We start from the raw sequence: 72,089 nt of genomic DNA, 5'->3' as shown, positions 1-72,089 counted from the left end.
TTTGCAAAAATCCAAGCATTGGTGGATTGCACATGTACCTAGGTGTGTTGGGCACCTATAACCATCATCAAACAACATTATAAACCTTCCCAAATCCCCTAATTGCAGGCGGCGCAGCCCATACAGAGGAAACAGGGCAAAGTTCTAGTTTTTTACCCACGAGGAGATCAAATTCTCATTCGGTCCTTGATATCTTCCACAACTTCCTTAGCAATTGGATGCTTTACACCTTGGAGAAGAGGGCTATGTGATTTGTTTGGTCAATGATGCCTAATTGAGCTGGGAATGAGCTGATTAAAACAGGCTATCCACTGGTTGCAGAGAAACAGGGTCATTTTAATTGAGCAATTAATCCTTGGTGTTTTACAATTGGACAAATTCCTCTTACATGGAGTTGATGGACACTAATGCTAAGCTAATGAATGCCTGGTTGCTCAATTTGGACAAATATTGAAGGAATTAGAGTAAATTTTCTACTGGTTTTTCCAAAAACAGAGAAAGGGGTTTTCAAAAATTGATATGTACACATGTCAGATGGTGTTGATACTCAACATTGAGATTCATTAGGTGTCAATGCAAGTTGCCTATACTTGATTGCACCATTACATTGTGATTTGGAGCCTTGGAAGGCGTGTCAACTCAGGGTATCCCGCACTAAGTGAGTCAGTTCATCTTGGATGATTACAGGTTGATTTTCTACATCAAATTTGGAGTTTGTTGGCTACCTTGGAGTATCTGGAACATTCATTAGAGTGTGGTTGAGCTGAGGAAGGCTCGGTTTCAGATTTGGACAAGTGCAGAAGGTGCATGCATTGAGCAAACATGTCGGACAATCCAGTTCAGATTGTTGGTGAAAAGCTGGATAGGAAGAACTTCCAGGCATGGAAGTACAGGATAAAGAGTTTCTTGAAAGGAAAAGGATTTTGGAATCCCATTACAGGTGCTGAGCCAGAGCCTGAGTTACCTCGGCAACCTACACAGCAGCAGCTTATTGCTCATAAGCAATGGTCAGAGAGAGCATTGAAAGTGCTGCATTATCTGTCTATATGCATTTCTGATGCTATGCTCATACACATTCAGGATGCTGAGAATCCCAAAGATGCATGGGATACTTTGGTCAAGATGTTTGATACAGATACGAGTGCTCGCAAGTCTCAATTGCGACATCAGATACACAATGTGAAAAGGAATAAAAGGAGCATACATGATTATGTGCAAGAAATCAAGAAGTTTGCAGATGCATTGGCCACAATAAATGCCCCCATGCCTGATGATGATTTGGTGGATATTACCTTGCGTGGTCTTGGCAAGGAATACAAATCCTTTGATACATCTATCTCAGTGAGGAGTACAGGTCTACCCAACTTCAATGAATTGGTTTCACTCTTGTTGGTTGAGGAAATCAAGCTCAGTGATTCATTTCTGGATGCATCTACTAGCCATGATGATGGCAGAAATCAGGCTTTCTACTCGCAGAGAGGCTTTAGAGGCAGGGGGAGATTTGCATCACGTGGACGTGGTGGTAATGGTCGTGGATGGCAGGACAGACCTCCACAACAGAATTTTCAGCCTTCATATGGTGCTCGAGGTGGTCGTGGATATGCACCTCAGCGAGGCAGAGGTACCCCCCGTGATCGAGGACGTTGGCAAGGCCAACAAAATTCTATGCAAGATGTGGAATGCCATTATTGTGGCAAATATGGTCATATGGCGAGAGATTGTTTCCGCAAACAGAATGATTTGAGAGGGGGAAGAGCACAACATGGTGGTCATTATGGTGGAAATTATGCACAACATGGTGGTGGAAATTATGCATCAAGCAGCAATGATGGCACAGCAAATCATTTGTTTGCCATGAAGCATGTTGTGGGTTCTATGACGACAAATGCTGAGAATGATGACACATGGTATATGGACTCAGGAGCATCAAACCATATGACATGTCATGGTGAATGGTTTAAGCATATGAAGCCTATGGATGTAAAAGGCTATGTGGAAAGAGGTGATGATACCCAGCATGTCATTACACATGTTGGAAGTGTACCATTGGTCATGCACAATGGTCAAACAAAGTCTATGTCTGATGTGTTGTATGTGCCTTCGATCACTAAAAGCTTGGCCTCAGTTGGTCAAATGGTGGAACAGGGATTACAGGTTCGCTTCAATGAGCATGGATGCTTCGTTGAAGATTTTAAACATGGATGTAGAGTGATTGCTAAAGGCAAGAAAGAAGGAAGATTGTTTAAGCTGGATGCTGGAATTTCTGAGCTAAAATCAGCCATGTTCTCAAAGAGCAGGAATGTGGTACAGGACATTGATATGTGGCACAAGAGGATTGGACATGTCAATATACAGAGATTAAAGAACATGTAAACAAGAGGCATTGTCAATAGTCTACCTAGGTTCAAATATGATGGACATATGCATGTTTGTGAAGCTTGTCAGTTTGGGAAGCAGGCAAGGTTGAGGTTTCCTAAAGAAGGAAATATGAGTAACAGGCCACTTGAGATCGTACATAGTGATGTATGGGGTCCTGCACAAAACCCATCTATCAAAGGCAGTTTATACTATGTTACATTCATAGATGATTTCAGCAGGATGACATGGATATACTTTCTGAAAGAGAAGAGTGAAGTGTTGGAAAAATTCATGGATTTCAAAGCTTTTGCAGAAAAGCAGTATGGCTGTTGGATTAAATGTCTGAGGACAGATGGAGGTGGTGAATACACCTCAAAAGCTTTTGAGCATTTCTTGAGGAAGCATGGAATAAGAAGACAGTTGACTTGCAGGTATACACCTCAGCAGAATGGTGTGGCTGAGAGAAAGAATAGAGTCATATGTGAAGTGGCAAGGGCGATGCTCAATGAAAAGAGCATGCCAGATTACTATTGGGCAGAAGCATGTGCTACTGCAGTGTATATATTGAACAAAACACCTACAGCATCCATTCATGGAAGCACGCCAGAGATGCGGCTTACAGGTTACAGGCCAGACATTGGACATCTTAAAGTTTTTGGATGCATAGCTTATGTACATGTGCCTGATGAAAGAAGAAGGAAGTTGGATCCTAAGGCAGAGAAATGTGTATTTGTGGGATATGCACAGGATCGAAAGGCATACAAATGTTATAACCCTCAAACTAGACAAGTTGTCATCTCACGAGATGTGGTGTTTGATGAGCTTGCTAGTTGGTACAAAGCAAAAGATGAGGGTGTTATTGAGTCACTTGAGGCTGATGTTCATGTGAACTTGCCACCACAAGCAAGTTCTAGTTCTACTACTATGTCTGGGCCAGCAGCAGAAGCTGAGAGTAGCAGTGTACGTCCATGGTCAGGACGTTTGAGGCATGAGAGTGTGAGCACTGGGAGTAGTGCTATGGATAAAGGCAAAAAGAAAGTCGAAGGAATTGGAATCACAGGTTATGAGTCATCTAGTTCTGAGAGTTTGGATGAGGAGCTTGGCATACCTGTTTTACGCACACTGGTGCTAGATAGGATAGATATGTGCCACCACATGCTAGAGTTACAGGTGTACAGAGTGACCCGCAGGCATTGCGGAGATCCCAGAGAGTCAGATATCCTGTTGAAACATATAGAGATTTTGCTATGCACTATGCATATATGACATCTATGGTGAAGCATGTGGAACCTACATGCTATACAGAGGCTATTGGAGAGCATGTATGGGAGAAAGCAATGGATGTAGAGATGGACGCATTGGTCCATAATGATACATGGGACTTGGTTGCATTACCAAAGGACAAGAATGTTATTGGATGTAAATGGGTTTACAAAGTGAAGTGCAAATCTGATGGTTCTATTGAAAGACATAAAGCAAGATTGGTAGCAAAGGTTTATGCACAGACCCAAGGATTGGATTATGATGAGACGTTTAGTCCAGTGGCTAAGATGGGCACAGTGAGAGCAGTCATTGCTATGGCTGCAGCTAATGGCTGGGAAATACATCAGATGGATGTTAAGAATGCATTTCTGAATGGAGATCTACAAGAGGAAGTGTACATGGCACAGCCAGAAGGGTATGTACACCCTAGATATCCCACTCACGTATGCAGGTTGAAAAAGGCATTGTATGGTCTAAAGCAAGCACCTCGTGCTTGGAGTGATGAGATGAGCAGATATCTTATCTCACTTGGTTTTCAGATTTCTACAGCAGATTCTTCACTCTATGTGAAGAAGACACAGCATGGGATTGTTTTACTAGTCATCTATGTGGATGACTTGATTATCACAGGTGATCATGGTGCAGATGTGATGCATGTCAAGAAAGCTTTGAGTGGGCAATTTGACATGAAAGATCTTGGTGAGTTGAGATACTTCCTTGGAATCGAAGTGGTGAAAGATCATGTAAGTACTTGGTTAGTACAGCGCCAATATGCATTGGATATGTTAGCAAAGTATGGCATGACAGGGTGTAAGCCTATGAGTACACCATTGGAGCAAAATGTGAAGTTGCGGGCTGATTATGGCGAGGAATTGGATGATCCTTCTATGTACAGGAAGATGGTTGGTAGTCTCATATACATGACTATCACACGCCCGGATTTGAGTTACGCTGTGGGGCTAGTCAGCCAGTTTATGCAGAGCCCCAGGAAACCACATTTGGATGCAGTGAGACGCATCATGAGATATGTGAAAACCACAGCACATTATGGTTTATTCTATGAGAGTGGTAAAAGCTTGGACATACATGGCTACACAGATGTGCTGATTGGGCAGGTAGCGCATATGACAGGAGGTCTACTAGTGGATATGCTTTTACACTTGGAAGTGCCGTGGTGAGTTGGAGTAGCAAAAAGCAACCTACAGTTGCTTTATCTAGTACAGAGGCTGAGTACAGGGGTGCAGCCATTGCTACTTGTGAGGCTATATGGTTAAAAAGTCTCTTGGCAGATTTATGTGAGCCCATTGGTGGCAAAGTTGTCATTCATTGTGACAACATGAGCAGTATACAATTGGCAAAGAATCCAGTGTTTCATGCGAGGACCAAACACATAGAGGTCCATTATCACTTTGTCAGAGAAAAGGTGCTGGATGGTTCAGTTGATCTTCAGTATGTGAAGACTGATGAGCAGGTGGCTGATATCTTTACGAAGCCACTTAGCAGGGAGAAGTTTGAGTACTTCCGGACTATGTTGGGAGTACATGGGATGAGCTTGAGGGGGAGTGTTGAGAGTCTTGATATCCCAAGCTCATCTACATCTTCATCGGCAGTACATCATGAGCTTGAGAGGGGCTGTTGAGATTCAAGCTCGATGTCAGTGTGAGCCAGCTATGCTATGTGCTGGCAGATTAGGTAGGAACATGTGTGAGACATAAATGACCACGTGTCCAGCTGGTCATAGTGTGTGGACATTAGCTAGGGTTAGTAGAGTGTGGACACAACTCATTGTGTGTTGTGTGGATTATGGATTAGTGCATTATGCTTTGTGTGAGTGTGGACATGGCTTCCCTCTATGGTTAGGGTTTGCAATATACATTAGGGTTTGCTCCTGTGTGTGTGTCTCCTCCTCCTCTACCGTTCTTTCAACAAAAAGAAAAGAAAGGAATAAAATTTGTTATTGGTGCCAATCACCGAATATAGCCGAGGGGAAAAACCCAGTGGGAGAAAAGTGCCCTGGCTTGTTGATCTTATTGTGGAGTTGATAAGCTTACCCTTGTACTGGTGGTGGATCCGTGTCCACTTCTGTTGGAAAGATGGTATCAATCACTTCAAGATGCAAGGACAACCCTGTATAAAAACCGGCCTCTGGAGAAGGTGGTAGAGGAAGGAGTGCTTCCTCGATAAAATATAACATTGGTTCTATGGGAAGGTTAAGCAAACAATTTCGATTTTGGAACTGCTCAATATAAGTACTCATAGTGATCCAAAATTGACATGTTGAGGCTAAGGGAAGGAGGGCTTGCAAGATAGGTGGTTGCAAGTCATTTATCCATGTATCCCTCCATTGTTGTGCTTGAACCTCCTCAGGTAATCTACGTTGATTTGGTCCTTGTTCTAGTACTCTCACATTAAGAAGGTTATGGCATAGGGGTGTAATTCCCACAATTTGTTTCATTAAGCCCGTGCCATATCGTCGAAAGTAAGAGCGGCATAGCCAACAAATGTGTGAAGCTTCTCCTAATACGAGTCGTGCACACTCTTGACAATGTGGAAATGGGTGATGTTGTTGATAGAATAAAGTGACAAAGTGATGCCCACAGCAATTTTCACCTAAGGGAGCATAAAAGTATCTAGAATGAGTTTGAAAAGGTGGAGCACTATAACCTCGGCAATGTTCAGGTTGAGTACTATCAGGGTCAATGCATGGTGGACATGTATCTCGCCAAGTATCCATCAGGAGGTATCTGGGCGTAGAACAATGAAATTTAGAAACTTCAAACTTTATACACTCATATCCATCATTACAATCCCAATCAAAAACATTGTAAATAAGATCATCTCAAAAAGAACACAATCCTCTAAAGGCATAAGGAACCACATTAGTAAATGTGAGACTATTCAAACACTGATCTACCAAAGAGCTTCAATTGTAGTGTTAATGCCTTACCTTTGGTTTTGGGTATGTCCTTCTTAAGAGGTGGAAAGGTTAGCAATTGTCGAGGAATTTGAGCAAGATAAGAGGATTTAGGCATTGAAGTGCTAGAATCTATGCTCAAAGGAGACTCATGTAAAGTTAGGTACACAAGTTGATGGTGGAATTGTGTAACAAGGAGAAATTGGGACAACTGGTGATTCAATACATATTTTGGGAAGGTCAACACAAGGAGATTTGTAGGTGCTATCACAACCACCTATCCTATCTTGAAGAGGTTGTGTTGATTTCCTTTGCACCCTCTGATATGGAAAACCAAGGGTGGCTTTTGGACTCTTATTGATACACTCTTTTACCTCTAGTAAACCATGGCATTTGGGAAGCCAAAGTGCTGTTGCACCCTCATAATAGCCTTGTGCTTTAAGAACATGCTTTGGGACCCAATGAGTAACAATCTGAGGTTTAGGCTTGGAAAAGATGTGCTTTTTAGGAGGCTTAGCAACTAGGCTAGATGGTACAAGTTTGTATGCATCTTTGGGTAGCCAAACTGATAATTCCTTCTTGCCTGGCCTTCTTTGAGCAGTGACTAGAGTAGTTGGAACATGGCAGCCATGGCCCTCACTTGAGAACTCATCGATTATCCACATCATTTGTCTTGGAGCTTGAAGAGCAGATGTTGAAAGTGGGTTGTGTAAGGTAGAACTACCACCCTTTTGACATGATAAAACTCGTGGAGCAGCAGATCCCAAGATGCAATCAGAGTCAATTTGCAATTTATATTGTCTATTCTTCCAATCTAAAGAACAATTGGTAGCACTTAACCATGATCGACCAAGAACAGCCTCTACCACTGCCTTGGACTTACTTGCCACATAAAAGGGAACTGGCATCTGGTGATCCTGAATGGACATCATAATGACACATTTTCCCTCTATAGGGTTATCTTCACCTGAGAAGCTTCGTAAGTCAATAGGAATGTGCACAAGTGTTGGTTGTCCCAAGGCTATCCATGTGTCAAACGAGAGAACATTATAATCTGCACCAAAGTCATTTAAGGCAGAGACAAAGTAGGTAGTCTCATGAAGATGAAGACACACTTGAATATTGAAAGGATCGACATATTGTTCATCAGTAGCCAATTGTAAGGCCAACATAGAAGCTTTGTAACGCTCCTTGGCTTTTGCAACTCTAGCTTTAGCCTCTTCTTGAGCCTGACATTTAAGTAGGTCATGTGCTTCTTTCCGTGTGCATTTGTTGAAGCATGGCTTCAGTTAATGGTTCATTGTATTTCTTGAGACGACTTCCATTAATGAAGTTAGGCATTTGCTCACCTTCTAGTGTCTCTAAACGCACTGCACCACTTGGAGTAAGCTCATTAATCACAAACGGTCCTAGGTCACGTTTCTTGAGCTTTTTCTTATGCTTCTTAAGTGTGTACAAGAGCACAAGGTCCCCTTTTTTGAATCGGCCAGTTGTTACATTTCTATCATACCATTGTTTTTGTCTCCTCTTCTCGGCATACATCCCCATTACCGCCAATAAGCGGGTCTCATCAAGCTTTTCCAATTCATCAATGCATTGTGAAAGCTCATGACCATTCCAGTCCAATTGTTTAGCAACTCGTAGAGTAGGTACAAGAAATTCAATGGGAAGAATTGCATCTAGCCCAAAAGCAAGCTCAAATGGGGTTATGCCCACAACAGATGTTTTATAGGCTGTCCTATATGCCCAAAGAACTGAGTGTAACTTTTGCTCCCAATCAGTCCTATGTCCCTCAACAATCTTTGTGAGTGCTGTGCAGAGAATCTTGTTAGTACTCTCAGCTTGTCCATTGGTCTGGGGATGATAGGGTGCAGAACGCTTGTGAATTACCATAAATTCTTGAAGCAAAAACTCTATGACCTCATTCACAAAGTGCACACCTTGATCACTAACGATTTCAATAGGTAAGCCATAGCGTGTAAACACGTACTCATACAAGAACTTGGCTGTGGTTCTGGCATCATTTTTAACTGTAGCCTTTGCCTCTACCCATTTGGTCAAATAGTCAGTTGCGACTATAATATATTCGGCATGCGTGTGACGAGCTGGAGGTTTAATGGGACCGACAAAATCAATACCCCATTTTGCAAAAGCACGTGTACTTAACATAGGCCACAATGGCATATTGTCCTTTGTGATGGGAGGTATGGTCCTTTGACAATCGTCACAACGTTTTACATATTCCTCGGCATCCATTTGTAAGGTTGGCCACCAAAGCCCAGACCACCTAATCAACTTAGCTGTGGTATTGCCCGAAAAGTGTCCACCCCCAACACCTGCATGTGCATGAGTCAAGATTTTCAAGTAGTCAGCTTCACATACACACATGCGTAAGTTGCCATCCTTGCCCCTCTTGTAGAGTTGGCCCTCTATCAGCATATAGTTTGCAGCTTCAACTTCAATAGCATGCTTTCGATATTTAGGAATTTTTTGATCAGTATGACCATGCTGAAGATAGTCCACAATATACTTACTCCAACTTGGTGTAGTTGAAATTTGGAATAATGTGACATTATGAATTGGCTGTTGAATTTGACATGAAGCACAGTTTACGAACAAATTTTTCAGCATCCGCATGCATGGTAGGCCACCATTGTCCATCCTGAGATATACGTCGCACACAAGTAGTAGCTGATGCATGGATTCCACCTGATACCCGCATGTGCCCATTCCAAGATCTCCTCATATTGGTCAGGGTTAGGTATAAGCCGCAACACTCCATCATTACCCTGACAATATAATCTCCCTGAGATTAACTTGAATGGTCGCCATAGGTTCACATTAGGACCCGCTAGTTGTATCTGCCCACTTGTCAAAATTTCTAAGATGGATTCAGACCATTTAGGAGCTGTCTCTACAAGGAAAAGTGTTGAATCTAACATATCATCATCCACACCCACAGGAGCTTCGCCAGAGGTGATTCGAGACAAATGATCTGCCCTAAGATGAGTTGTTCCTTTTCGGACTACCACTTCAAAATCAAACTCAAGAAGGATGACAAACCACCTCACAATCCTTCCAGTTGCACAAGGCTTATTCACCAAATATAGCAATGCTTGATGGTCCACAAAAAATATGAATTTGTTTGCCAAAAGGTAATGGCAAAACTTTTTCACTGCATATATCATGGACAAACCTTCTCTTTCTGTTGTGGTATAATTCTTCTCAGCATTGTTCAACTGTCGACTAGCATATGAGATTGGGAAATCCTTATTATGTTCTCCCGATTGAGCCAAAATACATCCAATTGCAAAGTTTGAAGCATCAATATGGACATGAAAGATTTGGTTCCAATTTGGTGCCCGTAAGATGGGTGCAGTCACTAATGCTTGCTTCAACTTTTCAAAGGATTCCTCACACTCATCAGTCCAATTAAACTTTACAAGAAGAGCATATAATGGTCTGGCTAGGACAGCGTACATGTAGATGAATCGACGATAATAGCCACAATGTCCCATGAATATTTGTACCCCTTTAGGGTTGATAGGCCGAGGTAATGAGACAATGACATCAATTTTATCCATATCTATTGAAATCCCATTGCGAGAAACAATATGGCCCAAAATTTTCCCTTGTCTTACCATGAATTTGCACTTGTCAGGATTCAAGCATATACGATAAACTTGACACTTTTGAAACACAAGTCTGAGGTGTTCTATATGATCATCACGCTCTTGTGAGTGAACACATAAATCATCCATGAAGATCTCAAGAAATTGCTTAAGGTACTCCTTGAATACATGACTCATTAACCGCTGAAAGGTTGCTGGTGCATTTGTTAGACCAAATGGCATAACACGATAGGCAAAGATGCCATCTTCAGTAGCAAAGGCTGTCTTGTGTTGATCTTTTGGATCAACTGACACTTGATTGTAACCGAAGAATCCATCCAAGAAACTATATGCCTTTTTCCCTGCAACTCGTTCCAGAACATGATCCATGATTGGAAGTGGGTAATGATCAGATCACGTACAGTAGCTGCATTTACCTTCTTGAGGTTTACACATACTCGAAGTTTCCCATTTTTCTTGGGCACCACTACAATAGGGGAGACCCATTCAGTGTGTTCAATCTCATAGATAAATTCTGCCTCTAAGAGCTTGTCTATTTCTTCTTTTATCTTTCGTGCAAAATTCTCATTGTAAGTATAAGGACGTTGCTTGGAAGGCTTTGCATCCTCTCGCAATGGAATTGTATGCTGACATATGCTTGGATCAACTCCTTTGAGGTCTTTATAACTCCAAGTAAAAACATCGCGATACTCCTTTATTGTTTGAATTAATAACTTCTCCTCATCTAAGGACAAGTCTGTGGCAATCCACACATAGCGAGGCTCTTCTGAGCTCTACTTTGCAATCTTGCATCAGATTTTTTTGTTCAACCGTTATCTTTGCACTTTCGACATTCTCTTTTGAATCGGTTTTAGACTTGAGTTTTGGTTTTTGTTTCTTCGGTTTTTTGCGATTTTTGCTAACAGTTTTTAGCTTTTCTCCTGGTTGGAATCCATCTGATCGTTTTACTTGGTCTTTGATACTATCTTGTGCTTGGACATAGTATAGATATCCATTCTTTCCTGAGAAGTGAGGTGGTGGTCGAGAGTGTTCATTCTTAAACTCCTCCTTTTCTTTTTGTATTCTCTCACGTCGTTCCCTCTCATCTTGTTTACGGATTCTCTTATGGCTCTTACAGCATTTACGTTTAGGTCGGCTTCGAGGGATCTCTACTTGAACCTCCCTTTCTCTCAAGAGCAGGCGTGCCTTTCCTAACTCTTCCTCAGGGATTATCACATCATTATCAAAATCAAAGTCCCATCCATCTTCCTTATCAGCATCATTAGCAGATTCGAGGGTTAAATCCTCCACTGAGACTTCCTCTACCTGCAGTGCTGTTGTGGATGCATCCCCATAGTACAAAACATCTAGAAGATCATGTGGTTGTACCATTCGTATAGGAATAATGTCATATCCATCTGAGTCACAAAATTGAATTGGCTTAGGTAAAGCACATGTCGATAATGTTGCAAGTACATGACTCCATTCTAGTGGATCAATTAAGTGCTCAGGGAAGGGTTGTGGAATGTATGCCTCCTCTGATACACTTCGATTACCCTTAAGTCTCTCAGTGTTGAAATCCCTACATGAGGCTCCACACATCCACAGATCTTCTCGCCCATCTGACAATGTAACTCTTGAGCCCTCAGATGAAGCAGAATCAAACTCATCTATTGGAGACCTTGTTACATCACGATATGAGTGATTCTTTAGGTTGACCCTTGTGATGACAGAATCATGCCGAAGGTACAAATAATTGTATCCCCAATCTTGAATCATTTGAAATTGTCGCATGAATGGTCTACCCAATATCACTTCATAGTTTGGATGTTTTCCAAAATCCACTACTGCAAAGGTGTGCTCATATTCAATCCCACATGTGGTGACCAATATGTTCTCAAGCAGCCCAATGGGATGTTCTAAGCTTCCATCTGCTAGCTGCAAGCGCATCCTGGTACTCCTAATAGCTGGTTTACCCCACTTTTCCCAAATGGACCTTGTCACAATGCCCACTCCTACACCACTATCAAGTATTGCAGTTGAAGCTACTTTTCGCACTTCTAATGGGAGGGTAGCATTTCCCTGATCGTCCTCACAAAATTTTCCTACTTTGTTGATAGGAACTGGCATAACATGCTTTGTCTTAGGGTGTATAGTACAATGATGGTGACCCTTTTGTAGCAATACCTGCTCTGACAAACATGTGGCAATATCATTCCACAACTTAGGTCGAAGCTTTATCAAATCAAGCAAAGGTAAGTTACAAGCCACTGGTGCTAACAAAATAGCTTGCACGATACCCATATCCATCTCCTTTGTCAACCTTCTATGCATGGAGGGTATCCTCAAGGTTTGAGAACAGTTCTCATATTCTCCCAAATATGATGGTAAGGTTTTCATTGTATGCTTACTTCTGGGAGAAACAATTGTTTGAACTTCCTCCTGGATGCTTGGGCGTCTAAAGTTATTTTCTGTGCCCCTGGTAAAATCCACCTCAGAGAATGGAGGTGAAATAATAGAGGACATATTCTCATTAACTTTCTCATGAACTGCTGCCCACATCTCATTTGCCATGTCCTCGTTAGCATCAATAACTTCATCATTGCATGGGAAGACAAGGCTAGGTGGTGGCAGAATACCTTCTTTCAATGGGGTGGCAATTGGTGCAGACTTCTCGCTATGAGATTGTGAGATGAGCTCACTTTTCATTTCCCAACTTGATGACACTTCTGGTATGGTTTCTAATGTTGGCTTAAGAGAGGTTGGGCCCCGAGGGATAGGTGGAGGTGGTCCCTCAAGTATTGATTGAGCTTCCCTAATGAGTTGCTGATGTACGGCTAGATTGATCTTCTCCTCACGAGGGTTTGGGTATTCTTGAAGCTTCTTGGGTAGCTCATATAAAGCTGCAATGCGACTTCTATGAGCATCAATGATGGCATCTAGAGTCTCGTTCACCTTATCCACAAAAACAGAACCCCCAGAACTATCCTCGGTCGTACTAGTCTCATCTTGTTTAGCACTAGGCCCAGGTTGAGGTTGATGCTCCTCATGCACTTCTTGGGATGTAAAAGCTTGATCCCTCATGTTTTGTTTAGAGACTTCTTGAGAACTAGTGGATACACTTTTAGTTCGCTTGTTGCGGTTCTTTTTCCTCCTAGTGGTCTTTTTTCTATTGGAATGTAGGGTCTTGTCCACTAGATTTGCCTTTGCATCCCTAGTTCGAGGTGTCTCATCAGTTTGCATTTCGGCATTTCGTGTCTGTGATCTAGTCATGACTCTAAGTGGCATGACATCCTCATTCTCTGATGAAGGTGGCGATGGAACTGCCCCTACAAGGTTGAGTGAGACCTTTGGTTGAGAGGTGCCTTCCTCATGTGGTTTCAGCAAACAATCCTTTGGGAAGTGTTCTACACAACACCCTAGACAATATCTTTCAATTGGTGGAAACTGTGGTACTGTTGTATTGGATCGAACTGCTTGCCTTGAGCGATGTGGACAATCACGAGCCCAATGGGGTTCTCCGCACTCATAACAGGGGCCCATTAGTTTGGCTTCTACTTTCCTTTGCTGCCATTGACCTGAGGGGCCTGGAGTCCTAGGTTGGTAGCCGCCTAGCAACATCAAAAAATTTTGTTCCGCTGGTTGAGCCTCCAGTGCTTGGCTTGGATATGCGGGACTTTCAAAGAGATTTTCCTTGGATGAATATGATGCATATTTCTCCTCCACATAGCCTGGGTTTACCAAGTCTCTACACATATTTGAATTGTCGTAGTCAACAACCCTCACAGGAGCAGTCCCAGGAGCAGGAGGTTGAGCTCCAAGAACAGGTCGTGCTTGCTCTTGTGCCATCGGTGGCTTACGTTCAAAATTAGTATACTGTTGATGCATTTGTGGAGTCACTCCACCCCTTTGCTGCTCATGCTCCTGTCTCATTCTTGCAATGCGAGTACATTCCTATGTGGTGTGGGGGGTAAAGTTCCAAGCACAGGCCTGGCACCACTTCTTTGTGGGTTGGTTTGTGACTAGAGGAGAAAAGGTATTACATTCTTCGGTTTTATGGTTACCGCCACATGCTCCACAAAGATGACCTGTAGGTAGTACACTCCTCATTCATCGCTACTGCTGTTGTTGTGGCTGCATGGGTGGGCGATAGGTTTGTCCCAATCTCCTTAGTACCAGGTTAGCTATCTGGTCTGGATTTACTAGCGCACTAGACCCTGAACTTTGGTCATCACCCCACTAATCTCTAGGTTTCACCTCAGGGCCAGTACCATCTTGGAATTTGAAGTTATCGGTGAAATCCATAGCATCATGGCAACACTCATTGAAATTTGTATGCTTCTTTGCATAGAGATGTGTATGCAGTGTTGAATTTTTGAGTCCTTTTAAGAAGAGAGAAATTAATTGACTCTGGGTGGGCTTCTCATCTTCTGGGCAACGATTAATGTACTGCTTCATCCTATTTACACAATCTCTGACACTCTCAGTCTCGCCTTGCTTGAAAGAGTAGATGTTTGCTACCGTGTCATGTTGAATCCCCATCAAGGAAAAAGCAGCAATGAATCTCTCTTCCAGAACTCGTAAAGAAGATTTGTCTGAAGCCTCTAGTGCCTTTCCCTCAAGAGTGAGCCCAAATCCTTCAATTTGAGTATACTTGTCAGTCACTTGCTCAGCTCGAACTGCTTGCCTAAATGTTGCTACATGGTCATATGGATCTCCCGACCCTTCGTACTTCTTTACCAGTTTCTGAAGAGTCGATGGCCTTACTTGTCTTGAATACTCATCATAGGGCCTACGGCCTCTCACTCTTAGTGGGAATTGTTCCCCTCTTTGGTAAGATGGTCCACATGCATCCCAAATTGGTGTGGGTCCCCTATTACCTGCCTCACCAACCTCCTCCAAAGATCTTGTTACCCGCAGTTCAGGAGGTGCATTTATGGGAGGCCGAGTTGGCTCCCCTACCCTCCAATTGTCATAGTGAGAGAAACGTTGTTGTGGTGTGATCTGTGGTCGCACTTTTGGTGTAGGATAATATCTTGGTGCTAGAGTTGGGCTACTTGCAGTGGTCCACTTTGATGTTGAGGGTCCCTCTCTAATGAACTCTCGTAGGGGAGGAGCAGTAGTTTCTCCAAGAAAGGCTGTCTCTCCTAGTTTAGCTGTATTTGTTGAGAACACTTCCATGAATAATGGTTGTCCTTTCCACGTGAGCTCCCGAATCTCCTTCCAATCTAAGGTTTGGTATTCATTGGCCCATTTATCAACGATTCGGTTCTTGTATTCTGCAAGCTTCTCGACTACCACCACAAGTGCTAGAGGAAGATCTAGCTCTGGCAATCTAGTTGTGGCATAATATCCCTCTAAAGAGTCCTTATAGACCTCTTGAAGTGGGTCATCCTGTAAGACCTTTGTCACTGGAATTTGTCGTACAAACTCCCATTGGTTCTCAGTCCCTTGATCCATTTTGCTTTTGCCTTTCCTATCCCTTTCCAAATTTAGATCTACAAGAAGTAAATCATCTATGGATGGCTTTGAGGACTGGGCATTGGATGGTCCAAGCATGTCTGGCTCAATGAGCCAATCATCTCTAGACTCCCTTGCTCTGGAAAGCTTTGATAAGTCTAAGAACTCGCTTTTAGAGAGCTCCCCTAATTTGTCTACATTCTCTGGATGATAGGTGACTTCGTAGCGAACACCATCTCCACCCATGTACATGTTACCCTGGTCATTGACTAGAGGTGCTCTATCAAGCTCTGAGAAAAAGCCTACGATCTTAACAAGATACCGTTGTTGTGGATCCCTAAAGATCTCAGCTCCTTGAGCATTCGTGTAGACATATTGAAGTCTCACATTGAGTGGTAACCCCATGGTGTCGGCTTCAAATGGATTAAAAGATCTTATGGGTGTCCTATTTGGGGCTAAGGGATGACTATTTGACGGCCCTAGATTGTCCATGGACAATGAGCTAGTTGTTCTGGAAAGGGTATCAGATTGGGATTCAGAAAAGGTTTCAGCAATATCTGCCAAATTTCCTACCGATTGGGTCCCACTTTCTTGGGTAGGTACTCTAGAAGGTGCCCTAGGCCCTATGGCAGTGTCTATATGACGTCCCGACCGTAAGTGCATAAGGTCAAATTTTAAGGTTTTTTTCTTTTTTTTAAATATATATATATATATTTATATTTATGTATATATATATATATATATATTTTTTTTTATGTATATATATATATATATATATATATATATATTTATGTATATATATATATATATATATATATATATATATATATTTAAACCCTACCTAACCACTAAATGCAACTAACATGAATATGTGTGTAAATACCTATCCTATTTTTTATTTTTTTAATTATTATTTTTTGATTTTTTTAAATATTTTTTACTACTTACACAAAATACTAATTATGCACAAAATTATAAAAATTTAAAAAAATGCAAGTTACACTAATTATGTAAAAAAATACAAAAAATTAAAAAAGTGCAGATTATGCAAAAAATATGGACTAAAAAAAACACATAATTTATCGAATTTTTCTTTTTTCTCTCTCTTTTTAAAAAAAATTATTTTTAATTATTTTTTTTATTTTTATTATTATTTTTTCGGCCTTCACATCTGCCCGCCTTCAACGGCCTCCACTTGACCTTCTAACGCCCACATCAACAATACATGGGCCCACTCCTTCGCCAGCTTCGTATTCGGCCTCCGCCTTCTTTTCTACACCCCGCCTGGCTCTTCGCACGCTCGGCCAGCCCTTCACAGCTGCAACCGGCCAGTCGGCTCCACCCGCCCCTTCAACGTTGAGAAAATCTAGGTGTGAGCTGCTGTACTCTACTCCTGCTGCTCGGACAAGAAGACGTTGAGGACAGCCATGTGTTCTGCTCTTGCTGCTACTGTTGGCGATGTGGAGAGAGAAGGGGTCAGCCTTCTTACTGAGCAGCCGCCTCTTCTTAGTAGGCGGCACTATTCTGCGTGAGGGAAAGCAACAGAGCAAGTGGAGTCTTAAGAAGCTCCGCCTCCTTCGCCCCCTTGCTCTCGTTCGGCCACTTCTTCGCCCTTCTCGCCCACCAACCTTCGCTTTTATGCTTTCGGCCTTCAGCCCCCTTTCACCTCCTCTGCCCGCTCTTCACCTTTTTTGCTTCGGCCTTCAGTGGGTGACTCTTTGCCTTCGCCGCCCACATGTCCTTAGATGCAGTCGCCTGGGCCTTCGCCTTCGCAGCTGCCTCTCGCCGGCCACCACCTTCGCTTTCAGTTGAGGCCCTTCACAGCTGCCTTCGCACCGGCCTGCGCTCTTTCCACGCTGCCCTGCAGCAGCAGCCGGCCAACTTCTTATTGCCGGCCTTCGTCAATCCTTCGCCACCAGCATTCGCTTCCCTCTTGCTACAGCCAGCCGCCCACACGGCCTCAGATGCAGCCGCCTAATATTGCATTAAGCATACACTTAATGCATTGATGCATAATACATAATGTGCATAAGTTGAAAGCATGAATGCATAATGTAATAAGGATAAAGCTTATGCAATAATGCATTAAGCATTAATCTATTGCATTATTGCATAATGCATTAAGCTTAAGCGATAAGGCATTAATACATTAAGCACAAGTTTTAATGCATAATACATAAGCTCACACATAATGCATTGAGCTTAATGTATTATGCAAATTTCGTTTCTATTCTATGAACAAAACATGAACACAATGATGAAAACAACCATGGAAAGCATATACATGAATGAGAAAACATTAGCGGGGGTATATCTCAACCACACAAGTAAGTACTAATCTATTTTTTCTCTTCTAATCACTAGCTCCGAGATTCCACACTCATGCTAACCCTAAACCTAAAAACAAAAAGAAATAGTGGTAGTAATGCAAGCTTCTCAACCGGTTTTGAGTCTTCTCCCCGGCGAAGCGGCGCCAATGGAGAGACGGAAAACTCTCTCACTTGTAACAAGAGTAGCATGATCCACGTGTAGCTCAATCCAATGGGATTTGCATCCCTTTCGGAGCTAGGGATTCAACCCGTACCGGTGCACAAAAGCTTATCCACAAATGGAGAGAATGCTTATGGCTACCATCACATGACACTAGACTAAGCACACACACAAGCTCAACTTGCCCTCATTCCTACACACCCATTCATTCACAAATACAAGCAAGAGGATTACAATCACTATGCACACAAGCAAAGAGAAAGACCTCACTCCACTCCTATCTTCCTACAAGCATGCACACACTACAAGCATGCACACACTCAAGCATCAAGCTTCCATGAAAGCTTCAAATCAGCCCACATACATAAAAACGAAATACTAAAAGCATGCATAAGAGTAAAATGATTAGAGAAGAGAATGAGAAAAACTCATGACATTGCTATTGATTCAATGAAGAGATCTATCTCATACAAAGATGTAGATGGGGTGAGAGAAGAGTCTTCACCTCTATGGAGAAGAGGGAGAGTAGCTCTCTCAAAGGAGCTCTTGCATGAACTTAGCCCAAAGTATCCCTAAGCTCTCAAATGAGCCACTTTTTATACTAAAACTCCTAAAACTCCCAAAACTTCTCATATGGGATTATTCTTAAGCCCACTCCCACACTCATCTACAACTTGGAACTCTTTACAAGAGCCCTAAATAAGAATGTCACTTGTTTTCCTGCTTGCATCTTTGTGTTGCATCCTCGCATTGATCACCACTCATCACGCAACAGGACCACAGAGGACGGCCCTCAAAGATCACACAGAGTCCGCAACAAAAGCAATACAGCGGAGCTTCTTGAGGTAAACTATGCTTTGATGTCTCGTATTATGCGGGACAAGGAGCCCACTTCTGTTAAGGAAGCCCTTTCACAGGATACTTGGAGGAAAGCCATGCAGGTGGAACTTGATGCCATCGAGAAGAACAAAACATGGGAGTTGGTAACCAAGGCCGTCGAAACGGTCAGTCATTGGTGTCAAATGGGTCTTCTTCAGGTAAACTATGCTTTGATGTCTCGTATTATGCGGGACAAGGAGCCCACTTCCGTTAAGGAAGCCCTTTCACAGGATACTTGGAGGAAAGCCATGCAGGTGGAACTTGATGCCATTGAGAAGAACAAAACATGGGAGTTGGTAACCAAGGCCGTCGAAACGGTCAGTCATTGGTGTCAAATGGGTCTTTAAGACCAAATGGGTCAGTGGACAAACACAAAGCTAGACTTGTGGCTAAAGGTTATGCTCAGTGGGGCCAAGCATCGACTACGAGGATACCTTTGCACCGACAGCATGGATGACCACGATTTGGACCGTTCTTGCCCTTGCTTCTTCTCAGAGGTGGCCAGTGTATCAGATGGATGTAAAATTTGCGTTCCTTAATGGTGACCTGCAGGAGGAGGTGTCTGTTGAGCAGCCTCTAGGCTTTGTTGTTCGAGGATCAGAAGGGATGGTTTACAGGTTACATAAGGCCTTGTATGGTCTTGAGCAGGCTCCCAGGGCTTGGAATCAGAAGATTGATTCCTTCTTTGTTCGGACTGGTTTTCAGAGATCGGTTGCAGATCCCAACCTGTATCTATTTCGGGAACGCGGCATGGTTATGATTATCATCCTTTATGTGGATGATCTCATTCTCACCGGCGGTCATGTGGAGTACATTAGCGTGACAAAGGCTGCCTTGTCAAAGGAGTTTGAGATGACCGACCTAGGCTTACTCCACTTCTTTTTGGGATTGGAGATCTGGCAGACCTAGAGGGGGGTTTTTTTGTCTCTCAGCAGCGGTATGTTCATGAGTTGCTTTTGAGGCCTTTGGGATGGAGAACTGCAAGCCTATTACTTCGCCGATGGACCCAAACACAAAGTTAACTGTTAATGATCCTTGTGAGCCAGTTGATGCCTCGCAGTATCGGAAGTTGGTTGGTTCATTAATCTGGTTGCTGAACACCAGATTGGACTTGAGCTTCTCCGTGGGGTTGTTGAGCTCTTTTTTATGCAGACGCCATTGAAGTCTCATTGGGATGCAGGATTACGGATCTTGCAGTATCTGCAGAGTATAAAGGATATAGGACTCTTTTACACAGGAGGGGATGGAGTCAGACTCCAAGGTTGGAGTGACTCAGATTGGGAAGGAGATCCACTTCAGGTTACAGTTTTACCCTCGGCTCAGGAGCAACAAGAGGCAGCCAACTATTGCCCTATCTTCAACAGAGGCAGAGTACCGGGCTGCTTGTGGTGCTGCTTGTGTGGCTGCGGAGGCTACTAGGCGAGATTGGGTTTCCACATAAGGAGACCACAGTCATCCACCAGTGTGATAACCAGAGTTGTATAGCTATTGCTCAGAACTCGGTCTTCCATGCCCGGACCAAGCACATAGAGATAAAGTATCACTTTGTACGTGAGAAGATCTTGGCTGGTGACATCTTGCTACTTTATTGTTCGACAGAGGACAATGCGGCGGACCTCTTCATCTCACGAAGTCTCTACCTCAGGCTACGCTCAGGCGGCACTCCAGCTCCCTAGGGTTAATTTCACAGCTAGGAGCTGAGAGGGGGTGTTAGAAGTCATCTCCTGTCTTTATCAGACACCAGGGCCTCTGTTGTGGTGGGTGTGCCCACCCTTTATAGGTGTTTTATCATTTTTCCTCACTCCCCGCATTTTTTCCCATTTTTCTCTATTTTTCCAGGGTATGGGAGGCAGTGTAGGACCTGTCGGCTGTACCAGATGCTGGCCGACAGGCAGTCCCAGATTCTCTCTGCTGCTGGCCGACTCCACACATGTGAGGGCTGACCCTGAGAAGCTGGCCGACTGGTGATTTTCACTGGTTGTGGGCATTTTATGTCCTGTCGGGGGCTGTTCCTACTGTAGGCCTGACTGTATATATGGGGCCATATAAATTGGCCCCATGGCCCCCCACTCATTGTATCTTGTTTTCATTGCGGGATCTTGTGTATAGAGAAGAGTTACACGCCTATCTCTCTCCTTCTCTTGTGCTGTCTATTTTCTGCACTCTACTTGCTCTTGTGGTCTCAGATTTTGTTATCATCTCCGCTGGGTATTTTGACAGATAGGAACCAAGGAACCATGCAAGGATGTTCATGAAGCAATCTGGACCAACAATGAGGACATCTAGGCATGATGGGCACCCAAAAAAGGACCGATGTTTATGATGTCCGCCCAACCCAATGGTGTGACGACCAAGAAAAGATGAAAGTGGCCATGGCTGGGGCAAGTGGATGTCCAAGAAGCAATTGCTATAACTAATTATAATTTAAAAACTACAAATTAAGTAGTCAAAAGTAAATTAATTTTAATCAATTGAAATTTGACTTAGTCAAAGTTCAAATAATCATACTCTATCATATTTCAATTGATCACATGTTAGCCAAATTTAAATATTCTAGTTAAATTAACTTTAATGTTGTTAAAGAATAGAAAATCAACTTGAACTCAAAAAATAATCTTAATACTCTAAATTTAAGTTTAAATTAGTCTAATTAAGATTACCTCTTTGTCTCTCTATTCAAAAGGAGAAATAGGGGCGCCCAAAAATAGGCCTGGTATGCTTTATTCTCTCGTCTCTGTGCATCTGCCTCTCTCGTGCAAATGAAGGGAACAGTGGAAACTTTTTGTGTTACTCACTGGCGGTGGTACCATTAGGAAAGAAGTTGATGATGAGGTACGTTTTCACTGCTCATGTGTCCATGGCTCTGGGTTCAGGGCCCTTCGACAAGGTGAGGAAGTAGAGTTCACTGCTGAGATCGAAGCCAATGGACGTCTTTGAGCCTCTTCTATAACTGGGCCTGACGGGTCTTTTCTCTCGCTTGATTCAGTCGCTGAAGGCGTGCAGACATTGAAGACCTTGCTACCGGATGTTAACATGCCTGTATGCCGGCTATGACCCAGGGCTATGGCAGCAGTCAGACGTTCCGAATTTTCAGAAGAACAGTCAATGAAATTTCTCCCCAGTTTTTGGTGTACTTTGCCATGGAAAAACTGACAGATGAGTACCTTCCCCTCAATGAGGTGCCTTCATTAAAGCACAACAGGCATTTTTTGCTGTATCATTTGCAGACAGAGAGCACAAGGATTTGTCCGTCAGTGCCAAATTATAGAGGCACTAAGAGGGAAGGCTACTTTGGGATAAAAGTCAGGGACAAAGCCTTTTGTTGCAAGAGACTTGAAGCCACCAATGATGCAGGAAAGGAGAGAAGTTTTTTGGCCATGCTCCCAAAAGCACCCCAACTCTGAGTGGCATAATGCATCTCATCATTGACCCATGTGTTGATTGCGACCTCCAAATTTTCTAGTTTAGGCAAGGCAAAGCTCTTATTTGGTCTTATGACATGCTTAGCCTAAAGTTAAAGAGGACACACCCTTGTACTGTGGTCTCAAACCGCGGTTGGGAAAAGGACTTAATTAACCAGTGCTCTACAGTTGTAATGAAAAGAGTGTTGAATATAATCACCATGATGTTGCAGGTGGAGCCGGATACCCGTCCCTCCTCACAGGAGGTCCATGCTTGCCTGAAGGAGTTGCATGAGGAGTTGTCGTGGGATGTGCATTGTGACACTCCGGTTCTTAAGTCGCTATCACCTACAAAAGAAAAGTCAATGGGAGAGGAAGGAGCACATGATAGAATGCCAGCAGATCTCAGTGACATCGACAAGGAGGATCTCGATGATGCTGATGGGAGTCTTCAGCCCTTGCCATACTTACTCCTCGACGACTTGATTTGTCTGCAGGTACGTCTATGGTGGATTTGCCAGAATGTTTTGGTAATATGATCAGTCCTGTTTTTTCAAAAAAAATAAAATTAATAATGACAGCAGATAGATGCGTGCTGAATAGTTCTTGAACTTTGAGTGTTTCTCAGTTGTCTTCCACTTTTGATGGAGACTGTCTTGTAGCTTCTGCTAAATATCAATCTGTCTCATGTCCTTAGATGGGAAATCAGGATAGCGCTCTACCTTCCATCTTGCAAACCAGCTCTTCAAGTCATTTACCCAGCTGGAGGTGAGGATCTTGCTTGATGATGTACCTGTACACTCTTTCCGGGGCAGCTTGAGGGGCTTGTTGCTTGTTTCTAGAAGCATCACCAAGTAAGGAGGAGTGGATTTACCCCCAGATGGTGGCGTAGAAATATCTTTTGGATTTTGTACACCTCATTCCACATGGATTCTGGAGTGCTTCGTTCCCATACTTCCATCCTATTCAGGACTGTTTGTATGATGCATCCTCAAAAACCATAGCTCGAGTGTGCTATCTCCGGGTATAGCTCTGGTAGTTGTTCTTGAATTGGTTATACTTGGCCCATCTTGTCTTCACCCCGCGGTGCCATGCCCTCACACCCCGCAGCCCCCCAAGTACGACGTACGGGTGTGCTACACAGGCTGAAGTACAGGTTGCTCTCCCTTCGCTCTAGTCCCGGAGAGATTTTTGTTTTTTGTTTTTCGAGCCGGGGTCAGAGACGAGCACGCTCGTCTTTGAGACTCGAGCAGAGAAACGCTTTTGTCATTAGCTTCGCGTGAGAACGGTTTCGCTACTTCCTTAAGGCATGACCTCGGAAGACCCATTAATTGGTGTTGGGGTAAAGGCGTTATGCCCACCCTTATAGTGTGTACAAGCCCATAAGTTATAGTACATAGTACACTTAGTACTTTTAATGTACTAAGTGCACTATGTGTACTAGTGCAATATACATGTGTGATAGGGGAGTCACACACTCATGCTTTTCATGAGTTGACTTATCCCCACAACTCTCTCTCTCTCTCTCTCTCTTGCTTCTCTGTGTATATTTCCCATGAATGAACTCTAAACCCTAAATTCAGGTTTTCTCCCCATCAACTGGTATCAGAGCAAGGTCTTCCCTCCCTCTTCCCTCTTCCTGCCTCTGTGTGAGCTGCTGGTCGTTTTTCTTCTGTGTGAGCCTATCAGATACGCAGCAAGGCCTGGCTGAGGCAGCACACGACCATACTCAGGCCTGGCTGTAGCGTGGCTGGGGCAGCCACTTCTGCATACGAGCACGTGGCACAAGGCTAAGCGAAGTCAGCGCTTGGCGAAGACTAGCGCTGCTGGTGGAGATAGCGCTGGGCGTACTGGCGCTAGGCGAGTGAAGCGAAGGCAATAAGCGCTCATAGCGAGCGAAGGCAGCAGCCAGCGGTTGGGCGTCAACATAATCAGGAGCCGAAGCAGGTTCAGAAGAGGTAGTCATCACCTGCGAAACCACGCGAAGTGAGAGTGAAGGCGCTAGGAGACGTGAGCGTAATCAAGCGAACAGCAACGTGTGTAACGCTGGCCACAAGGCGAATAGAGCAGTCGACTCCAAATCGTCAGCTTGGCGCTAGGCGAAACAGGTGAATACTGGCCGCCGTGGTTCTTGTTTTGGCTGCACCCGTCGGGACTCTTGACTTTACGCCATAACATACACAGGCGTTTCGCTTGAGCGCCACGGCCAGCTTAAGCTGGCCACCCCTTCACGTCACCTTCTCTCAGAGTTGTATACACGCAGCACAGTAATGCTGAAGATGAGAGCTTCATAGCAGGCAGCCAACCGTACATCAGCTGCGAATTTCTTATCATCATCCCCCTTCTGCACAGCATCAACCTCCCTTCTCCTGCAACAGAAATCAACCTGCAAATCAGAAAAAATCAGAGATTTCAGAGGTATTTGCCTCTAATTTTTTGCGAATTTCTTATCAATTTAATCAATTGAGCAGGTACAGGTGCCCAATTGCTCAATTTTTGAGCAAAATTGGCAAAATTGGGTGACATTGGTCACAATCAGGATAAATTTGCAAGAAATTGGTCAAATCAGGATCAATTTGCAGGAAATTGGATGTCGAAATTTGGGGCTTTTGATGTAATTGTGCAATTAAGCACTCATACATGCTGTATGATGTGAAAAATCGCACATTTGGGCAAAATCGCAGCAAATTGCAGCAAATTGCAGTGCAAATCAAGGGGCTTTTGTGCCGATTGAGTTGATTTGCATGCAGGCAATCGCATTTGATGCTGTGGATAATGTGCTGATGCCTTACAAGCACTCAATGTGCCTGTAAATCAAGGGGCTTTCATGTATTTGATGTATATGTGGCCAGGGGGAAGCATCGTGAACACTCTGGATGCCTTCATGTGCGTCAATGTACCATGTATGATCAGAAATTGATCTCAAATCAAGGGGCTTTTCAAGTTTGTATGCTTGTTGAGCTTGGCAAAGCAGCATGCGAGACTTTTATGCCTTGAATCCTCAAAAATCAGCTTGCAGTCAAGGGGCTTTTGCCCAATTTCTGTTCGGGACTGTTTTATGCAGTGTACAGGACTGTAAAAGTCTGATTTTCACTCATTTGGACAGCCAGGAGAGCATTTATTGCTATTGTACCTGCTGGTACAGATTTGGCACAGCTTTGTGCATGTTTTGACATGGCTGTACACTGTTTTGAGTGATCAAAAGGTTCAAATTCAGCTGCTGAAATTGCCGGTACAGGTTTGGTACATCATTTGGTGAGCGCTTAGTACTGCTGTACAGTACTTTGGAAGGGCAAAAGAGCACATTTAAGGTGCTGTCCAAAATCTGCAGCAACCAGATTTTGGTGTTTTCATCACAAAAAGTGGGAGAAAAGTTGCATTCTTGCTTCCGCAGTGGGAGATAAAGCTTGGGAGAACATTTGTAAGCACTTTGTGTGCTTTGGGTGCAGTGTTTGCACATCTTTTGGTGCAGTGTTTGCACATTTGCAGGGAGTCAGGCATTAAAGGTTGCATATTGCAATGGCAACCACAGGTGAGAGCTCTTCATTGCTTCACATCAAGAAGCTTGAAGGCTCGCAGAATTATGACATTTGGCAAACCCAGTGCTACAATGTGTTGCTTCAGAAAAAGCAGCACAAGCCTATCAAAGAAAGGGGTTTGATGCCCGCTTCTCTTACAGCTGAAGAGTGGGAAGATATGGATGAGCTGGCAAGATCTACTATCATGTTATCTGTGTCAGACTCATTACTTTTCAGCATTCGTGAAGAGAAGACAGCTTGGGGAATGTGGCAGAGATTGCAGGACTTGTATGCCCAACAAAGTGCCTCAAGCAAAGTGTATTGGTTGAAGAAACTCATAGGCCTTCAGATGAAGGAAGGGGCATCTATGACAGCCCATCTCAATGAGTTTAATGGTATTGTCAGCCAGGTCATCAATCAAAAGTTGGCAATGGACGATGAGTTCAAAGCCACTTTTTTGTTATGCACTTTGCCAGAGAGTTGGGACACATTCAGGACAGCCACTAGCAATTCGAATGCTATGCTGTCATATGCAGATGTTGAGGGTGCTCTTCTTCAAGAAGAGATGAACAGGAAAAACAACTCTGTTGGCAAGTCAAATGCAATGAATGCACGTGGGAGATCCCAACAAAGGGGGAAAAGCCAAGAAAGGGGAAGGAGCAAGTCTCGCTCCAAAAAGGATTTGGAATGCCATTATTGTGGCAAGAAGGGACACATCAAAAAGCAATGCTACAAATGGAAAAATGATCAAAAGGAAAAGGGAAAAGGCAAAGACAAAGAGAAGGATGAAGCCAAAGATGTAAAGCCGAAGGGCAAAAGTGGAGTCAAGATCGAAGAAATCAATGTGTCACATGCAGGTGGCAGTGAGGATGAGGTCCTCTTTACGTCTTCACTTGATGCCCATTCACTTCTTACAGGTGGTCATGGTATGCACTCATGGATCATTGATTCAGGTGCCTCCTTTCATGTCACAGGTTGCAGAGACTTGTTTGTCAGGTACACTGCTGGCAATGAAGGAGTGGTTTATTTGGGTGATAACCATGCATGCAAGATACTTGGCAGAGGTGATGTAAGGCTTGTATTTTCAGATGGCTCACAGCTTATGCTCCATGATGTCAGGCATGTGCCTGAGATCAAGAAGAATCTGCTTTCTACTGGACAGCTTGATGATGCTGATTATGTTACCACATTTGGTAGTGGAAAGTGGAAGATTAGTAAGGGCTCACTGGTTGTTGCCAGAGGCTCTAAGGTGGACACTCTTTATTTCATGCATGCAGGTGTTTGTCACCATGCTAATGTAAATGCAACCGAGCTGCCGGAAATTTCTATGTGGCATAGCCGGTTGGGACACATGAGTGTCAAGGGAATGGAGCAATTGTCTCGTTTGGGTTACTTGCCTTCTCTAAAGTTTTCAAGTTTTCAGTTTTGTGAGCATTGTATATATGGTAGGCAACTACAGTGCCCCCATAAGAAAGCTCTTGGACAGAAAGATGCTCAGTTAGAGCTTGTGCATACAGATGTATGTGAGATGCCTCAGCTTTCTTTGGGAGGTGCAAAATATTTTGTGTCTTTTATTGATGATGCCACACGCAAGGTGTGGGTTTATCCTCTTCGTTTGAAGAGTGATACATTCTCAGTGTTTCAGAAGTTTGTTGCTCATGTTGAGAATCAAACTGGCAAAACACTGAAGGCTTTGCGTTCCGACAATGGTGGAGAGTATACGTCCAAACAGTTTCAGGACTTTTGTGATGCTAAAGGCATCAAGAGGGAGCTCTCTACTCCTTATGATCCTCCACAAAACGGGACAGCAGAGAGGATGAACAGGACCATACAGGAGAAGGTCCGTTCTATGTTGTCACATGCTGCATTACCTCATGGTTTTTGGGCTGAAGCTGTTATGACAGCCGTTCACCTTATAAACAGGTCACCTAACACGAGGCTTGGTGGGAAAGTGCCAGAAGAAGTATGGACAGGGAAGCCTCCGTCATACAAGCACTTGAGAGTGTTTGGTTGCGTTGCGTACGTGCACATACGCAGGGAAATGCGCACCAAACTTGATCCCAAGTCTCATAAATGCATATTCCTAGTATATGGTGACAGAGGTGAAATGGGGTATAGACTTTGGGATCCCATGAATAGAAAGATCATACGCAGCAATGATGTCATTTTTGATGAAACATGCATGTATAAGGAGCCTGCAAGGCAACAGGAGCCTGGCAAAGTCATCTTTGATGATGATGGACATCATGGACAACAACAAAGGGCTGTAAATCAGCCATTACAGCAGGAAAACCAGCCCTTAAATGGTGCTGAAAATGGTCCAAATGGACAGCCAGATATGGCAGAAGATATCCCTATGGATATACCACAGTTAGAGGATATACCGGGCATGATTTTTCAGCCTTATGGAAAAGCCACCAATGGGTGATATGCAGGCTGGACAGCAACCTGCAAATGATGGTCATTGGGTACGGAGGTCCACTAGACCCTCCAGAGCCCCTGACAGGTTTGTTCCAGGGGTTGACTACTTGATGCTCACTGACTGTGGGGAGCCCTCATGTTACAAGGAGGCTTTACAGAGGGTAGACAAGGCTCTTTGGGAGCGTGCCATGAAGTCAGAGATGGATTCTCTGCACAAAAATGGAACTTGGAAGTTGGTGCCTTTGCCTGCAGGCAAGAAGGTTTTGCCATGCAAGTGGGTTTACAGGCTCAAAGTTGCATCAGATGCAAAGCCAAGATACAAAGCCAGGTTAGTGGCTAAGGGCTTCAAGCAGGAATATGGTGTGGACTTTGATGAGATCTTCTCTCCAGTGGTCAAAATGACCACACTTAGAGCTGTGTTAGCTTTGGTTGCACATGATGATCTGGACTTGATTCAGATGGATGTGAAGATAGTACTCCTTTGCCTCCATATGTGAAACTCAGTGCTATGGACAGCCCACAGTCGGATAGTGACAGGGCTGATATGGCCAAGATTCCGTATGCTTCAGCTTGTGGCAGTCTCATGTATGCCATGGTTGCTACTAGGCCGGACATTGCATTTGCAGTGGGAGTGGTTTCTAGATACATGGCCAACCCTGGCAAGAAGCATTGGGAAGCAGTGAAAGGTGTCATGAGATACCTGAAGGGCACATAGGATTTGTGCATTTGCTTTGGCAAACAGGATGCATTAGTGCATGGTTACACGGATTCGGATTATGCCGGTCATCCAGATAACCGGAAGTCTACTACCGGTTATGTCTTTACATTCACAGGAGGTGCTGTGTCATGGATATCCAGGATGCAGAAGTGCACTGCCTTATCTACTACAGAGGCCGAGTATATTGCAGCCACAGAGGCTTGCAAGGAGGCATTATGGCTATCTCGGTTAGTGGTTGATTTGGGTTATACAGGGGATATTCCATTGTTGCATTGTGACAGTCAGAGTGCCATTCAGTTGGCAAAGAACCCTGTTTTTCATGCAAAGACGAAGCATGTGGATGTGAAGTATCACTTCATCAGAGAGGTGATAGAGAACAAGCAAATACAGCTTGTTAAGATTCACACGGATGACAACCCGGCTGATCTGTTGACGAAGAGTTTGCCTCCGGAGCGGTTTGCTCATTGCAGACACTTGATGGGCATTGGATGAGGCCATTTTCAGCCTTGATATGGCCTTGTATATTATCATGTACATGCTGATTTTTTCTTTTCCTTTACTTAAGGGCACTTTGCCTTTAAGTGGGAGGTTGTTGGGGTAAAGGCGTTATGCCCACCCTTATAGTGTGTACAAGCCCATAAGTTATAGTACATAGTACACTTAGTACTTTTAATGTACTAAGTGCACTATGTGTACTAGTGCAATATACATGTGTGATAGGGGAGTCACACACTCATGCTTTTCATGAGTTGACTTATCCCCACAACTCTCTCTCTCTCTCTCTCTCTTGCTTCTCTGTGTATATTTCCCATGAATGAACTCTAAACCCTAAATTCAGGTTTTCTCCCCATCAATTGGGCATGACAGCGACCAAGAACTCCCGAAGGAGCCCAGGTACTGTGGGACTTGCCGTTAGGCTCACCCACTAAAAACTCTGCAAACCCGACGGGTTTCCGGAGAGGAATTGCCCTACCCACAATGGGCGTCGGCTCAAATCCCCGGAGAGAGAGAGAGAGAGAGAGAGAGAGAGAGAGAGAGAGAGAGAGAGAGAGAGAGCTGGCCCAACTTTCCTCCACACCTTCGCATTTATGTGGCCTCCGTCCAGCCTTCTTTCGTGTCTAACCCTCATGGCAAGTTTCATTTATACTAAACTTTCTTCAAATGAATTTTTGGGCACCCAAATAAGTTGGTTCTTGGTCACTTTAAAATATTGTCCACCCACTTCCTATTATGTGTGAACCTGCAAGCCTTATAAATTCAAAGGTTTAAACGTGGGTCCTTCGGTGGTACGATACAGGCTCTCGTCCATATGACACGATCTTGGTTACACATGGGTGGTACGAAACTGGCTCCCGTCCATGTGACACAAAGTAATTAGAGACATCGGCCTGGCCTCATGTGAACATGTCACAAATCAGGCCTCTCTATGGAGTGACAGTCCCATAGAAGTGGCACCAGAAATGGAGATGGACCAAATGGGCGGTCAAATGGTGACATCGTTCTTTTTGTGGCAATAACATTGGCATCCAAAATAATCGGGCTTGAAACAGCCCGTTGATCCATCTTTCACCAGAGGAGCTTGCATCTTCTGTTTGTTGTGCTCCTTCCAAGACATCTTTCGAGCCATCGCCTCCCTAAAAGAATGCTTGTCTCCATCTCGAACGATTGGAACATGAGCCATCTTTCTCTTTTGGGAAGAAGCTTCCTCAGCAACCAATGACTGATGAGGTTTAGCCAACCCCAGATTTGACTTTACCTGATACTTGTCCTGTGCTGCGTGCATCAAGGACAATTTTCCCTTCTTGAAGAAAATAGTGAAAAGCTAACTTCCGGGGGTTCATCTCTAGCATTGATGCCAAGTCTAGGAAAACATCTGTAGCACTGGACTTCATAATCTTTTTTTTCCATAACTGTTCTCACATGAGGGTCTTCGCAGTACATCTTCACATTTGCATCTTTTTCCTGAAGCTCTTGACGAAGCTATCTTGTCAAAGAGTTATGGTGGTCAAACTGTGTATCGATGATCTTGATGTATTGTTCCACCATGTGCTTGAGAGTCCTAATCCTCTCCTTGTGTTCCTCGCAACTTTGGGTCATGTCCATAGCCATAGGATCGTCTGCCTAGATAGAATAGGCAAGAGGCTGCGGTCTGATACCAATGAAACCAATCCAGACCTATGAAGACAAACCTCGGAACACTCGGGACATTGACAGATAGTACAAACATTGAAACAATCTTTAGGATGCAGCGGAAGAACCATAGACAACACCAAAAGAACACAGCACGGAGCCGAAACGGTCGGCCCCTTGTAGGAAACTTCTTTATTCCAATGAATAAACTGTTACAAACAAACTAAGGTGCGGGTGCAATCCTGCACCGGATTTTCCACAAAGCTCGGCAAACACCTGCTCAAAGATCTAGGTACTAATCAGTACCATAAACCAATGCAAACTAGCCTCGAAAACAACAGCCCTGTACGCTGCCAAATCCAGCCCCGTATTTTGTGCCAAAACATTCCTTAGAATGAAGCCTCAAATCTTTCCCAGAAGAGCTCTCAAAACAGTCCCCGATACCTCCAAAACAGCCCCAAAATTGGTGGCCACTCTGGAAAAAGAGAGAGAAGATGTTGTCTTGTTGTACGACCAGCTCTCTGAAGAAGAACTATTGTACGATCAACAAATCAGGTGAGGGAGAAAACACGCTGCTGCCCTATTGTACGACCAACACGCAGAAGACACAGAATACTAGTCGCATGCTCTGTTGATGCTGTGTATGGACAACGCTGAATAGAGGACAACGCTGAATAGAGGAAAACAGGCTGTTGTCCACTAGAGAGAACAGAGGCTATTGTACTTGCTGTACGATTGTTGTATGGATAGCACAAGGAAAGAACCCCTACTGTTTGTTGTACGACCCACCCACTCTAGAGTACGGCTAGCGCAAGAGAGGGGGCCCCTGTTGTTGCTATACGACCAGCGCTTAGAGTAAGAGAGAGAAGAAAAGCATTGCTTCCCGCCAGGAGAGATAGATCTGTTGCCTGTTACCTTTCCCCTCATGCGCTTCCTTTTTGTGCTTTTAAAGGAATCGACTAACCCAAGAATAGCTGTACTTTTTTCCCTTTTTGGTCAAAAGTAGCTGATGTGCCAAAATACCAATTTTATGCTTTTTTCCAAGCTTGTTGGCCAAGTTTGCTTTAGGTGCCTCCTTCTGTCCACATATACATGCCCAAAATAATAATAAGTCTAGCGTGTCTTTAATGATGTGTGAACACACCATAGTTACCACGGAACGTCGTTCCGCCTTCCTGGAACGCCGGAACGCCGTTCCGGGCGAAGGCACGTTCCCGGAACGTCGGAACGTTCCGCCATTTTTTTTTTTTTTTTTTTTTTGGGGAGTGTGTTTTGCTTGCAGAAATGTATGTTCATGTCTTGGGGGAGCAAATATTAGGAAGCATATTTGGCTATCCGTATACAAAAAGTTACATTTTTTTGTGTCATATGCTGACATGTTATATGACGTGGCGTTCCGCGACGTTCCCGATCCGCTCCCGTTCCCGTTCCCGCTCCCGTTCTAGCATCCGACGTTCCCGGAACGTTCCCGTTCCGCGGTAACTATGGAACACACCAACTTATAGACGTTATAAGTCACTTTATATGGTAAAAATCCCATGCTGCTTTTGCTCAAAAGCCATCTTTCAGGCCAGACTTTGCCAATAAATGCTCCAGCTTTCTTATGTGGGAAATCCCCGTTCACACCTTGGTTCCAGTTAGTGTGTGAAACACCGATCAAGACTGGTGAAGGGACCAAATTGGTGACACGTCTTTCTGGACACCTTTTTCGTTAAGTAGGGAATTGAATTTCTTCTTAACATCATGAGAACTGGTTATAAAGTGATCATGTCATGTGCATGAAATGCCATGGACATTCTCAGAACTAATCCAGAAGGGGCAGCCAAGAAAAAGATCATTAGAGCTAGGATTTGGGGCACAAGGTGCAGTTTGGTCAAGGGTGGACTTGGAGCAGCAGGGCATAGAAGGATTTGGTTGTGCTGTCGGTTGCTTGGAAAAGTGGTCGGCTGGACCAGATTAGAGGCGGGCTGGACCAGATCAGAAGCGTTGTGTTTTACGGAATAAATACCAAGACTGTTGGCCGACCAACTGTCGGCCAGTTCTCCACGTGTCCCAAGGCCTATAAAAGGGGCGCATATGCTCATAGGTAGAGTCATTCACTCCCATAAGGGGTGGGTCTTTAGGGTCCAAGTTAGGGACAGATTTTGGTGATGTTCACCTTTTGTATATGAAGGTAGCCTAAGGCTGTAGAAGGGTATCTTTTTGTACCATATGAAATATACTGAATTTCCAGCATATCTCTCTCTCTCTACTCTCCCTTCTGTCTGCGTTTTTGCATCAGCATGTTCTCAGTGGTGTTTAGGACTGAAAGAAGACTCCCAGAGCTTCCGCGTATATATTGGTATCAGAGCATCAGGCTCAGCAAAGCTAAACACTGATTTAGTCCCATATGATAGTGTACAGGTCCAAGGTACAGGAAAGTACACGGATACGAAGCCCAAGGCAAGGGACACAGAATCGGGAAGAGCTCCCAGGAGGTTTGTTGGTGGTGTTCCATAGAGCCAGAGGGGATGGCAGTCTTGTGAGCCAGATAGGTTCTCGGGCAACGGTCCCAAGGGAGGTTTATCCTCCAAGGGTGATGTGAGAGTGCCAGACTCATTTCTCAGGAATGAAGACCAAGACAGTGTTCAGAGTCAGGGCATGAATGGATTGTGGACTAGGTGGAGCAGATGCATAGATCTTATTCAGAGTCAGAGTGGTTTCGGAGACCAGGCCGGGTTTTTAGTGAAAAGGGTTGCCAGAGTTGGATGGATGACAGAGGGACTTTGGGAATAGAGTGGGATGATGACAGTCATCCAAGAACAGGTTGGAATCCCGTCATCAAGTTTAGCAGAGGGGGATGTCATGTGCATGAAATGCCATGGACATTCTCAGAACTAATCCAGAAGGGGCAGCCAAGAAAAAGATCATTAGAGCTAGGATTTGGGGCACAAGGTGCAGTTTGGTCAAGGGTGGACTTGCAGCAGGGCATAGAAGGATTTGGTTGTGCTGTTGGTTGCTTGCAAAAGTGGTCGGTTGGACCAGATTAGAGGTGGGCTGGACCAGATCAGAAGCGTTGCGTTTTATGGAATAAATACCAGGATTGTTGGCCGACCAGCTGTCGGCCAGTTCTCCACGTGTCCCAAGGCCTATAAAAGGGGCGCATATGCTCATAGGTAGAGTCATTCACTCCCATAAGGGGTGGGTCCTTAGGGTCCAAGTTAGGGACAGATTTTGGTGATGTTCACCTCTTGTATGAAGGCAGCCTAAGGCTGTAGAAGGGTATCTTTTTGTACCATATGAAATATATTGAATTTCCAGCATAGCGCTCTCTCTCTACTCTCCCTTCTGTCTGCGTTTTTGCATCAACATGTTCTCAGTGGTGTTTAGGGTTGAAAGCAGACTCCCAGAGCTTCCCCGTGTTACAGATCAGTAGTTGTCTCTCTGTCCAATTCCAAATGATGCAAAGCTATGAGTCTATCTTGAAACAGATCATTAGGATCCTTGTTTATCTTCTTCAAAACTCTATACTGGGTACATTAACTTCAATTGGAGCAAGTGCCTCTTGATCATAAACAAGATGAAAGCGAGTAAATTGTGTAGAGGCTTGAAGGGTAGTCCTATATGCCGAAAGTGCTCCATCCAAATGATGATCCCAAGTTCTTGGTTTAGGTTCCACATGTTTAGCTATGATTTTGCATAAGAAACCATTAATCTTTTCCACTAATCTATTACACTATAAAGAATAAGGAGTAGAATATCTATGCTTAATATTGAGTTTATCAAGAATCTATTTCAATATCCTTCTCAAAAGCTTGTACCACGATCAGAAACCAATTCCAAAGGTATGCCGAAAACTGTAACCAAAATGTTAACTTTGCCATTTTGAGTCTTGGGCAAAGGTCCGATAGCATCAATACCACATTTCTCAAATGGTCCATAAGCTACTATAGGTTGTCTCGGTCCATGCATCACTAGCTAGTTGACAAGCATGATAAGTTTTACACCAATGAACCACATCAACATGTAAACTGGGCCAAGTTTATATTGCTTGTAAGATCTTCTTGACAGTCAGGTTATGTGCAAATTGTCCACCAATGTGTGGAATATCCACAGTCTCCGGAATCCTCCTTAAAATTTTATCCTTCTCTTTGTGATAAAGAAGGTCACCCATAAAGGAATATGAAAAGCCTTCGTTTTTGTATTGCTGTCAAACCAATAGGCAATTTACCATTGCAAAAGTTCCTTCAGAGCTTCTTCTCCTTGAAATTTTGATTCCTTTAAAAGTGCATCGCTCAGCATAACTGCCACCTATTCTTTAGCTAGTTGATCTGCTTCTTGATTTTATTTTTTATGCACATGTAACAACTGCACCTCCTTAAATTGCATAAACAAAGCTCGAATTCTTCGTACATGCTTCTTTAATTTATCATTTTTACATGCCCAAATGCCAAGAACTTGTTTAACAAGTAATAATGTGTCGCCTTTAATAATTAACTTATCCACTCCTACTTGTTTGCATCTCATCAATCCTTCCTCAAGGATTGTATACTTAGCCTCATTGTTGGTTTGCACATCTTCTAAAACACGCTTCTCTTTGAACACATTTTGACCATGCGGATCATATAAGACTAGTCCGCTACTAGCTTTCCTTGTCTGTCTTCGATAAGCACCATGAAAGAAGAATAAAAAAGCATTCTCCAACGGTTTCAAAGGCTGTATTTCTTTTAGTGGTTCTTCAATCTTTAGCCGCTTCTCATAGACTTTGTGAGTCAATGTATCTGCAAGTGTGGCCTTCTTAGTATCTTTCACTTTAAAAGTATAGTTAAACTCTTGTAAATCCAATATCCACTTAGCAATATGTTGAACATCAACAACTGGAAAAAGTTTCTCCACTATGATCACAATAAAAGATCTTCTAAGAAAATATGTACGAAATTTTCTCACTACAAACATCAAGGCCAAAACAAGTTGTTCCGTCTCAGAATAACTCCTCTCCAATAGTCATAACCCTGCTTGCAAAGTAAATAGGTTGAAACGGTAGAGGAAAATGATCCCGTGTTGTTGTTGCATTGAGTGGTTTATAATCCACACATACTCGCCATTTATCATTCTTTTTAGGAGTAACCACCACAAGAGAAACCACTCAGAATTTCAACAGGGTATATAAAACTTGGTTACCTCTTTAAGCAAAGCATCATAAATCCACAATAACGTGCTATGCATGTGAACAAGGGCTAGCCAAACTCTAAGGAGTCACATTTGTGCGAACAAGCCCAAACAATCCACCAAAGAGTACTCGTGTATGAAAGAACTCCGAATGTGTAAATAACCCCTCACAAATGCTCAAGGCATGTAAACAACTCCAATGACCTGCACGTAGTGTGTGAGGGTTAACTCCTCGATGTGAAGTCGCTAGGGGCTTAATTCACCAGCTCTTGTATCACTCAACTGAAGCTTTCCTTAAGCTAGGTGAGGAGCAATGAGAGAAAGCGCTATGGAGAGCTCAACTCTCCTACTCAATGCCTTCATATGTGCAAGAGTGGAAGAGACTTAGAGAGAAAGAGATCAAGAGAAAGGAGAAGAGGCAAGCAAGGATGCTTTCATCTTGCCTTTGATACCAACCCTGTGCATAATCTCGTAACCATCTACTTGAATAAATTGCCTTTTAAGACCAATTTAGGAATTTTGGGAAAAATTCACAATTTTGGCACCATTCTCTATGTTTCATACATGGAGTTTTAAGAGTTGCTTTCCTCTATGAAATGGCAAGTTAAGACTTTGTAATACTTGGTCAAGCAAGGAAAGTTTGTTTCTTGTGTTTGGACGTTTATTATTGAGAGTGGATTGATTATGAGAGAGAGAGAGAGAGAGAGAGAGAGAGGGACATAGACATCAAGTGTATGTCCCCCAAATTTTCTCTCCATCCCATTCACTGTCTTCCAAATTGGGCCAAGGTGAAGTGAGCCAATGGGTAAAGTACTTGGCATGAAAGAGATCAAAGAGCCTTTTCAAGGGAATGGCCAGAACTTCCATCGTCATCATTAAAATGAAGAGGGGGAGGGGCAATGTCACGTGCATCCCGCACTTGGATGCCACGTAGACATTTGTGTACAGAAGGTGCAGGACCTGGGATGGTGAACTGGTCCCATGTGAGCCCAGTCCGGGACGAGTCAGCCAGGGATCCATCTCAGTCGTCCGAGGTCAGGTGTGCATTGTCCTGCACATGAGTCCAAGGTCAGGTGTGCACTGTCCTGCACATGAAACAGTGCCAGTCCGCGCTGTGAGTCTCCCTCTGGAATGATGTCAGATGTTCTGTGTATCTAGTTTGCAACCGGATGCCAGACTTCTGTGGGCATGTAGGTTTGCATATAGAGATGGGGCCAGTCCATAGGGCTACCCCAGTGCGAAGATTTGCACCCTTAGTGTGGGCATGGGGGAGATGTAGAACCACCCCCAAGGGGCTAGGAGGGCCCAGGCTGTGCCCACCAGCTATGGCATGGGCTGGAAGGGCTGTCGGCCAGCCCTAGTGCTTCTGGACAGGCAGCCGACAGGGCTAAAAACCCTACCCAGCAGGTCGGCCAGGTGTAGGGGGCAGTCCCACACCCATGCACAGGGCTGCCCAGCAGCCTGGCACTGTCCCAACAGGCATGCGCAGAGTGGCCAGCAGCTTGCATAATGTGAAAGCATTTTATTGCTAAAGACCTAGTCGTGAGGCTTTTATAAAGCTGGCCGACTGGATGATAAGGGGAGTATAAATACTCCAGCCAAGAAACAATGAAGGCATCTCATAATTCACCAAGTGCTCAAGCAAACCAGGGCCAAAACAGCCAAGAAGTTGCTAACGCAAAGGGGTGAAGGACTGAAGGTCAAGGGCAGGATTTTCCAGCCAAGAAAAGGTCAAGTTTTCTGTATTTGTTTTCTGATTTACATCATTCTAATAAAGCAAATACACCATCCGTGGTGGGGGCCCTACAGAGGGTAATTGGGACCCAATACTGTGTCCTCTCCACCTCCCCCTTCTCTCTCTATTTTCTGCACATTTCCTTTCAGTTTGTGCGTTAATTCCGTCGCGAAAAGAGTGCTGATTTCTGAGTTTTGAAGTACCGATCCTTCTCCGAAGCTTCCGCATATTACAGGCAAGATCAAGAAGGGAAGGGAGAGGTGGAGGGGAAATATTGTAGTTCGAAATATATTCAAGAAGAGAAGGAAGAGGAGCAAGGCAAAGATTCTAATCTAAAAAAGGATTCTAAGAAGAAAAAAAATAAGAGAGAGAAGCCTACATATTTTTGTTGAACTACTCTACAAAAGGGATCTTCTTTTTTTGAAAAAGGAAGAGAAAAAGCACTCGGGGTCAGGTTCAAACTTTGAGTTGAGCGAGAGTGCATATATATATGGAAAAGATTCATTCAAAATGGTAGGGAGAAAGGTGGCCGTAAAAAAATGATGGAACTTTCAAATTTGTTGACATATGTTTTCATTTTGTGATCAAGGTCAACAATGGCAGCATGTGCACTGTCGTGTTTCTCACAAAAACCAATATTCACACATGCCTCCGTAATGTCCTCCAAGGGCAGCAGCAGCCCACCCGGCGGCTCCATCTCCTCATCAACAAGCTTAGCCAGCTTGATGGCGCACTCTGGCCCTTGAGATAGCCTTCTCTCTCATATTCACGAGATGACCTTGTGGTGCGATCTTGCCCCTCCCTATTGGTGAATCAATAGATGATATTTACGGTTTGCCAAGAATTAGCAACCAAAAATAGATGATATTTATGGTTGCTAGAATTTGCACCACATATGCAAGAGTCCTCGGAATCTCCTTGAACTAGAATGTCGTCTCTAATTATTCTTTTTTCATATGTTCAATATATGCGGAGCTTTTTTACATGTTCGATTTTTCATTGAGTGCAGCATACAATTATGATATGTGATTCTGAGAAGACTATTTACATGGAGTAGCAATCATTCAGAGTGAGAAATCCATCCAAAGAGGAAGATCTACCAGCAAGTATTGCATCTCGAAGGACAAGGAAATCATCCTCTCTAACGAGTGAGCATATAAACCATGAACATCTTACTCTAGCATTCTTTCTTATATACTAGTTTAATTGTCATCTAACATAGGAGAAAGTAACTCTTATCGTGGTCTTTTCGAGGAAGAGGTAAGGTTCACATGCTTGCTCTGTTGTAAGAGAAACCTTTGTTCCCTCAAAACCAAGGGATGGTGCTACACAAAAATGAAACTAGGCTCAAAATTAAGTTTGATCCACCAATGAAACTAGGCTCAAAGTTAAGTTTTGAGCCTCTTCAGTTTTCTCTACTTCTTTGAGCCTTATATGTCAAAAAGCTTGTATTTATACTTCGGTAGTTTTACTTTAGAGCTTAATTATGATCCCCTAGGAGGGCAAGGGACTCTCTCCTAACCTCATATTTTCTATTTAGTGATATACCTCGTAGGTAGTTTTACTTTAGAGCTTAATTATGATCCCCTAGGAGGGCAAGGGACTCTCTCATAACCTCATATTTTCTATCTAGTGATACCTCGTCTTAACAAAAATGGCCAATAAAATCAATCTTTGATAATAATTAATAATCAATTGGGAGGGCAATCTCATAAGTCTAATTCATCAACAACGTGCAAAATTCTCCCTTACAAGCATAAAATTAAGAAATGCGATACAACAAAATCATGTCTCCAAAATATATTTGGAGCCACTTATAGCTCAATTCACATACCATCTTAGTAGAAAATTTTCCAGCAATATATTTGGAGCCAACTTATAGCTTAATTCACGTACTATTTTTCAACAAATATTGTAAATTACTAAACCTTTATGAATTCACAATTAAAAATGTATCATTACTTGTCCATACTTCACTTAAAAATAGACAACGAATCTTCTTTTATTTGAAACAAGAAGCTTATAATATTCAATCAATTTATGGTTAAAAATGTGGAATCTTCTCAAATTCCTATATTAACCACACCTTTAAATGATAAGAATCTATATGCTTTTTGAAAACAATTGCTACATTTTCAGAGTCTTTCAAACAAAAAGGCACTTGAATAGTGGGCATATGGGATAAATCAAGAGATCCCATGCACACTGTTTCCTCCCAAAAAAGGCATCTTTTATTCCACTAAAGTTTAGGTCAAAAAAAAACTAAGCTACCAAACTTTATTCCAAGGCATAGGATGAGATTGCCAAGGTTATTTTGCCAATGATAATACCTATTATATATTACTAATAAAGGTGAATAGGCTCCCCTATATGTCCCCATATAGCTACTCCTTCCCGTCCAAAAAAAGGGAAGAAAAAATCCCGATCACCGCCAAGCTCCACTATGCCTTGGTTGCTTTTGTTAGTGGGTTGATCACTAATGAGGTTAGTAAAGAGGTGAATATTAGATTAGGAAAAAACCTCCAAATCCATTCTTTTTGTTGCTTTTTATGCATTTCATGTTTGTTTATGTTTATGCTTGTGTTTTGCACTTGAATTTCATTGTTAATTCTACATAATGCCTTCAATCTTTCTTACATTGCTCTCTTTTTTTTTTTTTTGTTAAACTTCTAGTTTTGTGGTAATTTTTTTGTTAATTCTTTCAAAATCCCTCTTTAAAAATCAGTAATTAGGAAAATGAAATGATAAAATTTGCCAAAACGGACATTACTAGTGTGTTCAAAGCAGTCTTTACCCTAATCTTGACTGGCTATATGTCTGTAAACTCTTCCAGTACAACACGTGGAAAAAGGGAGAATTAAACCAGGATTAAAAGGTAACTAAGTAATTTTGTAATTTCTCTTAATCTAGTAGGTTTTAGGGAAAATTAACATTGCCATTATGTTCCAAACGTCCCCTGTACCCTAATTTTGGCTGGTCATATGGTCAATTTTGATTAAAAACAACAAAGTTACCAAATTGTCAAGATTGAGGTAATGTGTGATTAATTTTTGTGCAAAAACTAGTTTTTTCATTAAGGATAATTATATTTTAATCATAATTAAATCCTCTCAAATTTTTAACGAATAGAATTATGCCATGTGTCAGTAGATAATTAGAGGCCCAATTAATTGCACCTCACTTCTTTTAGTGAGCTTTAAATAAAAAATCCAAAACTTGAAAAAAAGTCAAGAGTGGTAGGTGAGACACTTCCATTAACAGCCACTCCCATGCATGGCCGTGGCCAGTCCCATTGAGCGCAGTTACTCCCATGCATGAGCGTAGCTACTCCCATTAACCATGGCTACTCCCTTTGTTTAAAAAAAAAAAGAAGTTAAAACAGTGGAATATATTAAAAAAAAAGGTGAGGTTACAAGTCCCCATGAGGAAGGTCCATGGGGGGACCTTGAGAACTGCTAAAACCGCTAGATAATGGGATTAGCTTAAACTGAGAGATACAGATGAGAAAATTGAACAGTAATCCTTCAAAAGCAGACTACAACTGAAGATGGAGCAACGACTGAACCAGTAGACATAATCAAATGTTTTATGAACCCAAAACTTGATGACCAGCATATTGAAATCGACTGAGGCGAACACAATCCAAACCATGCAGCTTAAATTCCTTCTTTTAGGGGAGAGAAGAGCTGCGCAATCTTTTTCCACTTCCTCCTGAAAGGTCATGGAAGAACAACATGAACCGCAGCCCAAGTCCTGACCGGGAGGGTTTAAAGAACCCCTCGATAGCCTTCCGATGCCTGAATGTGATAAGCAGAGTGTTGAAGCCTTCTTTGACATTCGAAATCCAATCCTTGTAACATAGTTTCCTTCTTTTTGAAGAGCGAGGAGCTGAGAAACTTTTTCCATTTCCTCCATGGCAGGTCCTGCCAACGATCCACCTCCATAGGAACACCAGTTGGTTGGAGATGATGGATAAGCTTGCGGACACTGTCAAGAAAAAGATAAAAATTGTGATTAGTTTTAATTTCATAAAGGGCTTCATTCCTTTGTTTCCAGACATGCCATAGAAGTACCATTCTGACGGACTGCCACGTTAAGGGGTCCAGGTTGTGACATTCTCCTAAGAGGACTTCTTTCCAACTGAGAGGGGAGTTTCTAATCTTCATGAAGGCCTTGTTCAGAACACTCAAGAACTGCCTAGTGTCTGGGCAAGAGTAAAAAAGATGAGGGACAATTTCTAGCTTGGTTTTGCAACGGGGACAGAGACCATTCCCATGACCAATCTTCATAGCCTTCTCGAGGGTCCAGGTTGCTTTGTGAATGACCAGCCAAGCGAGAATGGCGTGTTTTCTTTCTTGAGCAAAGGCCTAGATTGATTTGAAGCGAAAGGCCCATTGATGTTTGTTCCAGGACAAGGACCACCTTTTGTTGAGTTTGAGAACCAAGTTTCCTGCATGAAACAAGTTAGGAAGCTTGACAAGATTACTAGAATACCCCCACAGAAGGGCTTTAGAAAATGCCTTGTAGTCACATATAAAACCCGGAGGAATGGAAACCTTCAGAGCATTACATCTTTGCATTACAAGCTCAACTCCCCCCCGTGGCAAGATGAACTTATTACTGATTTGCTCATTGTTTAACATGCCAGATGAGTCACATAGGTCTCCCCATACCTTTACACCAGCTTTGAAACAAGAGAGGCCGATCTGAACTTGATCATTCATAATCGGTTTCACCAGATGACCAAACGAGACTGAATCAGCAGCATAAGAATACCGACCTCTCTTGGTATATGTCTGAAAGGAAAAGGGCTTCTTATAATTCATCCATGACTCCCACATTCTGCAGCAGAGCTTGCTGCCTATTGGAGAGAGGTATGCCTTTGAGAACAGAGCTTCATTGAGAGAGAACCCCTTCCACGCCCTTTTTTCTTTAAGCCAGAATTTTCCAACATCCCTTTTGAGCAGGTCTGCCCATACATCATTTGAAAAGATAGCTCTTTGAACCCATTTAGCTGCTAGCTTCTCAGCGAGCAAACCAATGTTGATTATGCGTTCTTTATCCAAACAACATACCTGAAAGGCTACCTTGCTGATCCTCTTACTGTCAAGTGAACCCCCCCATAGGTAGTTACCCATGATAGAGTTCTGGGATTGGAGTTAGTCTTGGAGGGCCTCCAACAGGCAAGAAAATAAACAACTGAGGGGATGATAAAGTGGTTAAGGACAAAGGCTCGAGAAGCAACCCCCGTGTTTATGTGACTCCATTTCTTGACCTGAATTTTAAGTTTATTCAGCACATAGTCCCATCTCTGTTTGGCTGAAATGTTAAAACCCATGGGAATGCCAAGCAGCCTGAACACCACCCCTTCAGGGATAGCCTTACAACTTGCGGACAGGATAGCTGGAGGAGGCACACCTTCGAAGGCTCTGAAACTGGTCTTGGAGTGGTTTATTTGAGATCCACTGGCTAAACAGAAGGTATCAAGACAGGCCATGAAGTGGGCTGCCGTCTGCACTTCATTACGAAGAAGAACATTAGTGTCATCAGCAAAGAATTGAAGACATAAGGGTTCTGCCCTGTTTGGAACCGAAATACCCTTGATGTTATTGTTGGCTAATTCCTCGTTCACAAGCCACCCCAGGGCATCAGCAACAATAGCAAAGAGCAGGGGGGAGAGAGGACAACCTTGCCTTATAGATTTCCTAAGAGGAAAGGCATCAGTGAGAGACCCATTAACTGCCACCCTTGATGAAGCATTACCTAGATAAGGTTTGAACGTACTTTATGAATCTCCTGTTAAGGCCAATATCTTGAAGGGATTGGAAGAGGAAGGACCAATCAATTTTGTCATAGGCTTTATCAAAATCTATTTTGAGAAAGATGTAATTCTGACTAGAGTTTTCAGCATGTTCCATACCCTCCCATAGGCTAATGATAGCATCTAGAATATACCTTCCCCTAATGAAACCTTTTTGCTCCTTAAGGATCCACTCATCCATATAGGGGTTGATTCTAATAGTCAGGATATGAGCAAAAACTTTGTAAAGAGAAGAGAGACATGTTATGGGTCTCCAGTTCCCCAGATCTTCTTTATCATCTTTTTTGTGAATAAGCTTTATAACCCCCATATTAGTCTTCTCAGCAAGCCCCCCCTTTTTCATGGCTTCTTTCCAGATGTTTAGGATGTGAGGGGTAAGCTCGTCTTTAAATGCAAGAAAGAATTCATTTGGGATCCCATCTTCACCCGGAGACTTCCCCTTTTTGAGATGAGAGATAGCCTCTTGGACCTCCTTTTCAGAGAAGGGGGAGTCTAGCTTGGAAGCTACAGAGGGGTTGACCACCTCTTTCCTCATGAGAGCAATCTTGGCCCTAGCTGCAGTAACTTCCTGAGAGGGAGGGAGGGTCGTGGAGAACAAGTCAAAAAAGTGATTCTTGATAACTTGCAGGTTTTCTGCATCATCGGTTGCTGCCTGCCCATTGGGTTTCTTGACCATAGGAATAAGATCCCTAACTTTTTTCCTTTTGAGGAGAGAGAACATCTTAGGGTGAGGCGTGTCTATTTTCCCAGCCCACACCTCTCTGTACCACAGCATTGTGGCGTTAGCTGCCAACAACTCCTCAAGTCTGAGTTGATTCTTAAGCTCGATCAGAGAGTGGTCCATTACCCCATTTTTGGTTTGATAGATGTCTTGGATCTTGTTCCTGATCTGGACTGTGCGATTCCGACGGATCGCAGAAGCTTTAAGCTTATACTCCTTGCAGGTAGTATGAACCTTATTGACTAGACAAGCCCATCCCTTGGAGGGGGAAGAGAATTGACTGAAGGCCTCAGTGATGAAATATTTAATCTTCTGTTGGATACACGGAAGACGGAAGAGGGAAGGGTCGAGATGGGGCCATCCAGCCCTTCCTTTGGCCTGTCCTAATGAGAGATTACCAATCAAAGGGAGGTGATCTGAGATGGTTAGGGAGGGCTCTGCACTACACTTGACTTTTAAGAACATATCAACAAGGCAACCCGAGGCGTAAAGTCTATCTAATCTAGCTGCTCTATGGAAGAGACCTTTTTGATTATTAGACCAGGAGAAACCTGTTTTCACTGAAAGGTCTGAAAGATCCTTACGCACCTTCAGCAAGTCCCATTTATCCTTTTCCTGTCCGCTAATGGTTCTACCCAGAAACCTACTTCTGTCTCCCTGAACCTCAACCATGTTAAAGTCACCAACAAGCAAGATGGGCCCCACTACCTGCATGATAGATTGCCAGGTTGCAGCTCTCATGCTGGCCAAACAAGGAGCGTAGACCGAAATCAAAGTGAAGTTGAAAGGGTTACCCAACCTAACAGCTGTCCAACTGTGGTTATTATCAGACCATGCATCTAAGATTGAGTGCTCCCACTTCATGTGAATGGCAATTGCTGACCCTCCTTTCCGTGAGTGATGATTGGTAAAAAACCATAGAGCTTTCCGAGAGATTCTTTGAAGGTTCAAGTGAAGTTGAGGACCCCCAATTTTGAGTTCTTGTAGACTGAAAAGGTCAAAATCAATAGCCAAGTCACTAACCCACCTATTGATGGCCACTGCCCTTTCAGGGTTCGTGAGCCCCTTACAATTATAGGAGAGCAGGTTTATAGAGTTCATTTTTTACTGGTTTTGGACGGCTTGCCCGTGGACATGGAGGTTCTTAGGGCTTCCTGACTTTTTTCCTTCTTCCTCTTCATTTTGGAACCCAAAAGAAGGGGAGAGAAATCTCCCTCCTCATGCTGTTTCATTGGTGAGAGGGACATTCTTTTCATCATTGCAGCATCCTCATCTTCTAGCTGAGCTTTGAATACCTCATCCATTCGTTGAGATTTATCTATGAAGTCCTCATCTGAGTCCATAGGGGAGTCAAGATCTTGACTGAAAAGTACTCGGTCTTTGTGAGGAGCCCTTCCCGGGGAGGGTTGTTCATCGCCTACCAGGGCTGAATTTAGGGCCTCCTTGACATGAAACTGATTGCCTAGACCATCTTGAACTTCTGCTAGGAGCGGGGCAAATCTGTTGGCAGGGATATGCCAATTAGATTTAGGGTTTTTGAACTTTGACACATGTTTTTTCTGGGGCATCACAAAGGCCTCCTCTTTTCCAGGGGTTTTATCACTCACAGCTGGCTGGTGGAGATCAGGGCAGTCCCTGATCATATGGCCTTGCTTATTACAGTTAAAACAGGCGTTGGGAAGGTTCTTATAGGTTAGAACTTGTTCATATATAATCTGGCCCTCTCTGTTTTTCAAGGGAACTTTATCTTTTAGGGGTTTTGCAGTGTCCACTTCGATGAGCATCTGGTGAGCCCATTGAGGATTGACAACCTGAAAGGGCTTTTGACCTAGAACCTTACCAACAGAGCCACCAATCCTTTTGGCCCAGATGGAATACTTAGCAGGCATGTCTGTAAACTCTACCCAAACAGGGATTTTGGTGGGTTTGGGGCCTTTGGGGTCGAAGGTATCATACCATCTGAAGAAAGAAAGGGGGGTGTTCCTAATTATCCACTGGCCACTGTTAATTACAGAGGTAGCACTTACGGGGTCTTCAAAATGAAACATGTAGTAAGCATTTGGTAAATGTTGAACAGATGCCACTCTAATCCCCTTCTTTTCCCAGTTGGTCTTAATCCAGAACTTTAGAGAATCCACTGGGGGCCTAGCCCCATGACAGAGCCCTATCAACGAGTGAGATGACAGGTGGTCCTGCCATGCCGCCAGTTCGTCGTCATCACAGATGACGGCTCCATCATCATCAACATCAAAATCACCAGCCTTTCTTCAAAGGCCGGGTTCTGAGAGAGATTAAGCAGAGGGTTTTCAACAGACCTGGGGGGGAGAGAAGAGTGAACATGACCTGAGAAAGAGCAGGCGCCTTTCGGATGACGGACAGCTTCAGCGAAACAGATTGGATGTCCAAGGGAGGCAGGTCCGGGATGAGCCTGAGGGGGACCATCAAGATGTTTTCCCTGGCCGCCTTCCGTTTCACGCAGGCCTCTAGAGCCGTTCTGTTGACGAAGAAGAGGAGCAGCAGCCTTTGATGTGGCATGCGAACCACCGTGGGGCCTCGTTGGCGCTTGATGCAGAACCAGGGACGACGGACCAGCACCATCACGGATGACATGAGGGGCCGTGTTTGCACCATAGAGTACTATATCTTGGAGAGACATCACAGCACAAGGCTCCCCCCTCTCGGGGGGAGAGAGTTGAGCGATGAAAGGCTTAGCAGGCTAGGCTGAGAGGGGAGGCGAAGCAGGGAAGAGGGGCGGCTTTGCATGCAGAGGGAGGAACGCATGAGCGACACCTGGGCTCGCTAGGACCAGTCGTGGTGCTCATGCAATGGGCGCACTCGCGTTATGGCTACTCCCTTTGAATGTAGCTGCACTCGTGCATAGTTGCGCTCTTCCATAACTCCATCTACACCTACCCCACAGGCAAAGACGTGCTCTTTCATAGCCGTAGCCGCACTCTTGCATAACTGTAGCATAGCCGTAGCCGTGCTCTTCCATAACTGTGGCTGTGCCCTAAAAAAAACATGGTGGCAAACATACTCCCTTCATGATGCAGATTCCGTCTGATGGTGTAGCGTGAGTCGATGTCGCATGCAGTGAAGGTGGTAAAAGTTGTCTTAAGGAAATAAAGTAAACAAAACAAGGTTAAGTAGTAAATCATAAAATGGTTCCTTCAAGTTAGTTAGAAGATGGATTAGTGGGATAGTTGGCCATGATTACCAGTGTGGTAATTTGGTGCTTATCAAAGTAAAATGGATAATGCTCCGGTTGTAGTTTTGGTTTGTACTACAACAACATTATATTGCATTGTTGGCAATTCATCCACCATATTGTGCTTCTACAAGACTTTGGAAATTGCAATAACCATATCTAGCATGCCACAATAAAGTACCTGGATCCTTTGTGCTGCTAGAGGAAGAATATAAGCCCCCATGCATAGAACCTATAAGCATAAGAGTATTTCCATACTCTTTGCGCTACACTATGCATCGATTATCTTGGAAAGATACATCGAAACCTTGGAGTGCAAACATCGAAACTAACAAAAGATTCTTTTTGATACCTAGAACGTATACCACATCACCAATCCTGAGAGGAGAGCCATCAACGCATGAGAGCATCACCTCTCGCCGATCCCTTTCACGGCATATAAAGCATTGTTGGCCACATGTAACTTGCTTTCCACTGGGAGCATTAGTAAGAGAAACAAACAAATCTTTGTGAGATGTGATATGGTGTGATGCACCATTATCAAAGTACCATGGGGGGGAGCATGTCCGACTGTGCTCGGAGCTCGCCACCTCTGGGACTCTGCATGCCCAGGTTTCGTTCATGCAGGTTCGTCTTTCTGCATGCACCGACCCCCCGTCTCCGCCTCGTCTCCCCCTTCTTGCTCCGCCTACTGAGTCTCACCGCCTAGTAAGCCCCTCCGGGGGAGCTCTGCCCAAAGATGTCTCTCCAAGACATCGTCCTATTTGGCTCAAGCCCTGCTCCACATGTCATCAGAGATGGTGCTGGCCCCTCATCCTTGGTTCTGCATCAAGCTCCAACGAGGCCTCATGGTGTACTACAGTCCTCACCAAAGGCGGGCCATTTTTTCGCTCCTCTGCTTCGTCATCAGAAAGGCTTTGGGGGTTTGCGTGAAGCTGAAGATGGCCAGGGGAAGCAGCAAGAAAGTTCTCCTTAGGTTCAACCCGGCCCGGTTCCCCTTGGGCAACCTATTTCCTTCGCAGAGGCTGTTCGGCATCCGAAAGGTGGTCGCGCTATCTCAGGTCATGTTCACTCTTCTGTCCCCCCCCGGTGTGATGAAAACCCTATGGTTAATCTCTCTCAGAACCCGGCCTTTGAAGAAAGGGTCGGGGATTTTGATGTTGATGATGAAGGAGCCGTCATCTGTGAGGATGATGAACTGGCTGCATAGCAGGATCACCTGTCCACACACTCGCTGATAGGCCTCTGTCATGGGGCTAGACCCCCCGTGGACGCCCTGAAGTACTGGATTAAGATCAACTGGGAACAGATGGGTATTAGAGTGGCTTTAGTCCAACATTTACCTAATGCATACTACATGTTTCATTTCGAGGATCCGGTAAGTGCTACCTCTGTTATTAATAGTGGCCAATGGATTATTAGGAACACTCCTCTGTCCTTCTTCAGATGGTTTGATAGCTTCGACCCCAAGGTCCCCAAACCCACAAAAATCCATGTATTGGTTGAGCTAACAGACATGCCTGCTAAGTACTCTATCTGGGCCAAAAGGATTGGTGGCTCAGTTGGCAAAGTGTTATGACAAAAGCCCTTTCAAGTGGTCAATCCTCAATGGGCCCAGCAAATGCTCATAGAGGTTGACACTGCTAAGCCTCTAAAGGAAAAAGTCCCTTTGAAAAACAGGGAGGGGCAGGTCATATATGAACAAGTGCTAACCTAAAAAAATCTGCCCAATGCCTGTTTCAATTGTAATAAACAAGGCCACATGATCAGGGGCTGCCCTGATCTTCTCCAACCAACAGGTACTGATAAGGCTCCTGGTGGCAAGGATGAGGCTTTTGTGGTTCCCCAAAAAAAACATGTGTCGAAGCTCAAAAATAACAAATCAAATTGGCATATTCCTGCCAATAGGTTTGCCCCCCTCTTGGCAGATGTCCAAGATGGTCTAGTCAATCAATTCCCAGTCAAGGAGGCCCCAAAGTCAGCCTTGGTCGGGGAAGAACAACTCTCTCCGGGAGGGGTTCCCCACAAGGATAGAGTCTTATTCAGTCAAGAACTAGACTCCCCTATGGACTCAGATGAGGACTTCATAGAGAAAACTCAACACACGGATGAAGTGTTCAAGACTCAGTTGGAAGCTGAGGATATTGCAATGATGAAAAGAATGTCCCTCTCCCCAACTAAACAGCCTGAGGAGGGAGGTTTCTCTCCCCATCCTTTGGGTGCTAAAATGAAGAGGAAGAAGGAAAAAGTTCAGGAGGCATTGAGAACCTCCATGTCCTCGGGGAAGCCCTCCAAAGCTAGTAAAAAATGAACCCTATAAACCTGCTCTCCTTTAATTGTAAGGGGCTCACTAACCCTGAAAGGGCAGTGGTCATCAATAGATGGGTTAGAGACATGCCTTTTGACTTCGACTTTCTTAATCTGCAAGAACTTAAAATTGGAGGGTCACAACTTCATCTGAATCTTCAAAGAATCTCTAAGAATGCTATTTGGTATTTTACCAATCACCCTTCAGGTAAAGGAGGGTCCGCAGTTGGCATCCACAGGAAGTGGGAACACACAATACAGGATGCATGGTCTGATGATAGTCATAGTTGGTCAGCGGTTAGGTTGGGAAATCCTTTTAACTTCACATTGATTTCTATCTACGCTTCTTGTTTGGCCAGCATGAGGGCATCAACTTGGCATTCTATTAATCAGATATTTGGTATTTTACCAATCACCCTTCAGGTAAAGGAGGGTCCGCAGTTGGCATCCACAGGAAGTGGGAACACACAATACAGGATGCACGGTCTGATGAAAGCCATAGTTGGTCAGCGGTTAGGTTGGGGAATCCTTTTAACTTCACATTAATTTCTATCTAGGCTTCTTGTTTGGCCAGCATGAGGGCATCAACTTGGCATTCTATTAATCAGATTGTGGGTCCTATTTTGTTAGTTGGTGACTTTAACATGGTGGAAGGTTAGGGTGACAGAAGTAGGCTGCTGGGAAGAACTATTAGTGGTCAGGAAAAGGCTAAATGGGAATTGCTCAAGGTCGGTAAAGACCTGTCAGACCTCTCAGCGAAGACAGGGTTCTCCTGGTCTAATCATCAAAAAGGTCACTTCCATAGGGCCGCTAGACTAGACAGACTTTACGCCTCTGGTTGCCTGGTGGACATGTTTATAAAAGTCAAGTGTCTTACAGATACTTCCCTCATCATCTCCGACCATCTCCCCTTGATCTGTAATTTCTCTTTAGGCAGGCTAAAGGAAGGGCTGGCTGGCCCCACCTTGACCCATCCCTTTTCCGTCTTCCGTGTGTCCAGCAGGAGATAAAAGGTTTCATCGCAGATGCCTTCAGTCAGTTTTCGTCCCCCTCCAAGGGTTGGACCTGTCTGGTCAATAAGGTGCATATTATCTGTAGGGACTATAAGCTTAAAGCAGCGGCTATCCGCTTGAATCGAAGAGTCCAGATTAGAAATCAGATTCAAGGCATCTTCCACTCTAACAATGGGCTAAAGGACCACTCTCTAATTGACCTAAGGAACCAACTTAGACTTGAGGAGTTGCTGGCAGCCAAGGCCACTATGTTGTGGTACAGGGAGACGTGGGCTGGAAAAATTGACACCCCTCACTCTAAGATGTTCTCTCTTCTCAAAAGGAAAAAAGCTAGGGATCTTATTCCTATGGTCAAGAAACCCAATGGTCAGGCTGCTGCTAATGAAGAAGAAAACCTCCAAGTCAACAAGAATCATTTTCTTAACTTGTTCTCCACGGTTTCCCCTCCCTCTCAGGAAGTTATAGCAGCTAGAGCAAAGATCGCTCTCATAAGGAAAAAAATGGTCAGCCCGTCAACTGGCTATGAAACTTGATGCCCCCTTCTCTGAGAAGGAGGTGAAAGATGCTATCACTCACCTCAAAAAGGGGAAGTCTCCGGGGGAAGATGGGATCCCAAACGAATTCTTCCATGCCTTCAAAGATGATCTCACCCCTCATATCTTAAACATTTGGAAAGAAGCCATGAGGAAGGGTGGCCTTGCTGAGAAGTCAAATGTGGGGGTTATAAAGCTAATTCATAAAAAAGATGATAAGGATGACTTGGGTAACTGGAGGCCCATTACTTGTCTCTCTTCTCTCTATAAAGTCTTTGCTCATATCTTGACAAGGAGAATCAACCCCTATATGGATGAGTGGATTCTGAAGGAACAAAAAGGTTTTATTAGGGGAAGATATATCCTTGATGCTATCATTAGTCTATGGGAGGGTATGGAACATGCTGAAAGCTCTGGTCAAAACTACATCTTTCTAAAAATTGACTTTGATAAAGCCTATGAGACAGGATTGATTGGTCCTTCCTCTTCCAATCTCTGCAGGATATTGGCCTTAACAGGAAATTCATAAAATATGTGCGAACCCTCTTGGGTAATGCTTCCTCAAGGGTGGCCGTCAACGGATCCCTCACGGATACCTTTCCGCTGAGGAAGTCCATAAGGCAAGGGTGTCCTTTATCTCCCCTGCTCTTTGCTATCATTGCTGATGCCCTGGGGTGGTTGGTGAATGAAGAATTAGCCAACAATAATATCAAGGGCATCTCTGTTCCTAACAGAGCGGAGCCCTTATGTTTGCAACTCTTTACTGATGACACCAATGCACTTCTCTGAAATGAAGTTCAGACGGAAGCCCACTTCATGGCCTGCCTGGATACTTTTTGTTTAGCCAGTGGCTCTCAAATAAATCATGCCAAGACCAGTTTCAGAGTCTTTGAAGGGGTGCCCCCTCCCGCAATTCTGGCCGCCCGCAGGTTGTAAGGCTATTCCGGAAGGGGTCGTGTTCAGGCTACTAGGCATACCCATGGGGTTTAACATATCAGTCAAGCAGAGATGGGATTTTGTGTTGCTTAAGCTCAAAAACCAGGTTATGAAATGGAGTCATATAAATATGTTGCTTCTCGAGCTTTTGTTCTTAACCACTTCATTATCCCCTCAGTGGTGTATTTTCTTGCGTGCTGGAGACCCTCCAAAACCCAATTACACTCCCTGAACTCAATCATGGGTAACTACCTATGGGGAGACTCCTTAGACAAAAAGAAGGTCAGCAAGGTGGCCTTTCATGTATGCTGTTTGAATAAAGAACAGGGAGGTTTGGGTATTATCAACATCGGAATGCTGGCTGAAAAGCTAGCAGCAAAATGGATTCAAAGGGCCATCTTATCCAATGATGTATGGGCAGATCTGCTCAAAAGGGATGTGGAAAAATTTTGGCTAAAAGACAAAAGGGCTTGGAAGGGGTTCTCCCTCAATGAGGCTCTTTTCTCAAAGGCCCACCTTTCTCCAACTGGCAGCAAGCTCTGTTGCAGAATGTGGGAGTCATGGATGGGTTATAAGAAGCTCTTCTCCTTCCAGATGTATACCAAGAGGGGTCGGTTTGCTTATGCAGCTGATTCAGTTTGGTTTGGTTATCTGGTAAAGCCGATTGCCAATGATCAAGTACAGATTGGCCTCTCTTGTTTCAAAGCTGGGGTTAAAGTATGGGCAGATCTATGTGACTCATCTGGTATATTAAACAGAGTTCAAATTAGTAATAAGTTCACCTTGCAAAGGGGTGGTGTTGAGCTGATTGTGCAAAGATGTTATGCATTGAAGGTTGCCATTCCTCATGGGATTAAATGTGATTACAATGAATTTTCTAAGGCTCTTCGATGGGGTTCTTCAATGAACCTCGTCAAGCTACCTAACTCATATAATGCAGGCAACTTGGTTCTCAAACTCAACAAAAGGTGGTCCTTGACCTGGAATAAACATCAATAGGCTTTTCGCTTCAAATTAATCTGGGCCTTTGCTCAAGAAAGGAAACATGCAATTCTTGCTTGGTTGGTAATTCACAAAGCAAGCTGGACGCAAGAGAAGGCTCTGAAGTTTGGTCACGGGAATGGTATTTGCCCTCGGTGTAAAGCAAAGCTGGAGACTGTCCCGCACCTCTTTTACTCCTGCCCAGACACTAAACAGCTCTTGAGTGTGCTGAATGAGGCCTTTGTGAAGATTAGAAGTTCCCCGCTCAGCTGGAAAGAAGTGCTTTTAGGGGAATGTCATCATCTTGACCCCTTAACGTGGCAGTTTGCCAGAATTCTTTTGCTGTGGCATGTCTGGAAACAAAGGAATGAAGCCCTCTATGAAATTAAAACTAATCACAATTTCTTTCTTTTTCTCGACAGTATCCTCAAGTTGGCCAATCAAACTCAACCAAGTGTTGATCTGTCGGAAGTGGGTCGTTGGCAGGCTCTTCCATGGAGGAAGTGGAGGAAAGTGCTCAGTTCTTCTCTCTCCAAAACGAGGGAAATCATGTGTCAAGGCTTGGAGTTGGAATGCCACAGAAGACTTCACTATGCTGTTCATCGAGTTCAGTCCTCGGATGTTTTTGGAGGGGTCCATTAAACCCTTTCAGTCAGGTCCATGGCATCCTATACAGTCTTTTTACCTATGTTCATCGTGTTCAGTCCTCGGTTGCTTTTGGAGAGTTTCATAAAACCTTTTCAGGTCCATTGTATCTTGTACATGCTAATCACCTTTTCAATAGTCCTCAGGTTTTGGGCCATCGGTCTCTATATTTTCAGTTTTAAGTGCTTCTGGATGTTTAGCTAAATCACTTATTTAGCTGTCTTCAGGGTCTCCCCATGGACTTGCCTCATGGGGCGCTCTAATCTCACCTTCTTTTAATATATTTTCCTGTTTTTACGAAAAAAAAGTACCATGGGGCATGTGTTGTAGCACCATAGCATGCATGTTTACCATCATATGAGCATACAAGAAACGACCAAGCATTGTGTTCACAAGAGACGCATGGACATCACCAGATTTAGTAGAAGAGGAGGGTGTAGAAGAAGAGGAAACATGGTTGCCATCTTCCTTCTTTTTGCCATCCTTCTTCTCTTTTGCAAGCCTCTTCTTGCATTCACTTATGAAATGCCCCTGCTTGTGACAGGTAGTGGCATTTGCCTTTCCTTTTAGGCTCAGTATTCTGTTTAACATTAACATGCCTCTTTTTGTTTGCATTCTTATTAATATGTTTTGAAGCTTTGCCCTTGTTAGTGATAGCTAGTGCATCATCATTGCTCATTTATGAGCAAGGCATTCTTGCTGTTTTTCTTCACAAGAACAATGAAACCAGCTCTTGGAATTGAACCTGATTAGGATTCGTTCTTATTGTGTGTGTGTGTGTGTGTGTGTGAGAGAGAGAGAGAGAGAGAGAGAGAGAGAGAGAGAGAGAAGTCCTAAATGTGGAGTATGAAGGTGGTAATGAGGCTAGAATCTTTCTGTTCATTTCCTCATCTGAGATGACTTCATCTATATTAAGCAATTGAGAGTGAAAATGTTGCACTTTGGTTACATGCTCAATTAAATTTCCACCTTCATGCATATGTAATTTATCTAATTATTATTGCTGCTCGTACATGATTTGATGTGAGATACAATGGATCTCTTCACGGTTAGACAGATCAAACTGAATGCCAAAGCATCTGATGATCCCAAGTTTTTTGTTGTTGAGTTGGCTACACTCTTGCAGGAGCTACGGCTTGTGTCGCGGCTTAAACTCCCCGCTCTTAATCACCTGTGACATAATCCCAAACATTGCATGCTATAAGCAATTGCTTTACAAGGAATAACCATAGGGAATAATTGGTGCCATCCAATTTATCCTCGCTTGATAAGACATTGAAAACCGAATCATTGCTGCGATTAGCTGCTACTTGAGCCATGATTACACCCAAAAAAATTGGACCAAATTCCACAAATGGCGAGAAATAAGCCAACGTGGTCGGAATTGATGCTTGGCAAAGTCTGAAATTTGCAGAGCAAACGCAACAAATTCTTATTTTGCTGCCGGTGTGCACTACGCGCTCGTCCGAGGGGAAAGAAAAATTCGGTGCCGAAACACCACAAATTTTGTGCCGGTGAGAAGATGATGCTTAATATTTGAACAAAAATGCAATTTTTAATTTTCCATTTTTTTTTCAAAATTTTCTAGAAATTTTGGAATTTTTTGCAATTTTTTTTTGCTATTTTTAATGAAAAAATAGCACCTTTGAAATTTAGCAAAAAAAAATCTCCCATAAAATTGTCAACAAACTCTCCCTCTTTCTTAAAAAAAAAAACAAGCATAATCTTATATTTTTAAAAAGAATAAGTAAAGGCTTGTATTTTCTAAGCTTTTATCTTAGAGAGAGAAGAGTGATTGAGGATCTCGAAAAGACTTCACTCCTTGTAGAAAAGACTAAATGCCACATACCTTTTAGAGTGGAGATAAGGCTTTAAGAGGGGGTCCATTTGTTCCCTTTTATCTTTAACGTAGAAGAGAAAGAGAGAGAGCATAATTGAGCTCATTCACGTGGATTGGTTGGCCTCGTGAAAAGGGGTGGTTCCCACCTTGATAGGCCTTGTTGAATTGGTGTGCCCACCTTGGTCCTTCTCTAATTTCACTAGACATATGGACATATTCAGGCATTGCCTGTATTGATTAATTAATATAAGTTATTGCCTGAATTAAATAATTAATAACTTAGGACATATTCAGGCATTGCTTGTATTAATTAATATAAGTTATTGCTTGAATTAAATAATTAATAACTTAGGTTACTAATTAAATCAATATTATTAAAAAAACTCTTTCTCTCTCAGTGGATCATCGCTCTCCCTCTCAACGCATCATCTCAATGTATCACTATAGTTGTGCCGCTCCCTTTTCCTCTCATCGCATCGTCCTCTCTCATGCGAGCTTTCACCTAGAAAAAAAAAACCAACCCAGCAGTGTTTACACCCAGCATGAGGCGGTTCTAATAAAGTTAGTAAAAAAAATTGCCTAAGGTTGTTCTTGCACTAATATTATGTGACACATTTTTATAATGAGGCTTATCAATATCTTTCATACAATAGCCTATCATACCATGAAATGTGTACATGTTCTTCTGCCTTAATGCTCTACACATTACAATGCTACCAATGGGATTATTCTTATCCCAACCAAGATACTTTTTGATGGGCTTATTAACTGCAATTATTGACTTTGCATGAATTCTAATGACCATTTGATAGTGTAAATGGAAAACTGTGCCTCCTCTTTCCAATGAGCAACTACCAGCAAGGCATTCTTTAGTGATAAAATCATGAAGATTATTTAGTAATGCTTCATCAATGTCACTACCACCTAATGATATTGTCACACTTAGCTCAAGCACTTTCAAGTTGACATTGGATTGATCTAACATTGCATCTTCATTAGATAACTTCTTTGGTCTTCCACGATTTTTCTTAGGTTCTATGCTTGAAACTTCATGGCTTTCGTTAGTTGAATTTATAAATTTTCCAGTCGTTGATTATCTTGCTCTTTTTTTCATTTTTGACATTTCACTACATAATAAATAAGAAAAAATAGGTTAATAATTCATAATACATATAGTCAAATTAGTGATAAAACAATAATAAATGAATAAGTTAGAAATTTAAAATGTTTGTTATCAAAAAACATACGTGAAATTGGACGTCGTATATGACAGAACCTTGTGCTAGTAGCAAGAAGAGTTGAAACAAAGACGCAAAATCTTAATCTGTTGTAAGCAAATTATTAATTAATCAATTTCATTAATTCTGCCCACTCGAAGCGCATTATTAATTAACATTTTTGAAAAGAGAAATACGATTTTATAAGTTTTCTCTAATCCTGGTTAAGGTTTCCAGAAGGATAAGATAAACATAAGATTGAGAGAGAGAGAGCAGAAAATAAAAAAATTATCTGGTCTTGTATTTCAATTTATTTTATATAAATTAAATATATATCCCTAATCACTAATGGCTCTACTTATGAAAAAAAATCAAAGCTCCTAAGTGATTGACGACTTGCAGAATCCGCCTGCACGGTCAATAAAAAAAAACTCGAATAAAATACCCAGCGAGATGACGAATGCACCTATTGTAAGATGTACGAGTGTTGTGTGTTCAAGTGTGAGAGGCTCTCTTAATATATACTAGTCTCCCAACCCGTCCTCCGAGTCCTCGGAACAGGGGGGAGGTTTGGATACCATAGAGCAGGCCTTAAATTTGAAGACCATTTTGGCAGTCACAGTCACGGACTACTTTGAAGAAAACATCAAAATTGGCAAACATAGACAAATCAACACACTCCCTTCTACATCCACCATATTTAAACCCGCCTCACTCCTCCATTAAAAATTCCAACTTTTACTGCGTTGTTTAATCAAGTTTTTTTTTCCATGTTTTTTAAAACAGATTTACCTTTTCAACATGCATAGGCTCATATCCCATGCTTATCAACAACAATTGCATGTGAATTAATTTACATTAATGCAACTGGGATTGACATGGTTAAGGATCTTAATACGCCTTCAAACACAGCTAACATTCATTTGGGAATGCAAATCTATATCTTAAAAATAAATCAAAAATAATGCTTGAGTTTAGCAAGGCTTGTGGCTCTCTCACGCGATGGGTGTGGCTAACAAACCTAAGCTAAATCAAACTTGGCCTAACGTATTTGGTGTTTTAGATTGCTCTTTGTGTGAAGATCGGCAATAAACAAATGTTAATTCGTGTTTGACACAAACACAAATCATGCTTTTCCTTGGATTGAACATTCAAGCCAATCCATGGCCGGATGGATTAAACAATCAGCTTTGGCCTAATCCACCGACCATCATTTACTTGAACTCATCAAAGCTAACCTGGCCATCTCCATCCACATTAACGGAATGGATCATGTTGCGGCAATCAGCTGACAGTGAGGCTCATGCTACTAAGCACGAATTGAAGCTCTTTTGCACAAATAAAACCATCACCATCCTTATCAAACAATTTCACTACATAATAAATAAGAAAAAATACCCAGCGAGATGACGAATGCACACCTTGAAATTCTGTCGTTTGTTGTATACCCATTCTTGCAAAGATCAGACCCAGCGAATAGCGAGTAGAGAGAGAGAGGGGGAGAGAGAGGGGTGGTGATAGCGGTTGAGGGGGAGAGAGAGGGGTGGCAATAGCGGTTGCCACAAAGTTACGGTTGGAGAAACCTTAATTAATAAGGTTACTAAAAAATTTAATACGTAAGATTTTTTGAACCTTAGGTTTTTCGATTGAACTAATTAATGAATTTTATTTATCGCTCATTGTGTGCCCCTATTCAGACGTTCTTGCAAATTTCGGGTGGTAAGGGAGCTAAGGTTGACCACAAAAAATTTCCCTCGAATTGATGAGAAAATTCACCAATTAATCAAGTGCTCAACGAAGAAACAAAATTCACCACCATTTTGTCACAATAACATGAGCGGTTGAAATCACGAACAAACAATTGAAAGCATGAACCTATGCTCTCCAAGGAAATTTCTATAGGATGAAAATTAGAGCATAAGATCGATAGAATTCGACAATTTGACCACCAAATTTAAGACGAAATTGATGCCGATTTAATGCACATCAAATGCACATTGATTGATCCACATCGAACAATTAGAGCAAAGTTACGAATTTGATGAGATTTGCACCCCACATTAGAGTAATGCTCTTGATGGAAATTACGAAAACTAGAGCAAAATTCGTCGAAGTTAATGAGATTTGCACACCACATGCACACCAAGCATAACTTGACGGAATTTGATGATAGAACCACCAAAATTGATATTAATGAAAATCATACGAAATGAGCGTAGCTTGAGCTATGCAAATGCAAGCTCATTGAATGCGTGTAGATTCCATTCATGGATGGAAAACAAAACTTGTAACCACCACAATGAAGCTCTGATACCAAATGTTGGAAATAAGGATCACAAATGTGATGATTAAGCAAGTATATTACTCAATGGAAAGAGGTAGCGTGCCTACAACATGATACACACATAGAGATGTTGACAGCTTACAAGAGTATGCACACATACAATGAGAGTAAGCACACATACAATGAGATATTCACATCTTACAAGAGTATGCACACATACAATGAGAGTAAGAGTGTACATGGAAAATATGTAGCCTATCTTAGTGGCTTGTCCCACTAGATGTACATGGGGAAAAATCCGATGGGAGAAAAGTGTCCCCGTAGTATAGCTAAGCACACTAGCACTACAATAGTAGATCAGTGGGGTATCCATAATGTCTACAAACACTGGACAGCCATTCTTCGGGCTATTGAGTTAACATCTCAACCTCTTCCTATAGTCGCACCCAATTGGTATACAACTTTGACTCCTCCCCTAGGATCTTCAATGTAGTGCTTAGGAAGCATTTCGGAGGATTCAATTGTATACTAAGTGGCTAGATCTGTCTCAATCTCATAATAAAAAAACTAGATAGGTTCCTCATAACCTCTTTGATTCAAAGGAGTGATTTTACGAGGTGGAGGTTGTGGTACTAGGATTGGAGGAGACAATGGCTGATTTTGAGTGCTATAGTTGCCTTTGGAGGAGACAATGGCTGATTTTGAGTGCTATAGTTGCCTTTGGGTACTAGCTGATGTGATGGTTTCTCCACGGTGGGATGTGTCTATGTGGTAGGCGATATTGCGGAGGAGCAAGCAAGGCTCTATTATCTTGGACTCTTTAGCAGGTAAGATAATATCTTACCTTGTGGCTGCTGCAAATCCCATGAAATTTTGCTCTAAAGGTTGCTGTGACTATGGCTTCTGTAGCAAATTGAGCACCATTTTTACTCTCGCTATGGGCACATGTGAGTATTTTGAGGAGCGCAATTTGCTTTCAGCACATCTTGAATAGCTTTAGAGAAGTCTAACATAGACATATTTGTTGGTTTTTTCTCCTTCACAATGGGTTTTATCATCAAGAGAAGCAACATATTTTGTCTCTGAGGAGATTTTAGTTCCCTTGATCATTAGGTTGTCCTTCCATGCAGTGATCCGTCTATCAACCCATTATAGATCTCTTCATGTGTAAGCCCATGGATCAGTAACTAATTGTTATTGAAATGTTCATGTGGTGCACAACCAGAGTTCAAATGCTTGCGTCAACTGATGAAATCTCTAATCAGCTCTCCTTCGTTTCTCTCTGCTTTTTGGACCACTCCCCAAAGTACATCTTCATGCACAAATTGTTTCAACAAAAACAATCTCTTTTGTTCCTCGACCCTGAGAGTACCCAATCCCTTGCCTTACCGTCTAAAGTCATGCTAAAGGCGTTAGACTTGTTCAGCTCATTCTTTTCTCCTAGGACCTCACACACTTGTTCAAAAACTTCAAAGTGTCTCCTAGCATCTCCATCACCATTGAATATTTGAGCAATGTTAGCTATCTGGGATGCTTTGCTTCTTGTTCCTCTCTCATTAGTCTTCTTCATACTATGATTTGCCCATGATCTAAGCAAATGTTACAAATTCTACCATTGTTACCAAACACGCCAGTGATGTAAGTGGCGAAAATGGTCACCTAGGCATATCATAAGTGTCAGCTCGTGTTGAGCTTGACATGTCAACACTCCCCCTCAAGCTTAACTCCATCTCTAGGACTCAAACATAGTTCAAAATTTGGGAAGCTTCTTTTCTCCCAGGGCTTTCATGGAAAATGTTAGCTACTTGCTCCTCTGTGCTAACATACATGAGATAAATGTGTCCTACTAAGATCCTCTCTCTAATGAAGTGATAGTGGACCTCTACGTGTTTGGTCTGCGCATGAAAAATTGGGTTCCTTGCCAATTGTATACTACTAAGGTTGTTGCAACAACAGATGATAACCTGTCTGTCAACTTACAATCCCAAATCACCAAGTAACTTGTGCAACCAAGCTATCTCACATGTTGCCATTGTAGCACTCCTATACTTTGCGTCCATACTCAAGCAAGGCAACTGTTGGCTACTTCTTATTGCTCCATGTCACATAACCACTCCCAAAGGAAAACATAAATCTGCAAGTAGATCTCCTATCTGTGATACTACCAGCCCAATTTGCATTAGTGTATCCATACACCTGTAACTTCATACCATCCTCATAAAAGAGACCATAGTCTAATGTGGATTTCACATAGCGCAATGTGCGCCTCACACCATCCAAATGTGGCTTGCAAGGAACCTACATAAAAACTGACTCTCCAATCCAATTGAATAGTTCAAATCTGGCATGGTGATCGTCATATAGATCAAGCTACCCACTATCTTCCGGTACATAGTGGGCTTTTCCAAGATATAACCCACAACTGCACTCAACTTACCATTTGAATCTAATGGCATAGAAATTGGCTTACACCTAGTCATACCATATTTGGACAGCATGTCCCATGCATATTGCCTCTGTGTAGCCATATTCCCTTGGCCGTTCTAATAACCTCAATGCCAAGAAAGTATCTCAGCTCACCCAAATCCTTCATGTCAAATTTTGCTTGAGGAGACATTTCACACTCTGAAATTCCTCTCCACTGTCAGCCCCAACAATCAAGTCATTCATCCACATAGATTGTGATGACCATAAGGCCCTTATCACTCTTCTGACATAGAGTGAATGATCAACATCTGCCACATGAAACCAAGGGTGATAAGATATAGTGCTATCTTATCATGCCATTCTCTTGGTGCCTGTTTTAATCCACATAAGGCTTTATGCAACTTGCATACAAAATCAAGGTGACCCACATCTTCATAAGCTTGTGGTGGTTGATCCACTTCTTCTTACAAATCACCATGCAAGAACGCATTCTTAACATCCATTTGATGTAAAACCCATCCTTTTGATATAGCCACCACAATATCTGTTCTCACAGATGTTGCCATCTTAGCAATAGGGTTCAACGTCTCCTCATAATCCATGCCATAAGTTTGAGCATAACCTTTGGCAACCAAAATTGCTTTATACATGCTAATACTTTCATCTAAGTTATGCTTTATTTTGCACACCCACTTGCATCAAATAGCCTTCTTGTCCTCAAGCGATGGCACCAAGTCCCAAGTCTCATTTACATCCAATGCAGCCATTTCTTCATCCATGGCTTTCTCGCAATTTATATTCCCAACAGCTTTTTCAAGACATGTGGGTTTAACATCTCGTACAACTTTAGCCATATATGCATAATGATGAGCGACATAACCATCATAAATCAACTTGTTAATAACTTTTCTAAATCTCCTTGACGTGCGTTGTCCATGATCACTACTTAGCATTTTTGCAGCTTCTCCTGCCTTCCTTCTTGCACCACGTGTTGTAATAGATGGAGTCCCAAGCTCATCACATCAAGACTCTGCTCTCTGAGCCACCAGATTCTCCATCAACATAAGAATGCCCTGCAGAAATGTCAGGCATACCAAGAAACTCCCAAACCTTCTCTTTGCCTTTATGTGATGTACCAACTACATTTTCACGGGCAGGGCTAGTGTTTTGACGCAGTCTTCCACTCCGTGGTCTATCAACAACCCCAACACAAGAGGGCTCTTTAGGTCCAGTCAATGACTATGATTGTTGACTTCCATTCTGTGCAATCACATTTCTAGTTACATTAGCCCCAACAGTATCTTTTTCAGTAGCATACTAGCTACTCATTTCATCAAACATAACATCTCTGCTTACCCTCAACTCACACGTAGTAGGGTTATAGCATCTATATCCGTTTTTCTCAAGGGAATATTCAATAAACACACATTTTTATGCTTTTGGATCCAGCGTTGTACACAACTCATCTAGCACATGCACATAGGCATTACATTTCAAGTGAGACAAATCAGGTTTCTTGCTAGTGAATTTCTCCTCTAGCATTACATCACGTATGTCTATAGTAGGAGTCCTATTCATGATATAAACTGATGTAGAAACAACTTTAGCCCAATAGCTATGCGGAATATTATTCTCTGTTCATCAATGCTTGTGTTATCTCTCATTAGGAAATTTTTGGACCCAAAGAGGGCTTCTTGGATTAACTTTTGATTAGGAATGGACCAATACGAGGAGGGCTGGGTGCACATTTTTGACTTCTTTGATCCTAGGGGGCCTAGGCTTTGGTTTTCTAATGGGGCCTAATTACTACTCTTGTCCCCCTACCTCCTGCGCCCAAACTTAGAGGTCCCCCCACCTAGAATCGCGCAGATTAAAAACCCTAAAAATTTAAAATTTTTAATTTTTTTCTAAAAGTGTGTTTCCCTCTCAAACTTCCCCCCAACATACTCTAGGTTTGGAAAGATCATTTTAAACCTCTTTCTTCCTCTTCTAAGCTCTCCATTTTACTGCAGAAACTCCATACCTCTCAAGCTCTCCCCCTGCAAATGTGTCAATTCCAACCACCCTCTGCAATCAAAGGAAAATTCAAAATATTTTCCTATACATAATTCCCATGGTTGTCCCCTCCTTACGCTTCCCAATCTGTAAAAATATAGAAAGTGGCACAATAACCAGAAAAGTGTAAGGGTTAATTCTAGACATGTAGTGGAATCAGATATACCTTTCTTCTCATCAACTTGAAACTTGACTCTTCCACATTGTCAAAGCCCATGATGCTAAAGTGTTGATGCAGGTCTGTTAGGCTCCAATGCTTGCTTACTGCCACTCGCTCAATCCATCCATTTTGCATCATCACAGCTACCTCAATAAGCATAATTTCTTCTTCTGAGGCTTGAAGTGGGATCCATGTCCCGTACTTTTGCATCCATCTTTGGTAGTGTAGACGCATGTACAAAATAGAGCGTGCCTTCAAGAACCTGCAAGACACTGTAGAATCTACTACATTGCACTTGTACACATCACCTTGATGTGACCCCTCATTAACCTCCCAACCCTCTCCTAGTAATCCTTGAATTTGGTCAGACCGTACCTCCTTACAAATATACATTGTTTTTTTGTTTGGTGCATTGGCGTGGAATTGAACATGTGCACAAAAACATGTAAAGGACAAGACCAATTTAGCCCTACTGACCTAGATGCCTTTGAAGACTTGAGTGATGTCTTGATATCACTTACCATCTTAAACTTTAAGCATAAGATGGTCCAAGCATCTGGTTTGGGCCATTCGGGGGATTGTTAAGAGGGGGGTTGGGGATCTCTTCTAGCTTGCCAAATAAACCTGGTTTTCTATCTACAAAATATGAGTGAGACAAGAAAAAGATATTGCTCTGTACAAGATCACTTGGGCTTTGAGATACAAACATTGTCTCTCCAATGGATGCATGCATAGCATAGAAAACTCCAGTGAGGCTTTGGAGTGGTTGTTCCTCAACATTATTAGAGGGGAAAGTATCTACAGAGAAACATAAGAAAATGCTTCTTCTTTTCTTTACAACCATTAACTAAAGAGATAAGAGTTCATACTATAAGCAAAAGTACTTTTCGAATATAACATACAATGGGCAATCCTTAGTGTGAACCTGCCTATATGAGCTGGTACTATAACTATGCTATAACTCTAGTACTCCAAATATGGTTGTCACACAGAACGCATGAGAGAAATTATGCTGTCCCATGACCTGGAGCTACTTTCAGTAGTCTATGCCCTGAAGTTGTGGAGACATTACCTACTGGGTCAAAGATTCACTTTGATGAGGACAGATCATCAGAGCTTAAAGTGGATTTTCACTTAGAAGGATCTCAACATGCGCTAAAGAAGGTGGATGCAGACCCTGCAGGAATTTAATTTTGAAATAGGGACTACACCCCTCAATCTGCCTTCACTCTCTTCTTTTTGAAAGCTCTCTCTAAGGTGCTCTGTGTAGCCTCTATGATGGCACAGAGCACCAAATGTATAGTTCTGATTAAAAAATCCCTTACCTTCGATGTTTTTGGTTCTGGATTTAGGGGTAAGCTCCTTGCTTGTATAGGTATAGCCAAAAGCATAGGCATAGAAGATCCTCAAGAAATAACCCAATCACTCCTTGAGTACACTGCCCAATAACAAGAGAAGGGAGCTTAATATTATAAGAAAGCTTTTGTAAAGATGATGTATCACTTCTTATTATGAATACAATACAGTTTTTGTAAACTTATTTTCATCAAGTATATCATTGTTTTTTCTAGTTTGTACCATCAATGTTTTTGTGAATGCATCAGAAATGACCCTGGGAGCCTAGGGGAGAGTGCCAGAACAGTGCGAATTTTGAGCCTCCAGCACCGCTGCTGTAGAGCCCAAATTCGCACTGTTTTGGCACAGCTTCCTCAGTCCTTTAGGAGCAATTCTGATGCATTGGATGACAAATAATGTATTTTTACACATGATTAAAGATATTTTTCTTAGAAATTACTGTTTTTCATAATCAATGTACTCAACTTCATTTAAATACATCAGAAATGATTCTAAGTGGCTGGGGGAGCAGTGCCAGAACAGTGCAAATTTTGAGCCTGCACCACTACTGGAGAGTCCAAATTCGCACTGTTCTGGCATAGCTTCCCCAGTCCTCCAGGAGCAATTCTGATGCTGGATGACAAATAATATATTTTTACACATGATTAAAGGTATTTTTATCTTGTAAATTATTGTTTTTTATAATTAATGTACTCAACTTCATTATAAATGCATCAGAAATGATCTTGAGTGGCTGGGGGAGCAGTGCCAGAACAGTGCGAATTTTGAGCCTGCAGCGCCTAAATTCGCACTGTTCTGGCATAGCTTCCCCAGTCCTCCAAGAGCAATTCTGATGCATTGGATGACAAATAATGTAATTTTATACATAATAAATATCTTATAAACTATTGTTTCTCACAATTAGTGTACTCAACTTCATTATAAATCAGAAATGATTCTGAGTGGCTGGGAGAGCAGTGGCAGAACAATACGAATTTTGAGCCTGCACCGCTATTATAGAGCCCAAATTCGCACTGTTCTAGCATAGCTTCCCCAGCCCTCCAGGAGCAATTCTGATGTATTGGATGATAAATAATGTATTTTTACACATGATTAAAGGTATTTTTATCTTTTAAATTAATGTTTTTCATAATTAATGTACTCAACTTCATTAAATCCATCAGAAATGATCCTGAGTGGCTGGGGGAGCAGTGCCAGAACAGTGCAAATTTTGAGCATGCAGCGTCGCTCTGCAGAGCCTAAATTCACACTGTTCATAGCTTCCCCAGTCCTCCAAGAGCAATTCTGATGCATTGGATGACAAATAATATAATTTTACACATGATTAAGGTCGTTTTTATCTTACAAACTATTGTTTCTCACAATTAGGGTACTCAACTTCATTATAAATGCATCAGAAATGATCCTGAGTGGCTAGGGGAGCAGTGCTAGAACAATGCGAATTTTGAGCTTGCATCGTTATGCAGAGCCTAAATTCGCATTGTTCTGGCATAGCTTTCCCAGTCCTCCAGGAGCAATTTTGATGCATTGGATAATAAACACTGTATTTTTACACATGATTTAAGGTGTTTTTATCTTGTAAACTACTGTTTCTCACAATTAGTGTGCTCAACTTCATTATAAACGCATCAGAAATGATCCAGAGTGGCTAGGAGAGAAGTACCAGAACAATGGAAATTTTGAGCCTACATCGTCGTTGCAGAGGTCAAATTCGCACTGTTCTGGCATAGCTTCCTCAATCCTCCAGGAGCATTTCTGATGCCTTGGGTGACAAACTGGCACATGATAGACACTCCATGTTAAACAAACATGATGACATCGAGACATTGTAAGAGAAACTTAAAATTTTAATTATCCAGAAGGTTACAAATGAAAGCCAGATAGGCTTGTTACAAAGGGGGGTTTGAAACAAAAGAGATGCTTCAAAAATAAGGTTAACATCTAAGATCTCTAGATCGTGTCTCGCTCACTTCGAATGCGCCGAGCTAGTTACATGTCCTTGGTAGATATGGTAATCCTCTTTGCATGTATTGCAAGGAGGTTGGTGTCTTCAAAAAGCCCAACAAGGTAAGCCTCGGAGGCTTCTTGCAATGCTTCAAGGGTAATCCCTTGCACATGGAACTCTGTTCTATATCGTTGGAGAATCTCCTTCACTGTGCGAGCGAAAGGGGCTCTACTTATCACAGCAACTCAGTGTTCCTCTGATAAAACTTGATTTCTTGATTTATTATGATGCTTGCAATTGAGATTGGAGAATATGGGTTTGCCAAGCTCCACTTGTAGTCAATCTTCTGTAATATCCTAATAAGCCAAGCTCTCCTTCACCAACAAATTGCATAAAAGATGATAAATCGCGAAAAGGATGATTTGCTCTTAATGGAAGGTCAATTGGATAGAGATGCCCATCAACCCAAAGATTTACATTTTTCTCCTTAGCTATCCTACGAGCTTGGACAGATTGTGCATCAGTAGGATGGGTTTTTTTAGAGCTGCCATACTCTTCAGGAATACGAATGTGTAAATCAACCTTCCGTTTTCTAGCTTCACAAGGGGCTACATACACAGCTTGCAAAGGATCCATAGCTAAGCAGAGGAAGAAGCTAAAGCAGAGAGATCCTTAGAGGGAGAGGGAGAGAGAGAGAGAGAGAGTGAGTGAGAGAGACTGTTAAAACTTTGCTGTTGGAAGTTTAACACAAATCCGTTTTTCTAAGTAGAAAATGATATTTTTGATATACAAATATACTAACATGGAGTTTCTCTCATCAATAAATTACATTTATGAGAAAATTTAAAAAATAATAATTTTTGGGGGTCCCCACAATTTCGGGATGTTATGGATGTAGTGGTTCCTGACAGTTAGTTATGTTTATGGGGTTGTGGGGACCTGACAATTAGTTATGGATGTACTGGCTCCTGACAGGCTTCTGATGTGACCCTTGAATTACAAGCTTTTTGGAGGAAAAAAATTATTTTCATCATACATATCGGTTGGGTGGTGTTTTTTCACCTCAAAATGTAAAAAAATAAAAAATATTTTTTTGACTTTTTGGGATCCACCTAAATACGAGAATGTTTTACTGATGTGGAAGGGAGATATGGTGGGAGTTAATGAGAAAGGAGATTTCAAACTGACAAGAAAGATTCAATTTGTAGAGAGAAGATAAAAAATTTATACATATTGGTTGGGTGGTGTTTTTTCACCTCAAAATGTAAAAAAAATTAAAAATAAAAATTTTGACTTTTTGGGACCCACCTAAATACGAGAATGTTTTGCTGATGTGGAAGGGAGATATGGTGGGAGTTAATGAGAAAGGAGATTTCAAACTGACAAGAAAGATTCAATTTGTAAAGAATGAAGATAAAAAATTCAAAAAGTAAGAGAGAAAGTATGAGAAAAGTCAAAAAGTAAGAGAGAGTATGAGAATATTCCCTTTAAAAAGTGAAACTAGGGAGGTATGGCTGATGTGGCAAGGCAAGAAATAGGGGTCATCAAAGCCTTTGTCTCCCTTAAGTCCAACTTTTTAAACTCTAATCCCTTAAAATTAGGAATCCCTAGGAGGCTCTTTTTGGGTCCAAAAAATTCCTAATATGCAATGTGCCTATTTTTCCGCTCAACAACCCCATTTTGTTGTAGAGTGTATCTATATGTAAATTGTCTCTGAATGCCATTCTTTCACAAAAAATCAAAGAACTCATTGGAGAAATACTCTCCCCCTCCATCTGACCTTAGGCACTTCACATGCTTTCCTGTCTGCTTTTCAGCCACCATCACTCTAAAATTCTGAAAATGAGTGAAAACTTCACTCTTCTTCTTCATGAAATACACCCACACTGTTCTCGTGTGGTCATCAATGAATGTTACATAATACTTACAGCCATCCATAGACATAGTTTTTGTAGGACCCTATACATTTGAATGCATAACATCTTGTCACCATTCTTGCTCACATTTCTATCATGTGAAAATACATGCTTTGTCTTCTTTATAGATTGCCATGCCTCATATACTTTCTACATACCATCAATCTTAAACTTAGGCAGCCATGTCACAATTTCTTTAGTTTGCATAGTCTTCATTCTTTGCACATTTAAATGCCCAATTCTCTTATGCCAAATGTATGTATCGCAACAACTCCTGATCCTTGTGCAAACATTGCAGCTTTCACTTCAAGCATATTTACATCTATTGTAAACATTTTATCCACTCTATTGCCTTTTGCAACCAATCTGCACTTATCTTCAAAGTCTTTAACATAACAACCATCAGGGTTAAAGCACACTTTCAAACCCTGCTCAATCATCTGGCCAACAGAAACTAGATTTTTTGTAATATTTGAAACGTGAAGTAAATCTGCAAGTACTTCACCTTACCATCTTGCAGATGTAAAAGAATACAAGGATTGAATCAAAGAGCAAGGAAAGTCATGTATTGTTTTTCTATTAGTATACATGACGCCATGATTGGGCATATATAGGATGCCAAGTGATCCAAGGAGGCATAGGACACCTTGGTGAAGTTATATGAAACTAACACCAAGGCACGAAAGATTCAGTTGAAGAATGAGCTTCATACTACGGAGAAGAAAAACAATGATTGGGAAGGCACAACAATGATTCTATGTGGTGGTGTTGGTGTCACAATTGTCTCTAAACATTGTTAGGAGAAATGTTTGGAGATTATTATGAGAATGATGATACCAATGCCACACTTCCAATAGTTTGCAAAGGTTCGGAAGCCAGAACAACGATTCTATGCGGTGGTGTTGGTGTCACAATTGTCACTAAGAATTGTTGGGAGAAATGGGGTAAACCACTATGGGAATGTACTGAGCTTTATTGTAAAGATGGTAGATGGTACAATCATATTGATCCAAAATATAGTTTGAAGTTTTCATAAACATGAGAATTGGGATTTTTGCAAAGTGATGTGCATTACACAAATATGAGAATTGGTAGTTGGTACAATCACATTGATCTAAAATATAGTTTGAAGTTTTCATAAACATGAGAATTGGGATTTTTGCAAAGTCATGTGCATTACACATCCTTATGAGAAAAAATATTTTAACACACTTGGCTCAAGATGGCTCAAGAGCAAAATGACTCATTTAAAAAAAATGGTTGGGCCATCAAATTTTGACATTGCATGTCACTTGATTTAGACTTTGTTTTAACCATTCATAGTGAGCAATAAAGTGTTTTACTATGAATAAGGCTATAGATGAAGTGTCTTGTCCTTTTTAATGTTTGCTTGAAATCTTGAGTTTGTTGAAGCCTTGAGAAATGGATTAGCCCTTAAGAATAAAGGGCATGATTCATGACAAGTGCTCAATTTTTTTATAAAACAAATGCAAAAACCATCTATCAATAATATTTCACGTATAATTCATAATGAGTGTTCACATTTTAAAAAAAACAACAAATGCAAAAACCATCTATCAATAATATTTCAAGTTTTTGATACAATTCAAAAATTCTTTCCACATAATAAGAACTTCAAAAACCTTCATCAATTGCAAGACAGTGCTCTTAAAAACCTCAACACATAAAAAAAGGAGAGAAAAGAAACTAATAGTATTGATTTCACACCACAATAAATTCTCACTTATTACTAGGTGGCCACACCATTAATTTTTAGGCATGAAAATATGGGCATTAGGCGGGCCAACCTAGTACCCTTATACTTAAGTCTTAGACACTAGTGTGAGAAAGCTTGCAAATGTTATATTTAAGATTCAGAAACCTTTTTCACACTTCCAACATTGAATGTTAAAAATATTTGTTGTTTTTTTAAGCAGGGAAAAAAATTATACTTCTTAAATTTGCAATTTGTGAAAACTTTTGTTTTTTTATTTTTTAAAGTCAATATCTCAAAAAGTTCCACTCAATCACCTAAGTTGTAAGCTTGGTTTTTGGAAACATTGATTCAATAAAACTTTCTTTACTAGACTTTGCACTATACTTTGTTTTGTGAACACGATTATAAATAAAGTGCATCTACTTTGAAATGTTATGGCTTGAAATCTTGACTTTAATCATTGGAGGAAGGGATTAGCCCTTGAGTATGACTAGGGTGTGAGTCACAAGTAAAGAGTGCTTTTATAGACATTGTGAAATAATTCAAACTTTGAATTGATCTTGGAAGTGTTGAAGAAAACACTTGCTTGAGCTTAAGATAATATAATGGATTTGAATGCTAGTCGTGGGCACCATATGCTTCATCTATGGTATTTAAAGTGTGTAAGACTCAATGAAAAAGAAAAGTTCCAACTTAACTCACATACGGCTTTATGCACTACCACAATGACTAAGATATACTTATGTAAAAAGTAGTGAGTGGCTAGATAATAGTCCATTTTGCTTTGTATATAAGAGTCTTCAAATTCAAAGAGTTATTGCAAATGGCTCTCCTAGCTGGAAATATTGAGTGCCTTTTCCTACTTTTGAAGTCCTCCATTTTGATTAGTTTATAAGAGTTATTGCATATGGCTCTACTAGTTGGAAATATTGAGTGCCTTTTCCTACTTTCAAGGTCCTCT

General features: G+C 42.3%; 1 long non-coding RNA gene across 6 annotated transcripts; it reads left to right on the top strand.

Annotated features, from left to right (window-relative positions):
* The first annotated feature begins 21,670 nt into the window (after window positions 1-21,670).
* Window positions 21,671-55,817, top strand: LOC147642133 (uncharacterized). Of its 6 annotated transcripts, none has more exons than XR_015266718.1 (4): window positions 21,671-22,443; window positions 22,610-22,873; window positions 39,056-39,194; window positions 55,338-55,817. It is a non-coding gene; the product is annotated as an uncharacterized LOC147642133 (long non-coding RNA). The 6 variants fall into 6 exon arrangements; XR_015266714.1 differs by having other exon boundaries at window positions 55,320-55,817; XR_015266716.1 differs by lacking the exons at window positions 39,056-39,194; window positions 55,338-55,817 and adding exons at window positions 40,880-40,921; window positions 53,989-55,307.
* Window positions 55,818-72,089: the final 16,272 nt, after the last annotated feature.

This window comes from Cibotium barometz, chromosome 1 (assembly GCF_041138505.1).
Source record: "Cibotium barometz isolate CiBa-2024 chromosome 1, ASM4113850v1, whole genome shotgun sequence".
Lineage (NCBI taxonomy): Eukaryota > Viridiplantae > Streptophyta > Polypodiopsida > Cyatheales > Cibotiaceae > Cibotium > Cibotium barometz.
The sequence above is the reverse complement of the archived record's forward strand: the minus strand, read 5'-3'. Positions and strand labels throughout refer to the sequence as shown.